General features: G+C 36.5%; 1 protein-coding gene across 1 annotated transcript; it reads left to right on the forward strand.

Moving 5' to 3' along the window:
* The first annotated feature begins 1,504 nt into the window (after positions 1 to 1,504).
* Positions 1,505 to 59,094, forward strand: RFX6 (regulatory factor X6). Its single transcript, XM_032862551.1, has 19 exons — positions 1,505 to 1,727; positions 2,037 to 2,193; positions 4,937 to 5,060; positions 7,162 to 7,223; positions 19,365 to 19,442; positions 20,673 to 20,700; positions 37,742 to 37,849; positions 41,447 to 41,524; positions 41,628 to 41,741; positions 43,254 to 43,303; positions 45,829 to 45,988; positions 47,082 to 47,226; positions 48,640 to 48,749; positions 49,719 to 49,836; positions 51,826 to 51,948; positions 52,616 to 52,822; positions 53,989 to 54,501; positions 55,346 to 55,558; positions 58,919 to 59,094. The coding sequence occupies exons 1-19, from the start codon at positions 1,505 to 1,507 to the stop codon at positions 59,092 to 59,094; spliced, it is 2,787 nt and encodes a 928-aa protein (XP_032718442.1).
* Positions 59,095 to 72,089: the final 12,995 nt, after the last annotated feature.

Consider the following 72,089-nt stretch of genomic DNA (forward strand, 5'->3'; position numbering starts at 1 on the left):
ATATATTTTTTCCTGCTTTGTCAAAGATTATTTGACCATAGAGTTGAGGGTCCATATCTGGGCTCTCTACTCTGTTCCACTGGTCTATGTGTCTGTTTTTATGCCAGTACCATGCTGTCTTGGTGATCACAGCTTTGTAGTAAAGCTTGAAATCAGGTATCTGATGATGCCACCAGTTTTGAAAACTTTTGACAGCAAAGCGATGCCTTTCCCAAGTGATGCTAAAAATAGGATAATGTTCAAATATAGGTAATCTCAGCTGCTTAAGCCGGGTAATGCTCTTAGATTATATTACTCCTCTCTGTAATTCACCCTTCACCCATCTACCACCATGAGTCCCACTTTGGTTTTTCCTAAGTAAAATTTGATGTAGTTTAATATTAAATTCAAGTTCAGGGGTGATTTCTCTCTCTAATGCTCCACAAGAAGATGGCAGGTTGTTGGCTGTGGTGAGGGAAGGTGAGCCAAAGCAGATTCCTTGCCTTTCTGGGGAGCACTAGGCATACAGTAGGCACAGGACACACGTCAAAAGAGCAGAAGATGGAAGGAATGAAAGATTCTGTGGCAGTCAGGCAACACACACCCCAACTCTCTACTGATTTCTCCTTCTTAGAAAGAGCACAAGTCATCATTTTTTTTGCACTCCACATGACTCTCTTGTCATTTTGGCTTGGAAATGAAGTAGGGCGATTTCATCCTTCATCTCAACAAATGTCCATTGCACTATCCTTAGGTATAATAGCTAAGGACTTGTCAGGGATGCTTTAAGTCCCAAAATACTGCAGGGAGCGAATGAATCCTCCAAAGAGGTGAGGTCTGGGATTCTGAGCCCTTGTACACCCAGGAGCATGGTAGTCTGGACAGGAGCGAGACACAATGGCGTCTGTCTCCATGTCTCTGGAAGAGCCTTCACCAATCCCTAAAATTAATCCGAGAAAAAGCAAACCAGGCTCAGGGCTGCAAAGACTGAGCCATGCTCTCCAGTCCTCCTCTACCTGGCTCGAAGAATCAAGGCTGCTCAGTCAGGGCGTCGTTTGTGTTTGAAGAGACTAGGGATGGGGACAGCTGCAGCCAAGCTTCCCTCGGACAAAAGAGTGGGGATTTCTCGGACCTTTCTGGGAGTTTTGAGTGTGAAAAGTGTCCTCCGGCCCTGCGCACGCTGTGAGTGAGAAAGGGATGAAAGAAGGGGTGAGAGGTGGGGACGGGGCCTCCCGGTGAGACGGACGCAGCTGGGGAAGTGAGCTCCGAGTTAAGCATCTGCCGGGACCTTAGACAGGTGGAGAAAGGCAGTCCCGCCTCGGCCCACCCGGGTCCCAGGTCCGAGCTGTACCTGGGCACTGGCTTCCTTCTCCTCGAGGCCAGGGGACCGGGGAGCCTGCTGCCTCCGCCCCCGCCCCTGAGGCCGCAGGTCCCCAGCCCCGCCCAGCCCCGCCCCGCCCTGGACTCTGGGCTCCGCGGGGCGCCGGCCGAGCGGCGGGTGCCCAGGTCTCCCACGGCCAGGAGGATGGCCAAGGTCCCGGTGCTGGAAGACGCCTTCCTGCAGGCGCAGTCTTCGCCCCAAGTTTCCCCTGAGGCCCCGGAGGAGTGCTGCGTGCAGCTCCTGGGCAAGGGCTTGCTCATTTACCCTGAGGAAAGGGTGTACCTGGCGGCTGAAGCGCAGCCCGGGGGCGCCCTGGGCAGTGCGGAGAGAGGGGAAGACCCGGAGCTGACGGCGGGAGTTAAATCAGGTGAGTGCTCCGGACCCGCGGGGCGTGTGGCTGGGAAGCGGGTGAATTCTAAAAAGGGCATCCAATAATAAAAGTAAACACACCGCAAACATAACAGGCATGTACAACGTTCAAGTCCAGATTTTTGTGTTTTCCCCAGGAAAATGTCAACTAAAAATTAACTCTAAGGGATTTTGCGTAGTTCTCCTCTCACCGCTCCGCCCTCCCCGCCCCTTAGATCACCCCGTTTCACGCCAGGGTACATTTAGAGACTACTTAATTGATTTTCACATTCTGATTTTCTTTATCATCCTTTCAACTTGCAATCAGAAATGCATTTGAGCAATGGTAATTTTTCCTCTGAAGAAGAAGATGGAGAGAGTCACGACAGCAAAACCAAAGCAGCCGATCTACACCTCTCTCAGAAAAAAACCATCACGCAGATGATGAAGGATAAAAAGAAGCAGACTCAGCTCACCCTGCAGTGGTAAGACTCCCAAGGGGGTACCTTTCAGCACCTGTTGAGTCTTAAGTCGGTATCTTAAAAAAAAAAAAAAAAAAAAATCTTCAGAATCCGCTTTTCTCAATTTGCTTTTCCCTCAAACCTTTCAGGGAAAGTTTAAAATGCCAATAGGAAATTTATCCTTTTTTCCCCCACTGAGTATTTGGTGTGGAGATGTATTCTGGTATTAATGAAAAATGATATGCAGTACAAAACCCCATCACTTTGTTCATTATTGACCCAAACTATAATTTTGTCAAATGTCAGCAATAATGAATGTTTTTATGTTTTTTTGCATAACATACAATCAATTTGACCTTTAGATATCTGTTATGTGGTAGTTTTGTGTTTATAAAACATGATTCTTTAAAACGACTTATGAGGAGGAAGGATCTTAATATTCTTTATCCATATGAGGGCAAATTAACAATTGTGTATTGGTCGTTAGGTGAAGTATGTTTGAATTAGAAGACATAGAAAAATCAGTTAAAATCTTACTAGTAACTTAAATAATTGTTCAACTATTTTTATAACACCTGCGAATTGGATTTTGTGGAAAATCTTTCAGAACCAAGAGTTTGCCAGTTGGTTTTCTATGTACAGTAGGCATTTTGTAATATTATCTAAAAGGAAGAGAGATCTAAAGTAAAAACTCTAAGCTTTCCCACATACTATGAAGAAATAAGGTAAAAATTTCCTCCTGAATTACAAATCACAAGCAAATAATTAAAAAGGTCTATTTACTGATAGGTTGTATACAATGTTTATATGTAAAGTATGATCTAAACCTTAGAAAAATACAGTAGAAAAAATAGTATCTAAGAAACTACCACAAAAACTATTAAATTTTATTTTCAGTTATTTGGGTTACAATTCACATGTACTAAATTTTTGTACTATATACTTAAACCTTTTCAAATGTTTGAAATATGAACTGAATATTCTTCTAAGGTTATGACTTAACTGTTGAAGTTGATGTCAGACTTACTGGTTAAAAATACACTGGAGCAGTAAATAGTTGAGTTAATTATCTGGAATATTTAGGATACAACTCTTTTATTAGGATAATTGGAGCAGAAGTGTTGATTAAAGATACATTTTGGAGAGCTGTTGAGTGATCACTTACAGTTTTTCAGTTCGAATCAACTGAGTGGAAACAAACTTTTTTAAAACATTTTATAAATATAATTGGGTTTTAATTAAGGGAAAAATATCATACCCCAAATTAACGTTGTACTCATGGCTAGGATTATTTTGAAGATAATGACAATGCCTACAAAAACATTAAAATGGCAGAAAAGTTGACATTTCATACATGCCATTAAAATACAATCTTTAAATAGTTGAATGTTTTCTTAGTGTTTTCATATTTTTTGAAACTATAAAATTCTGTAATTTTTGTTTGAATTTTCCATACCCTTTCCTGTAAAAGAGTCTAATGCATATTTTTTTTAAAAAAATGAAATGAATTAATTGTATTTTGAGAATTTTCCCTTAAGATTGTGTAGACTATTAGGGAGGTTAAAAATTACAACTGAAAAATAAAGTGAAAAATTTAGCTGAGTAACTCCAGTTTTCAACCGTCAGCCAGGTGTTTGGTTTCATGCATGCAAATTTTACTGGGGTTTGGTTCTTTTTTTCTTTCTCCATGGAAAAATGGACATCTGATGCTTTACATCTGATGAACATCTCTTTTAGCTTTTATCTTCTGTGTCTTGGGAATTTGTTAAATCAGAGATCTTGGATAGTTTAACTCAATTTTAATCTTGAAAGCGTACTCTTTATTGCATTGTTCCTATATAGGAATAATTATAATTTTACTATACATAAAATGGGTATACACAAATTTTGGTCAAAATCACCTACTAAATTATTAGAAAAACTGGGACTATAATCTACAAGTTCTGAGTTCTTGAATGCTATGCAGATATTTCTAGCAAATATGTATTATCACATTTGTTACATTATATTTATTATATTTATTATATTATCACTTTTAATTGCAATTGTAGACATTCAAGTTAAATAGAATTATGTCTAAATTTTCAAAATTTGCATAATTATATTTATAACAGAGTTGAATTTATATATGTCAGTTTGGAAATGTCTTTAGAGACATACATGTTGTTTCAAGTGTATGCTATGGTTTAGGTTGTTACAGTACTGATCACAGCAAAAGGCGGAGGAGGAGAAATAGATCAGTACCATTTCAGACTTAAGTGATGTGAGTTTATTCTGAAGTATTTTGCAAATAAATGTATCATCATGCTTCCCTAACCATTTAGAGTTCAGAACTACTTTGTGAGTGAAAGTCAGATTGTAGGTATTTGCTGGCCTAAAACCTGGCGGCTTTTTAGGGCTGAGAACATCTTCTTAAAAAAAAGTCGTCTTCAATTTCACCATTCCCATTTTTACCTCCCAGGGAGGATTTCCATAGAAGTAGGACTTGTTCTTTGGGATATAGACCAGGGAGGAGTGGTATTATGTTCACCATGGTATTTTCACTGCACTAACAGGTGTTCACTAGGGCTGTTGCTCCTCTAACATTAGTTCTTGTGATCTGACTTTTAATAATATCCAGAATAAAACAAATCTACCTGGGCCCACTCATGAACTCATTTATATAGAGCTTGTATTCAAAGCAGTCATTAGACTAATGTAAAAGGGGAAAGGAAAGGAGAAATAAAGGAAAGGTTGGACCCAATTTTTTGCCTTTTCTTTTTTTTAGGCTTGAAGAGAATTACATCGTATGTGAGGGAGTCTGCCTTCCACGGTGTATCCTTTATGCACACTATTTAGATTTCTGCAGGAAAGAGAAATTGGAGCCAGCCTGTGCAGCCACCTTTGGAAAGGTAAATGACATGTACCAGCTACACTACTTAACAACCAAAGTCATATCAGGTAGACAGTGTAGAAACATATTCATCTGAGCAAGTTTTCATGTAGAATGTTCAGAAATTTCTCTCATGAGCATAAATGAAATTTCTTACGGGTGTATTTGAAACTACTATGTGATTTATCTTGATTTACCTACTATAGGTTTTACCTTGAACTACTTTATGCTTTGAATATTAGAACCCTGGCTATCAGAAGACTTCATGCGACATTAAAGGCATCTCCTTTTGAGGAGTGATATTTCCCTTCAAAGAGGAATGTGTTAAGAAGTATGGTAATGGCCTGTACTGAGAAGCGAAATTAAGTAGAGGTGACAAGTATCTTGTGGATGCAATTGGTGATTGTGGTTTTTGTTTCGCTGGTTCAAGTATATGGGTTTTTAATAGATTTTTACTTTCTTTTATAAAGAGTTCCCTTGATTCTCCACTTCACTCTGAGTACAAATATACCCCAAACTCCAAGACGTTGTGAGAGGATTGATAAAATATTGCTCATTTAAACACATTCCTTTCTGCCCAACCTATATGGTTGGGATGGGAATCTACAGAGTTGGCATTACTCTATTTATATATGTTGGTCTTATTTTGAGAACCAGGAAACAATATCAATCTCTTAGGAAAGCCTTGTTCTTTGAGATTCTTCTCATGCTCGGCTGTCTTAAGAAACCAAGGATAGTGCAGAAAAACTGTAGGAAGCTTAAGCTTCAAAGATGGCATCTCATGTAAACTGAAATCCAAATTTTAACCTGTAGAGGGACTCATTGTCCAGGAAATAATGAATGCTATAGTCTGGCTTCTCAGTTTTTTAAAATAAAATAATATAAAATAATAAAATAATTAATAAATAATTAATAATAATTAATAAATAATAAAAATAAAATATAAAGTAATTTATAAATTTAATATGAAAACCTATCTGTTTATGGGAGTCAGTGTGATATGCTGCATAGTAATCTCATGATTTAGGTTCTGGCCTAGACGGTGACTAATTTGTTGTCAGACCTTCTGAAAGCACTTCACCTTTTTGAAATTCAGTTCACTCACTGCCTAAAATGAGGAAGTTGTGTAAGGCAATTTCTAATGTCCACTTTAGCACAGCTGTTTAATGAGTCCAACTTATGGGGGTCTTCTTAACTGTTTGGGGAGTCATGGAGCACCTTGAGAATCTGATTAGAACCACAGAACCAGTCCTCAAGAAGTGAACATTTATAAGAACTTTGGCATGGAGCCCTTAGGATATCCTACAATTTCCTGTTTCCAATAGAAAAGATTTCATTTTTTAATTGCTATTGCCAATTTTTAGCAAATTTTAGAGAGAGGAACATAGAGAAGAAAACATTTAAAACACTGTTGTGGAATGGGGGGTTAATGTGGTAGGAGAAGAGTAAATGAAACAAGTTGGGATTGGGAGGGAGACAAACCATAAGTGACTCTTAATCTCACAAAACAAACTGAGGGTTGCTGGGCAGAGGGGGGTTGGGAGGGGGGGGTTATGGACATTGGGTAGGGTATGTGCTATGGTGAGTGCTGTGAAGTGTGTAAACGTGGAGATTCACAGACCTGTACCCCTGGGGAAAAAGAATATATATATATGTTTATAAAAAATAAAATTATTAAATAAAATAAAAAACAAAAAAAAACACTGTTGTGGAGATCTGGTAAGGTAAAGAACATTTCCTGTGTTCTGGCAGGGTTGGAGATGGAGATATAATTGTGGCAAACCTCTGGATAAAATTATTATAAAGATAATCAAATTTTTTCTTTAAGTACATAAATAAAGTAACAGTTGCTTTGGTAGTCATATTAAGCAACATCAGATACTGGCATGATTCACCCTGGAAATTGAGACAAGAACAGTGAAATAATCTCATCAGAAAAGTATCTTCCTGCCTCTGATAATATATTATTGCTTATCAATATGGTATATGTACGATGTTACTTCTTCCAGACTAAATATACTCAAAGTTTAACATTTACTTTCTCCAATTAATTGGTTACAAGTTGCTTGCAATAGAACCACATACTTCCTAAAAACTAAAGTGATTGACTTTCCTTTCAGACAATTCGCCAGAAATTTCCCCTCTTGACAACTCGGCGACTTGGAACCAGAGGCCATTCAAAGTAAGACCCACTGATGAGCATGTGTCAGTGATATATGATACCTGTACCTGAGGACTGACACATGTAAAATTAAGGATTGTCTTTATCAGTGAGTGGAAGCAGGTATTCTCTTCCTGATGAAGCAGATTTTCGCCAATTATAAGAACTAAGAAGGAAAAAAGTGGATTTTAGAATGACGTTTAAAAAACAAAATTTATACTGGAAATTGTAATATATCCTTGTTTCCGATGAAATAATGTAAATGAACCATTGTCATAATCTTAAGGCCACTACTGAAGGCATCGGTGTCATGAAAGGAGAGTGCCCATGGCTAAATAAGTGGTCAGATGGAACCCACAGCACTCCCAAAGGCAAGGCCAAAGCCAGGGGTTGAAGTATGATTCAGGTTCTTTCTCTGGGTTTCTTTTCCAGGTAATGACTTCCTAACATCCTCTTCTCTTCCCTTCAAGACAAATGATCTGCGCAAATGACTTCTTTGGTCATCTCTTCATGTACATAGAAACATAAAGTAAGATCTCTCTCTTGATAGCTTCAGCTTTTCTTTTGTCTTGTGGCCATCTCAGTAGGACCCCCAGTTTTAGGTTCTCATTCGTCCATGATTGCCTCTGCCCTTTGTGTTTTCAGTGTTGCCTCTCTTGCCTACAAGCATATTCAGGTCTCTTCCCGTTAATAAAAATAAAATCATCTCAAACCTGCTATACTCTTCATACTTGCTCTGTTATTTTGCTTCTCGTTGCTGTTCCTTGAAAGAGCAACTCTGCTCACTTTCCTTACCAGTGTTCCCATGCCTGAGTCCTAGTGCCTGTCTTTACCGGGACAGAAACTCCGTGGCTCATTTTTACCATTAGTCATCTTCCGTGGCACCCATCTAGCGTGTGAACCTGCTGACAGAGCCCTCTCAAGGTAAATCAGTGTATGAAGTGTCTCCCAGGGTTTCCCTGTCACAACACTGATAACTCCTCTTCCATCTTCTGCCATTCATTTGCTAGCTCACGCAGCATCTTCTCCTGTCCCAACACCTAGCTCAGCATTGCCCGATGGAATACAACACAGCCACGTATTTATTTCAAACGTTCCTAGTAGCCACATTGAAAGAAGTACAAAGGAACAGATCTTATTTGATTTTAATGTTTCATGTAATCTAGTATATCTGAAATGCTGTCATTTCACCAAGTAATCAAAATGAAAAACATTTGAGATATTTTATGCTCTTTTTTTCCTCTGCTAAGCGTTTGAGCTCCAGGATGTATTTTATACCCAGTGCACATCTCCATTCAGATTAGTCCCGTTTCAGGGGGTCAGTACTCACGTGAGACGAGGAGCTGCCCTGTGGGGTAGCTCAGTCTTAGTCACTTGCCAGAAAGAATAAATCTCACTTTATGAATTCTCTTGAATGGGTCTCTCTCCATTCTCACTTTCATAATCTGGCCTTCTCTCTGTTTTTCCAGTCCACTCAATACAGCTCTTCAAATCAACCTTCTGAAAGTTCCGTTCCATCATCTGTCACACTCTGAAACTTTTAGCAGCTCATGGCAGATTTTTCTCACCTTGACATTCAAGGTCCATTATGGTTTAGTCACAAGCCATTTGCCTACCTTACCACCTGCTTCTCACTTCTCAGCATGGAACCTGTGTTCCCATCAAATTAGGGCCAGTACCCTCTGCTTCTTCCTCAGATGTCGTTCGTTTGTTTACGCTGTCTTCCTCCATGGAAAATTCCCTTTCCCTTGCAGGTATGTTGAAAGCTTACCCATTGAAAAGAATGCTTCATGAACTCCCTCTTCTTTTGAATTTTTACTTATCTCTTGATTTCTTTTTTAATTAATTTATTTTTAAATTTCTTTTCAGAAGTTAAATGAATTAACAGAAATTAAATGAATTAACAGAATTCATTGTTTATGCACTACAGCCAGTGCTCCATGCCATACGTGCCCTCCATAATACCCACCACCTGGCTCTCCCAACCTCCCACCCCCCGCCCCTTCAAAACCCTCAGATTGTTTTTCAGAGTCCATAGTCTCTCATGGTTCATCTCCCCTTCCAATTTCCCTGAACTGTAGGCTCCCTCTCTGTGCCCTCAGAGCAGTTCATTAGTACCTATCTTAATGTAAAATTAACTTATCTCTTCCCCCTCAAAAGATACTATTTTGTGGATAGAGACTTTGTTTCAATCACTTTCATATCCTTCCTGTGGTTGGCTACATAACAGATGATCGATGAATATTTATTTAACTGATTCCTATTAATGTTAACAACCTGTGTTCTGAGAAGGAGGGATGAAATGCCAGATTGAAAACCACTAAGTAAGTTCTTCCCTTCTAATCAAGTCAGGATTTGTCTTTCAAAGTTGCATCAGTTTAACTGGCTGATTTCTAATGAATTTGACTCCTACTGACTTGTATAGGTGAAGGAAAAATCAGATAGTGTTTGACGTAGGTAGGTAGTAGGAAAAGAGCCAAAGCAATGCAGGGAAATCCTCTTTATGGGTCTGCAGGAGGACAGGCCTGCAGAGAAAGCCAATTAATCCTAGAAGGAGCCTTCAGGATTAGGGATAAATCATTAACCATGTCCATTGTGACACTGTGAGGCTCCAGCGTTTAGGTTTATGTAACAACATGTGGTAACTTCAGGCAATTTGTCTGACATCTAAGAGCAGATGTGCCCAAGAGGGAAGCATTAATAATTTGAATTTTTTCCTACCTTCCTGATATGCCATTTGCTTTTTTATAACTTGCTTATTACATTCATGGTATTTTGATATCCTGGGGAAAGGCATTTTCCATAGGGAAACTGAGGATGTTGAATGATAGAGTGAGATGGAGAGTTTGTGTATCTTGCAATTGGCAATGTTTTGATGTAATTATTCTTAGCCAGATAGTTTTCCCATCTTTATTTATTTCTAAGAGTTGCCTAGAGTTAGGAGCATGAAGTTTAGAGTTGGGCAATTCTGAACTTTAATTCTATTACTCCCATATGTAGTCCCTGTGTGACACCAGATGAATTGTTCAGTTTTTCATCAGTAAAGATGGTATACAGTATCCATCTCACTGGTTTGTTGTGAGAATTAAATGAATAAATTATAGGAATGGGTGGAGAAATGAATATGCTTTCAACCTGACTGTCCTTGATAATATGAAATTATCCCAAAATCAGCAATGCAATTAAAAGCTACTATTTATTGAGCACTGCACACACATACACACAAGCACACTCACAACCACACACTCTCAGATCCTTACAGTGACAATACAAGATGGAATTACTGTATTTTACAAATGAGAAGACTAGTTGAAAGATGATTGACTTGCCCGAAGCCACACATGCTGTAAAATAACAATGTTGTCATTTAAATCAAAGTTTATCTGACTCTAAAGTTTGTGCTTTGTCAACTAGTAGATCCTACTTCCCCCCTCATATCAGCCATATCAAGAAAATAATTATTTAATTGAATTTTTGATTTTTTGAGGTATAAATTTCATTTTTTGCCTAATCTGTTTTTAAAACTTATTAATGTATCAGATTCTTCTGATTCTTTCAGAATCTTTCAGATTCATTTTTAAAGATTTTATTTATTTATTTGAAAGAGAGAGAAAGAGTATAAAGATAGGGCAGGGGGAGAGGCGGATGCCAATTCCCCTCTGAGCAGGAAGCCCTATACAGGGCCGACCCCAGGACCCCGGGAACCTGGACCCTGACCTGAGCAGAAGGCATTCGCTAAACCGACTGAGCCACCCAGGCACTCCTAAACAGCTAATATTTTCTGAAGCCTTAATCATAAGGCACTTTAAATTATTTTATATTTATTTAGAGATATTTATGTTTTATATAAAAACACTTTTTGCTTTTTGCTTTTAATTTTTGTCCCGAACATTTCTCTATGTTGGTATATTATCTTTATAATCATCATTTCTAATGGCTAGTTAATATCTCAAAAATTTAATATTTTTGTGTCCATAGAAATATAAAAAATATATTAAAATATAAAAAAATATAAAATATATTTTTATGTCTATAGAAATATGAATTGGTGAAACACAGAAATATGAATGAAGAAGTAAGAATATTTTGGAGAAAGAGGAATTTATAATTCTCCAAATTTTACCATTATTTTGCAAAACTTATTTTATTGCAGTGGTGTTTATACTATCACTAGATATTTATTGAATTATTTTTAAAAATAAATAAATTTAGTATTGATTTATTTTGACTTCTGTGGATCATATATTAAAATATAATAATATATAACTGCCTAATGATTGTTATTTAAAAACATAAGCTCTCAATTTTTGCCCAAATGTCATAGAATAACTAGACTATGTCCAGTCATTTCATTTGAGTCCTTCAAACAGAATTTATTTTAGATCATGATTAACTCAAAAGATTCTTCTGTATTCTGGGCAAAAGATAGCACCTCTGTTTCTAAAACTGTCCTTGGATACCTTTAGGGTTCATCAAACCTCTTCAAATTTTATTCCCTGTATAAAATCTGATAGTTGGGGAAACACTGATCTTTGTGAGGAAGAGATTGATTAGTAGGATCTAAAAAATAGGAGTGAATTTTGTATCTATTTCCAAGTTCTGTTTCTCTAAGTTCTGACATAACTGGGTATTAAAATGATTGGTCCTCACTTCCCACCTTTCTGCATGTGCTGCTACTTCCCCTCATGAAAGTGAAAGATGAAAAAGTTTAACTAAATAAAATGAAGCAAAAATTTACTGAACCAAAGGAAGAGATAAAATATATAAACATACATTAAAAACAAACAAAAAACCTTGGGGAACCTGGGTGGCTCAGTCATTAGGTGTCTGCCTTGGGCTCAGGTCATGATCCCAGGGTCTTGGGATGGAGCCCCTTATCTGGCTCCCTGCTCTCCCTCTCCAGCTCTCCTGTGCTGGTGTTCCCTCTCTTGATATTGCTCTCTGTCATAAATAAATAAAATCTTTTAAAAAAATAGAAATAAAATAAAAACAAACAAAATATCCAAATGGACAGAATCACTAGGTAGATACCACAGATCACCAGGTATTATGCAATGTCAGAATTAGAAACAATTAAAAATTGAATAATTGTTTCCAGGGGCCTGTCTCATGTTCTACATAAGAAGCCATTGCTGCCTTTGGTTATGGGGGGAGAGGGTTGGGCAGAGAAGGTCTTTAAAAGTTAACACCTGAGTGAACCTTGGGGACAAGGTCAGTGGGTTTACAGGGACAAAGCTCTGCTCTCTGTCCCTTCCTTCACTGTCACCATCCCCTCCCTGCCAAGAAGCCCCAGTGGCAGACTCCACACATTCTCAATACCAAGATAAAAACTCACTTTGCTTTTGAGTTTTTTTAGTTTTTTGTTGTTTTCTCTTTGATTTACTAACAACGCCAAAATATACACCTTATTTTTTTTTTTCTGTGCAGTATTTTTGAAATCTGGGTTTTGAAAAAGTAACTGAAACAAAATCACGTAGGCACTAAAGAGTAGCTGATGAAAACTAATTTTTGCCTATCATGTCATGAATGGATTATATCAATAATCAATCCATTCATATTTTTATCAGTGTATAAAGCATGGTGCTAAAGTTTTTAAGATGCAAACAGTGGGATCAAAAAATTTTCACTATTAATATTCATTTATTTAATGAGCATTTTGTTCAGTATCGGTGCTGACTAGGCCCCAGGGCATAGTGATGAAGAAAAAAGACCTGTTTCTCACCCTTGCTCAGAAAAGCTCAGAAGAATAAGGGAGAACACAGTGGAGACCACCATGTAGATTTCATGTACACAGTAGACTGTTTGATTTGAAGTTACATTTTAATTTCTTGTAGACTTTGATCAGTTGAATCTTGGTTTTCAGACATGATAGACAAAAGCTATTATCTTATTTATTAGTAGTGATTTAGTGGGTTAATAAAACTGATACGGCAGCTGCTCTTATCATAGTAAGTTATTGCAAGTCCCTGAACAGCTTAATCCCATCATTTCCTTATCAGTGATCATTTGTGTAGTGTAAACTAACATCGGGGCTACTAGCTCAGTGGAAACATATGTTTCAGGAATTCTATATAATGACTGAACTAGAAAAGAAGAACTATAGGGGCAAGTAGAAATTTATCAGCAAATGAAGAAAAGTGTTAGACACAATGTAAATACTTTAGTAGTAAGAGTGGCAATAATTTCATTTGTCCTATTAAAAATCTTTTATATTTTATAACACGTTCACCTAAAAATGCGGACATTAAAAACTAATTAATAAATCTTTATTGCTCAAATGTAAATGAGATCCGTCATTTGAAATAGGGCTAAGGGCAATTGACACAAATGAATGAACACAATTAATTAGATAATCACAAAGATCTTTGCATTTTTTAAAAAGATTTTATTTATTTGACACAGGGAGAGTGAAGGAGAGAGAAAGACAGAGAGCAAGCCCAAGCAGGGGGAATGGCCTGCAGGGGAGAAGCAGGCTCCCCCTGAGCAAGGGGCGCAGGATCCCGGGATCATGACTTGAGCCAAAGGCTGCCCCTTAACTGACTGAGCCATCCAGGCGCCCCACAAAGATCCTTGTGTTATGCAAACATTTTCTGAGAGAAATTAGCTAGTCATACCCAGGATTTTTAAACATTTATCACATATCTTTTTAAATAAAAGTGGATAAGAATCATATATAGAGAAAAAACTGAAATGTTTGGAAATTTTTATTCAGAGTAACCCACAGAATCAGCATTGGGTAGCGGTATATAAATTAAAATAACCTGCTAGCGTGCACTTGTGCAGCCCTTACCTTTTATTTGACATGCACCAACCATATGTCTTTGTTGTACTGGAATATTTCTGGCAAATATTTCCTAGCAAGATTTATTTTAGGGGAATATATTAACAGTAAAATTATGTTGTAAAATGTTGGGCTTGAGATGAAAAATCCATGTATGCTTTGCATGAAATTACTCTCCCTGGTTTTATGAGGTTTACCTTTAGCTGTTAGGAAGACAGAGCTGCTCATTTATTATCTCTTCTCTGTTTTCAACGACATTAAATCATCACTCAAGTGACAACATGTATCTAGTAGACTAAAAGGAAGGTTAAGGGAGAAAGATTATTTATTTTATAGGTTCCAGAAGAAACTAGATATGAAAGTGCTAAAGCATTACAGTGGTCATTGCAAAATATTAAGATTTATATTCCTGGCCATAGTCTTTCTGCTTAAATACACTGATATCATGTCCTTTGTACATATTGTTTAGCCATACCACCCTTGTTTGACCCCAGTATTTTATTTTGGTGACGTAGTAATGCATGGTACAATGAGGCCGTTATTGAAACTGTTGGCTATAAGGGACTCTGTGTTTTATAAGTGTCTAAATTTCTAGCAGGGGACATTGATTCATCCTCCAATAAGCAAGGATTTTTCTATACAGTAATTTCTAAGGAGAACATCAATGAAGGAAAAGATCCAGTTCCTTTCCTCTAAACCTTATAGTTTAGTGGGACAGCTAAGCCATGTAGAAACACACCAGTGGTATGAGGTATAAAGCTACATAGGATAAATGACCAAGAGAGGAGAGGAGCTTAAAGGATAGAGAGATTAGATTTGTCTGAGAGACCAGGCAAGTGCTTCATGCATTAAAGCTATGCCTTGGGGTGTAAGTTAAGAAACCATGACAGAAAGGAAGAAGGGCATTCCCAATGAAGAATTCAATCAAGTAAGGGTGCCGAGGTGAGAAAACACATTATTTATGGAGAGCAAGTAATTGTGACAATAATAGTTTATACAGTGCTCATGGTAGGGTTAAAGGAGTTAGTCTATTTCTTATATTTAACCTATAAAAAGGATAAAGGAGTTAGTATATTTCTTATACCATGTTAGACAAGAAACTCTTTGATCTCTACCAAATTTAAAATTGTGCTAATATATTTAAGTATCTGATACAAGATGCATGGCCTTAATTGAAAAATTCCTGTTTGTAAAGTTTTCCTTATAATGCATTGTTATTTCTAACTTTTTTCATGTTATTTATTTATTCAGCAAATGTTTATTGATTTCTATTATAGGGAGCTTACATTATAGAAAGGGTCTTTGTTTACATATGGATTATCAAATATGAAAAATGTAAATACTTTAGTAGTAAGAGTGGCAATAATTTCATTTGATTATGTGTTTCATATAATTTCATTTGATCAGTGTTATAAGTCTTGGTGATTCCTGTTAGATATCAATGCTTGCTTAATATGATGCATGCTGAGCTAGGAGTGTTTACACTGAGTGCAAACATATTCAAAACATCTTCACTTAAAGATTTCTAATTACAAACAAAATTGAAATACAAAATTATATATATATATATGTATATCTATCTATCTATCTATCTATATATATATATATCTTTTGCTTATATGTATGTGTGTGTGTATCTTTTGCTTCCCAAGTATGAAGGCAACATAGCCAGTTGAAACAGAGTGCTCAGTTGTGTCTGGGTTGATAGTATCATTTACGTTTGGCCTGTGAATAAAATACAGCATTTTAGGGCGCCTGGGTGGCTCAGTCAGTCAGTCAGTTAAACGTCTGCCTTCAGTTCAGGTCATGATCCCAGGGTCCCAGGATCAAGTCCCAGGTTGGCTCCCTGCTCATTAGAGAGTCTGCTTTTCCCTCTGCCCCTCCCCTCTACTCCTGCTCTGTCTCTTTGTCTAGCAAAAACAAATAAATGAAATCTTTAAAATACAGTATTTTAAAAGGATTTTCTTTTGCTGGGGTTGGAGCAGGGGTATGGTAAGATATAAAATCTTGACTTTGAATGTAGTTGGAAGCATTACATACTTCCGTTTTTTTTTTTTTTTTTTTTTTAAGATTTTACTTATTTATTTGACAGAGAGAGACAGCGAGAGAGGAAATACAAGCAGGTGGAGTGGGAGAGGGAGAAGCAGGCTTCCCGCTGAGCAGGAAGCCCGATATGGGGCTCAATCCCAGGACGCTGGGATCATGACCTGAGCCAAAGGCAGAGGCTTAACCCATTGAGCCACCCAGGCGCCCCCATACTTCTGTTTTTAAAGATGTTTTTCCCTAATGACTGGAAAAGAGGGGGCAAAATAATACAATCCTGTTAGAAAAATAAGGAACCAATGAATTGTGTCATGAGAATACCCTTTTCTTAAAAGTCGTAAGTACAAAAAAATTACAAATTCATATTAGTCAGTATTATTGAGTCCTAAAGGATGTTGCAGCTTTTTTTTTTTTAAAGTGACCATAAGGTGATTTTAAAAAATGGAAGTAAAATATGCCCAGTATTGGTCAGTGTGGTCAGTGTTCCATGACTGGCAAATGGTATGGCTCAGGATGCCATGAACAAGGGTGTAGAGAAGCACATTCCTGACCTGATTTTCCATGTCTGTTTTGTCATTGTATTGACATCTAGCATAGTCATCAGGACACAGTATGTCTTCTAATACTTGTTCAACTCCTGCTTATCCTTTCCACTTGTCCTACGCTTTTTGTCTACCTCCGGGCAATGTAATTTCTTCTCAAATCTGCGTGAAGAACCACCTTACCATAGTATGATAGTACGTGCATGTTGAAAAAAGGATCATAGTTGAGAAACAAGAAGATCAAAGTTCTAATAAAAGAAAATGATAGACTTTTAAAACAATGCTTACCATATATTACTTTAGCAAGTGGCTAAAATATAGTTATTTAAACTCTAGCATCTATAGAATAAATAGAGAACTGTGCCAGAGAACATGAAATTACAATATATTTCCATTATAATTGATCCCCCTTTCTCAAACATCCCTTGCTTTATCTCTTCTAATACAAAGACATTCCCTCTGCTATCTTTGTTCCAAAATTTAGTCAAGAAAATATTAATACTTATTTCAGACTCTTAGGTTCATTAACTAATTCTAATATACTTGGCCCAATAACATCTAAATCTGCTCATTTTTTGTGATTTTTAGGTATTTCTCCTTATCTATTTCTCTTAATATAGCTGTTTTTGGTAAGGTCTTTGCAACTTAAATAAACTTCCTTCTTTTAATTTCTCATTGGAGAATTAAGTCAGGTCCATATTTTGGAGTTTCCATAGCTCTCATCTTTCCTTCATCTCCCTCTTTGTTCCAATATAACTTAGGGGTTCTTTTTTTCCTCATCACTATAAGATTTTCTTAATTTCGATACTGTAAAACAGGAACAATTATAAACCTCCTCTGCTCAGGTTAACAGACTCCTTATTGTCCTTGTATTGAAAACTTGTTCCCAGTTCACAGCAATCAGATAATATCTCCATTTACCTTGATCATCCCTCCTACCATTTCTCAAATGTGTTTATTATAATAAATGTAATTTTTGTTTTCATATTTAAAAATTCTTTCTTGTCCATCTCAAGTAGTGTAGGGTCATTAAAAGTGACTTCTTTGCCCTTAGAACTTATTGGGAGAGAAGCCATCTCTGGACCTCAGAGTCTAAAAGGCTCTCCGCTGACCCTCCTCCCACTGTTCTTTTTCTCAGGAGACTAGGAGTCTATAGCTTGAGTAAATATGTCCACTGCAAGACCACATTCTCTTTCTAGCCCACATTGCAGGTCCCTGGGGCCCCAGAATTCTCTGTCCAAACAGCCCCAGGCCTGCCTTCTCCCTCCTATGTGGGACTCTTCCCCCCGCCCATCCTGAAAAGAGTGCTGTGCTCCACCACTATACATAGATCTGAGAGGTGACCACAGGTAGTAGCTTTTTGGTGGTGGTAGTTGGAGGATTGGATTGGTCTTGGACGTGGAGGCTGTGTGTTCACAAGAGGTTCCTCACAGTGAACAGAAGAGCAGAGCCTGGGAAGAGAAGGGTTGAGGCTGGCTCTTCTCCCACCACCATGTTCACACATGAAGAGTTCTAAATTCAAATCCACCTACCAGATCATCATGGAGTTATATTGTCAAGATAGAAGAACAGGGGTATTTTATTGAGTGGTTTGTTAGCTTGACTTATATTTAAATACTTAAATATATGGATTTGGGCTTTCATTTGTACTCTTGTCCTGGGCCTTGAAAATGTTTAGGGGTGAATTTGCTCTGCCAAGGCTTCTTCTTCTTTTTTTTTTTTTTTTTTTTTTAGATCAGAAAAGGGGCCCTTTTCTGGCCCCTTCAAGCCCAGGTGATGATGCTAAGTAATAAAATTTTAAATATGGTCACACTGAAGTCCTGTGGAAACCCCCTTACTCACATTTATTTCATTCCTTGCCTGGTTTTAGATGAATGCAAATGGAAACAATAGATAAGGAAGCAGGTGCCGCTGCTGCATGGATTAGGGGAGGGGAAGGAGAGGAGAGGTGGAAGTTAGCTGGTCTTGGCCACACTTCCTCAATCCCCACTATTTGATGAGCTTTTGTATAATAGTTGCAGTGTTTGTACTTGGGTATATCATCAGTCAGAATTCTGCAGTTGAGAAGAATGAGCTGCAACTTGAGAATTGATGAGATGCTATACTTGCCTGTGGCTCAGGATCCAGAGACACATCTATAACAAATTATTTGTAACACTGTTACTTTCCATGTTGCATGTTTCCATTGACTCATCACATAGTTTTGCCCTCATTGTTGCTCAAAAGTTTGAAGTGAAAATGACAAGGAATTGGACTTCTCATTCCTCATGAGGAAAATAACTTGGAAGATCATGTGCTCCATACATATCTCTGTACATGACATTGATGTCTTTCTCCATGCAATGTCATACTATTTTCTCCATCCATTAAATACACTATAAAGGAAACCTATCATTTTCTTGTTCAACTATGTTCAAATTGAACAGCAGTTTGCAGATAGATACTTGGTATACTTGGAGCCTGTGCTGACATTTACAAATTTAGGTGACTACATTTAAATGTCTACATTGACAAATGTTTTGGTTTTTGAAACCCAATATTTTAGGGGTTCATAGGGGATTGGCTATAGATGTCTCCCTTTTTAATCCCAGAGCCAGAAATATGACCATAAGTAGGACTAATGACCATCAAGGGGATTTAGCACATTAAGGTGCTATTTGAAAAAAAAATCAGGAAAGGAAATGATCAAGGGGTTGCAGTTCTTACTTGTGCTTTCCCTCAACTATACTTTAGTTTCCTTTTCCCCTTCAAAAAATGCTTTCATTAACACAGAGCCGGTTCCTGTCCTTGCTCTAGGTATCATTATTATGGGATTGGCATCAAAGAGACCAGTGCATATTACCACTCCGTTTATTCTGGAAAGGGCCTGACAAGGTAGAGTTCTACTTTTTTCAAGACAAGTTCTCCGCATTTCTTTACTGATGCATAATAGCAATTGAATAAGACTCTCATTTTGTTTATTGAAATGTTTTCTTTAAAGCATCAGACCTTAATTTCAACTTTTTATGGACATTTACAATGATGTGGTCTAGATTACCAGGGAATTTATATAATTGCTATCATTAATGAGAAATTAATAGTGAACAAAATCTCCCAGAGAGATGAAAAGGAGAAATCAAGGAAGCAGGATTGCTTTTAAATTAGTATTTACTCATAAGACTAGGTTTGTTTTCAGGCTGGTTTCTATAAAATATATGCAGAAAAATGTATTTTTTCCCCCAAGGGATAAACTGTCTTAAAATTCTGTGTGGTTGGGTTGCATGGCTGGTTCACTCAATAGAGCATTTGACTCAATCTCAGGATCCTGAGTTCAAGCCCCACACTGGGTGTAGAGCCCACTAAAAATAAAATAAAATAAAAATCTATGTGCTCGATCAACACCTTACAGAGATGAAAAGTTTATTATAAGTCATCTCTAATAATACATTCTTTGAATACCAGCTTACCTTAAGTGAGTTAAAGCTACTGACCTGTTGAATCTGTATGAAAGAAAAAACACAAATGAATATAAAGAACACACTTCTCTAATCTATCCTTAGCTATCAAAAGGAGGCCATGAATAAGTGGGGTGACATCCAACAAAACCAGTGATACTATACAATTATTATTTTTTAAATACTGGAGCTCTGAATAATTAAATCTGCATCTGATGTTGACTTATGGTAATCTGCTCTTAGCTTGCAAAGGAATAAATTAATTTGAAAAATAAAGTAACTTGTATAAAAAAACCATTTGGGTCACCTAAGTCATACCAAGATGAACTCAGATGTGGTAAAGAACATAATGGTGGCTTACTGGCTATATTTACTGGAAAATGAACATATAGCCTGGACAAAAATGAATATTTCGTGTCAAGTGTGCTTTGCTTGCCTCAGATCTTATCTGATTTCCTTAAATATTCTTCATTTTACTTTCCCTTAATAGTTTATTTTTTAAATAAGTTGAGAAGAATGTGTGGGTCTCTTTGAAAATCAAACTGATTTCTCCAGGTTTATTTCACTAATCATGATCAAAGTCACCACTTTAGTGGGCCCTCTGCATTTCTTTGATTGCTGTAATTTTATATTTCTATTTTAACTAATGGATGATGTACTGATTTTTAAGGTTTTCTGGAAGCAAGCTGAAGAATGAGGTAAGAATTATTTTCATTTCTATTTGTGTCTGCCATAACATATACTGCAAACTGAACAATAAGTGCTAACCATCCTTGCTGGCAAATATACCAAAAAATGTTAATTTCCGAGGAGTCTGTTGAATGATTGAGAACTTCAGACAGAGCTAAGTTCGATTTGGGGCAATTGATGTTTCTTTACATGGACCTACTGAACAATTTCCAGTTAGCCTAGGAAGGGTAATTTTTCAATTATTCTTGCCTAATATCAAATACTTAAGAGATTGCAAAAAAAGACCATTCCTGATCTAAGAAATTTCCATTAAATATAAACAGAAACACTAAAGCTGGGGATATGGAAGGAATTGGTATTCGGAACATACCCATTTAGACAAAACCTTTAATAGTTATCAAGAAGCCCAAATTTTATGCTGTGGTTTGTTTGAACCTTGTGTGTGTGTGTGTGTGTGTGTGTGTGTGTGTGTGTAGGCAGTTTGCTGATCTCTTTTACAATGTGGAGATGGTGTGGGAGCCAGGGAGAAAGGGTACGTGTCTCTAGCACGCACACACTCAGGCACTTTCTCCCTAGACTCCCCTCCCTCTCCCTACCCCCAGCCAAGGAACAGATCAGCAAACTGCTTTTATCTAAATGAGTTAGACTACCATTAGGGACTGCATGGCTAATTAGACACACGATAAGGCCTTCATTATCCTCAAGTTATCTAATCATTAAAAAGAGGTGCCACAGAACTAAGGGCACATGACAATGTGTTGTGTGGTAAATCTGGACCTGAGGTAAATTGTAACCCCATTAGTTTGGTGAAATGATGCAAGCATATTACCTTAAGAAATAATATAAAACCCCCAACCCTTTGAAATGACCAATTTCTTCCCACCAATGCTTTTAATACAGTTAATGGCTAATTACATAATAAAATCCTCTAGATTGCCCTTTTTATCAATGAAATAATAGCTCTTTATTAGATAAACAATTGTGAAAGTGCAAAAATATTGACTTAGAAATACACTTCAGTTGACTGAAGTTTATGTCAATAGGGAATTTAAGTAATTTTTCTCAGGTGTTCTTTCTACCACTTTGATGAGGCTGCTGGTGCCAGTGAGCCATCAGCTGTTACAACATGTGTACGGCAAGGCTCACTTTATAGAATAAAGGAAAAAGTGCTTCTTGGGTGTATTGTTTCCTCCTCAGAGGAATCCACTACAAATTCAGATATAGATTTTGTTAATAACTTTAAAATATAATACTTTCGTTAGGCTACACAGCCTATATTTCCAAAGACACCTGAAACAATAATAGAGTATCGTTATTGTGATGATTATAGAAATGAACACGAGGGCATCCTAAAGACTCAGAACTGCTCCAAATACTTAAAAAAAATGATAATAGAATATTTGTTTAACAAAGTCGAAATTTTAAAAAATTATTTTGTACCTGAGGTGATCAACCATCATAGTTTGCTCAGGATATGAGACTTTCAGTATAAACCTACATGTACTTCAGCTCATTTGAACACTGATAACTGTGAGGTAGGGAAAATAGGTGTTAGCATTGCTAATTTACAACAGTTGTATTTGCTTTTTAAAATATTCTGAATAAAGTTCTATTTTTTAAAACTTATGGGCAAGATATTAATGTATAGGTATATGGAGTTATAGGTACTAGGGGGCAAATAGTGAATGGACAGATTTGCTCTTTTCCAGTGTAGCAGGAAAACATGTCTTTAAAAGTAATTATACGTGGGGCACCTGGGTGTCTCAGTGGGTTAAGCCTCTGCCTTCGGCTCAGGTCATGGTCTCAGGGTCCTGGGATGGAGCCCTGCATCAGGCTCTCTGCTCAGCAGGGAGCCTGCTTCCTCCTCTCTCTCTGCCTGCCTCTCTGCCTACTTGTGACCTCTGTCTGTCAAATAAATAAATAAAATCTTTTAAAAAAGTAATTATACATAATTACAAAGGGTATCATGGGTGTTAACCTAGTTGAAGTGGTTAAGGACATTCCCCATAAGAAGTGACATTTAAGGAAAGAACCGAGAATAAGTGAGAGTTTGGAGGAGTGGAGTTGGGGAGGAGAGGAATGGTGGATGGAATAGAGGTAACAGCATAGGTTAATGTTTCTCAGACTTAGTATTACTGACATTTTGGGTGACATAATTCTGTGCTGTGGGGGATGTCCTGTGCACTGAAGGATGTTTAGCCATATCACAGTGTCTCTGGTTTTTATTCACCAAATTCCACACCCTCCCCCTTGTGACAACCAAAAATGCCTCAGATCTTACCAAACGTCAACGAGGGCTATATGGGAAGGCAGACAAGAGGAGCATCGTGTCATAGATAGATGCATAAGTCTGGATGAGAATATCTGGACTAGGATAATAGCTCAGGGATGGAGAAAAGTGGGTGATTTTAGCTAGGAAACATGGGAAAGGAAGCAGGCAGAAAGAATAGAAAGATAATGGGTTCAGTTTGGGACTCATCGTATTTGAAGTGCTTATGAAATATCCTGTATAGACTTGAAGTGAGCAGCTGAATATATGTGACTGGAACAGAGGACTTAGCTAGACATTTACTTTGATGGGGTTTGAAGCCATGGTAATGGATAAAAGTGTCTAGGGAAAAACCCAAATGATAACGGAAGAGGCCATGAGAAAAGAGTTGTGAAAAGCAGGGAAAAAAAGATAAGGGTTGGTAAGATAATTGAGGAGAACCCAAAGAGGTAAGAACAGGAAGAGGGGGAATTTAGTGGCACAGAGGCAAGAAAAAAGAACGCTTTCAACAGAAGGGAATGGTTACTGCCATAAAATGGCGCTAAAAGCTCATCAAGACAATGGCTGAAAAAGGTCTATGATATTAGTTAACTGGAGAGAATTAATGACTTTGGGAAAAAACTTCAGTGGAGAGCTGGGTTTGATTGGTTTGTGAAATAAGTGGGAAGTGTCAGTGAATGTAGAAGATTTAGCCAAGTCGAGGGGTAGTTGGAGGAGCACTTGAAATTTAGTTTTGAAAGCTGATTAGACTATCATTCTAATGTTGATAAGACAGATCCAGTAAAGAGTAGAGACTGGAGATAAAAAAGAGAGGGGAAAGCTGAGAGCCCAGGGAAGAGCTTCAGAGTGGAGGAAGTGGCTCTAGAGGGAGCACTGCTCTCGTTAGAACAGGAAGAGGAAAAATTTAAGTTCAGTTGCAAGTAGATTTGTAGATTTTGTGGCGGGAAATTGAGGTAGTTTGGTGGTTTTATAGTTCTCTCTGAGGTATTATTAGTCAGTTAGGTCATCTGTAGTAAGTAAAAGTCATGGGGTAAGAAGAGTTCGAAGAGCTTAAAGAAAGTCCCAGTTCTCAATCAGGATGCCACAGAGTTGTAGCCCTCGGGACTCTTTGTGTGTAAGGACTGTAGGTATGTAAGGAACAAGTTAGGCATATAGAATGGTACTGGCCAAATACCATCCTTTGGAAAATTCTGAAAGGGGTCATTCAAATCTTTTTCTATAGGACTTAATTTTCTCACAGATACCCTACTAAGAGAGGTGGGAACAATCTCTATGAAAAACAAGAAATGTAGGGCATTATAAAATTAAATTGCAGGAACCAGAAGAAATGCAAAATATTTAGGAGCAACCATAATAAGAGAAGCATATTACCTATTTGAAAAAAATATAGGCATAAAAAATTTTATTTATTTTTTAAAACGATTTTTTAAAAAATAATGGTAAGTATACTCTTTAATCCCTATCCCCTAGGACCCTCATCCTCCCACCTACCTCCCAGCTGGTAACCATCAATTTGTTCTCTATAGTTAAGATTCTGTTTCTTGGTTTGTCTCTCTCTCTCCTTTTTGATCCTTTGCTCATTTGTTTTATTTCTTAAATTCCACAGAAGAGTGAAATCATATGGTATTTGTCTTTCTCTGACTGACTTATTTCGCTCAGCATTATGGTCTTTAGCTCTATTCATGCTGTTGTAAATGGCAAGACTTGATTCTTTTTAATAGCTGAATAATCTATTTTATATATAATGTATATACATATATTTATGTATATGTGTATATCTCTGTGTGTGTGTGTGTGTGTGTGTGTGTATACACACACACACACATCACATCTTCTTTATCCATTCATCTGTTGATGGGCACGGGCTGTTTTTATAGTTTGGATATTGTAAATAAAGGTGCATGTGTTTTTGTGTTTTGGGTGTAAATGCTCAGTAGTGCAATTCCTGGATAATAAGATAATTCCATTTTCAATTTTTGAGGAAACTTCATACCATTTTCTAGTGGGAGCACCAGTTTGCATTGCTACCAACAGGTCAAAGGGCTTTTTTTTTTTTCCTCTACAGATCCTCACCAATACTTGTTGTTTCTTGTTTTGTTGATTTTAGCCACTCTGACATGTGTGAGGAGATATCTCATTGTAGTTTTGCTTTGCATTTCCCTGATGTCAAGCATCTTTGCATGTGTCTGTTGGCCATCTGTATGTCTTCTTTGGAGAAATGACTTTTCATGTTTTCTGCCCATTTTAAAATTGGATTATTTATTTTTGGATATTCAGTTGTATCAGTTCTTTATATATTTTGGATATTAACCCTTTATCAGATATGTTATTTGCAAATATCTTCCCCTATTCAGTAGATTAACTTTTAGTTTCGTTGATTGTTTCCTTCACTGTGAAGAAACTTTTTACTTTAAATGGAAATTTTAAGTGAAAACACGTATCCCATTCCTGGATAGTTATGCTAGATATTATAAATGTACCAATTCTTCCTAAATTAATTTAGACATATAATACCCCAATACAATTTTGAGTGGGTAGCTAATTTTTGGAAGTGATTAAAATGACTGTACACTTGACCTAGAACAATATGCAGAAAGTAATAGTTAAGAGAAAGGTAAACAAGAATAGTCAAAAGGGACCTGTCTGCGAGATATCAAAATATTATGACACTATGATATGGACTCAACTGTAGGTGGAACAAATCTACAACAAAGATGAGAAAAAAGACCCTAGTATACATAAGAATTTACTATACAATCAAAGAGACATTACAACCAATGAAGGAGAAAAAAATTTTTCTTCAGTGAATTGTCTTACGTCCTTTTCAGAGGAAGATGTAGTATCAAATAAATAAATAAAATCCTTCCTCATATAAAGTTAGAAAAATGAACTATTTTGGAAAAAAAAGTATATCTCCTGCCTTGTATGAATTTCATATAAATTATTGACTATAAAAAATACTTAGAAGGGAACATTTATATCTACCTCATTTTTGAATGATTTCATTTTCTAAGATGAAACCAATTTAAGAAATTTCAAAGGAAAAATATAGAAGGGAGAAATTAAAAACTACTCTGTATCAAAAGCATCATATATAAAATTTGTAGTCAAAAGAAAGACTGGAGAAAATATTTTTAGCAAATATGACAATGGGATAATACTTCTACTAATAAGGAAATCCTATCAATTTATAGAAAAATATGAGGACAACACAACAGAGTAAAAGACGTGAATAGAAAATACACATAAAGAAAGAAAGGTCAATAAATGCATGAAAAGATGGACTGCCAATAAGCAAAAAAATTTTTTTTAAATTATATAATTGTCAAATATTAAGGAATTACTATAAGGGTGGAGATGGTCTGGTGAGATAAGCTCTTTCATATCCTTCTGGTGAACACTGAACAAACACCCTGGAAAGAGTTGCAAGGTCTGTATCAGGTCTTTAAAGTGTTCATACTCTTTCTCCCACAGCTTCACTTTTGCATGAATCTCACATAAAGAAGTAACAGAAAACGCTTATAAAATAGCATGCAAAAATTGATTGGCTACTGTAAAAAACTGTGTGCCCCTAAATTACTACTAATAAAGAAATGGTTACATCATTTATAGGACTTTTATGGGACTGAATATTATTTCATTTATTTAGGGTCTCTTTTAATGACATGGAAAATGTTAAATAGGAAGAAAAAAGGACACAAAAGCAAATATATGCATATATGGCTTCAAATATGTAAATAAAATTGGATATCCAGATGTCATAGATGAGTGACAGGATTAATATTCATAACTGTGCTGTGCAATATAGTAGCTACTAGCCCCATGTAACATTAATTATATAAAATATTCAGCTTCTCTGTCATATTAGCTACATTTCAAGTCCATAATAACCACATATGGTATTGGAGAGTGCAGGCATAGATCAATTTCATCATCACAGAAAGTTCTGTCAGATAACACTGCTTTAGAATATCTAAAATATTCAACTCTATGATAAAAAGACAACCCAATATAAATATAGCATTCTATATGAACGTGCAATTCACACAAGATGAAAAAAATAATTAGAAATAGTATTGGTGTTCATGGTGCCCCTTCTAACTGACCAGGTTTCATAACATATGGCCAACAAATATATTGAATACCATTCCTCTCCATAAATATATGAAAAAGGCTCAACTCAATCAGGGAAATTTTAATCAGGAAAATGCAAATTAAAACCATGATGAATAATCATTCCACTATTATTAGAATAACAGCAGTTAAAAAGTCTGAAAATAAGCATTGTTACAAGTATGGAGCAAAGGAACTCCAAGGAACCGTACAAGGGACAGTCACTAGTAAAGACAAAGGTGCACACAACTTATGACTGCATTCCTGGAGAAAGCTTCACACTGTGCACACACAGGCACACTGGAGTGTGGTTGGTGATCCCAGAATACTGGAAAATCAATGTCCATTATGATATAGTGAGAGAATAAATTTTAATATATCTATACAAGGTGATACTACAGTGCTTTGGAAGTGAATGCATTAAAGCTATAAGAATCAAATTAAATTCATCTCAGAAACGTACAATTGAGTGAGAAAACTCATTGAGTATAGGATACATATTGTATCCTATACCGTACATACAGTTTTAAAGCAATAGCATATATTACTTTAAAGTATTTACATATGAGATTAAGTTTTAGAGGTTTAAATGGGAGCAGTGTGAACTAAATAAAGAATATTATTTCTTGTGGGGAAGGAAGGGAATAAGATTAAGGAAGGCAACAGAGGATGCTTTCATATTTCATATGTGTAATGTCTCAATCAGGTTGGTTAATATGTGGCTATTTATTACATTTTATCTGTACCTTTTTAAAGTTTTAAATAGTTCATGATATAAAAGCAAACAAATGGAAAAACAAGAAAAGTAAAACAAAAAGACAAGAAGAGGATGGTAAGAGTAATTATCAGTTAGTGATATGAATTTCGATTATTTTAAATTTTTACTCATAAATGTAGTGCCTCAAATTTCAGAAATGTCTTAGAGAATGTTTCAGAATCGTTTAATCCTCGGGAATAACACTAAGAAAACCTAGTCTCAATACTTTGTCTTGATCAAAGGAAGCCTTTCTTTTCCTGTGAATCTCTAGCATGAGCCAAATTTTGTTTTAACTAAGCTCCAGTAGTGAAGTTGCCATTATTTCTTAGGGAGTCAGCCTCTTGACTTCGTACGTTTCAACCAGGAAGTTTCCCTGATAGCCTGAATTTCCTTCTCCTTAACATCGACCATTCATGGCCAGTTTAACAACTTTGCACCGAGATAAATAACAAATCCTCCCTCCTTGGTATATGCTTTGCAAATATTTGCGGAGTGTTATCATGCTCTCTTTTAGTCATCACTTAGCCAAACTGTGCTGCTTAAAGCCTTTAATCTTTCCTCATAAATCAGACCCTCTTGCCTTCTAATCATATTGTTTCTTTTCTGTAGGTTTCTTCTTGTTTTCTTTGGGACATAAGATTTTTAATAGTTTACCCAAGAGTACTGAAGTCATCAGATGAGGGGAACTCTCGCCCACCCAACACACACCCCGGCCTATGACCTAGCACCAATTGTAGTGCAATTAAAATAGCAAACATATTAGTGTGATTAAAATGATCATGTTTTACTTTTTTCCCTGCTTATCAATCGTCCTTTTCTTTTTGTTCTAGACAGCATATTATTATTTGATTTATGCCAACTTTGCACACCATTGCTAACCTAACATATTTAATTTTTAAAATTTTTCTTGGGCACTTTTGCCTCCTGTTGATGTTCCACATTTTGCTAGCTGCTAGGACACAAAACTACTATTTATCTAGATGAGAGTTTTAAATAGATATTTATATAAAAGACATATAATATACTTCATTCTTTAATATGTGTTTCCTTAGCATGCAAACATTTTTTTATTGAGAATTTTTTTGTTCATCACACACACACACACACACACATTTTAAAAATAACCATAAGATAAAAACTCAAGACCTACCCCATAGACTAACAGAAAGAAGTCCTCTGTGTGCTCCTACTCCAATCACTTTCCCCTCCCTACCTACAAAAAGTTACTGTTCTCCACAATTTGGTGCTAATCACTCCTTTATTTTTCCTCAAATTTGATCAGTTACGAATATATATCTAAACAATGTGGTTATGGTTATACAACAATATGAATGTACTTAATACACTGAACTGTACACTTTAAAGTGGTGGATAGTTCTATGTATTATTTATCATTGCTCAGTTTATTATTGCGTGTATTTATTTGTCCCATATAGAATAGATTCATTTTTCGGTGACTTTCTGGTTTCATTCAGCATTAAATTTTGTGATTCATTGATGTTGATGTACATATATATATATATATTTTTTTTAAAGATTTTATTTATTTATTTGACAGACAGAGATCACAAGTAGGCAGAGAGGCAGGCAGAGACAGAGAGAGGGGGAAGCAGGCTCCTTGCTGAGCCAGAGAGCCCAATGTGGGGCTCGATCCCAGGACTCTGGGATCATGACCTGAGCTGAAGGCAGAGGCTTTCACCCACTGAGCCACCCAGGCGCCCCTACATATAGTTTTAATACCTTTATTTGTACTGCTGTATAATATTCCACTATAGGAAAATATCACAATGCATTTATTTATTCCATTGTTGGTGGAATTTTTTTTTTTGGCTGAAAAACAATATTGCTATGAACATTCTATAAACAGGTACAGAAATGGAATTCTAGGTTCTAGGATATGCTTAATGTGTATTTACTGGTTACAATTAAGTTGTTTTCCAAAATGGTTATATTAATTTATGTCTGTCCAACTGTGTGTGAGCATTTCTTTTGTTCCACATTCTCACTGATACTTGGCCTTGAATGATATTTTAGTTCTTTCTAGTCTGATGGGTGTAAAATGGTACCTGTGATGTTCATTTTAAAATTATTTTTAATAACTATATCAAAAATATAAGCTTACATTTTTGGGGATTTTTATTGGCCAATTTTCTTCTATGAAATATTTGTTCAGATCACATAATTTTCCTATTTTAAAAATTTGATTCTTAGGAGTTTTTTTATATTCTAGTTACTAATATCTTGTAGGTTATGTGTTGTAAATAACTTCACCCTGTTGGTGGCATGGCTCAACATCCTATAGTGTCTTTCAATGAAGATATTTTTTAATTTTATGGTTAGTGTTTTTTTTGTATCTTGTTTTTAAAAATTTGTAGATCCTAAAATATTTTTCCTATATATTCTTTGAAAAGTAGAAAGTTGCTCTTAGCACTTAAGTCCTTATTTCATCTGCAATTTTTTTGAGTTTTTTTGGTTGTGGTAGTGGTAAACTACACATAGCAAAATTGACTTTCTTAATCATGTTTAAGTTCAGTGGTATTAATACATTCATATTGCTGTGCAATCATCATCACCATCTATCTCCAGAATTCTTTTAATCTTGCAAAACTGAAACTAAACTCATTAAACAATAACCCCTCCTTCCCCTCCCCCCAGCCCCTGAAAACTGCCATTCTACATTCTGTCTCTATGATTGTAACTACTCTAGGTAGATCATATATGTGGAATCACATAGTTTGTCTTTTTGTGACTGACTTATTTAACTTAGCATCATATCCTCAAGGTTCATTCATGATATAGCATATGTCAGAATCTCCTTCTTTTTAAAGGCTGAATAATATTCCATTGCATGTATATACAACATTTTGCTTATTTATTCACCTGTCAGTGGACACTTGGATTGAATAATGCTGCTATGAACATAGGTGTGCAAATGTCTCTTTGAAACCCTGCTTTCAAATACTTTGGATATATACCCAAAAGAAGAATGACTATATTATATAGTATTTTCTTATTTAATTTTCTGAGGAATCACCATACTGTTTTACACAACTATACCATTTTATATTCCTGTCAACAGTACATAATCATACATGTCCTCGTCAATATTTGTTGTTTTCTGTTTTGTTTTTTTTTTTTTTTTTAATACTTGTCATCCTAATGAAGGTGAAGTGGTATATCCTGTGGCTTTGATTTAAGTTTCCCTAATGATTAGTAATGTTGAATATTATTATGAAATGTGCTTGTTGATTAATATATATCTTCTTTAAAGAAATGTCAGTTCAAGTCTTTTGTCCATTTTTGAAGTGGGTTGTTTGTTTTATTGTTAAGTTTTACAAGTTCTTTATATGTCCTGCATATTAATCTCATATCAGATATATGATTGGAGAATACCTTCTTCTATTGCATTGATTGTTTTTTACTCCATTTGCAGTGTTCTTTGATGCACAGAAGTTTTTCATTTTTGTGAAGTCCAATTTGTCTATTTTTGTTTTTGTTGTCATATCTAAGAAATCATTGCCAAATCTAAGGTTATGAAGATTTTATCCTGTCTTTCCTTCTTTTTAAAAATATTTTATTTATTTATTTGAAAGAGAGTACAAGCAGAGGAAGGGACAGAGGAAGAGGGAGAAACAGACTCCCTGCCAAGCAAGGAGCCCAATGTGGGACTCGATTCCAGGACCCTGAGATTATGACCTGAACAGAAGGCAGATGCTTAACCAACTGAGTCACCCAGGCACCCTGCCCTGTCTTTTCTTCTAAGAGTTGTATAGTTTAGGTCTGATATTTTAGGTATTTGATTCATTTTGAGTTAATTTTTTACGTGGTATTAAGTAAAGGCCTATCTCCATTCTTTTACATGCAAATATCCAGTTTTTCTAGCACCATTTGTTGAAAAGACTGTCCTTTCCTTATTGAATATTGTTGGCACCCTTGTCAAAAATCATTTGGCAGTTTTTGTGAGGGTTTATTTCTGGGTGTTCTATTTTATTTCACTGATCTATATGTCAGTCTTTGTGTCACCTCTAGTTTCTTTTGGTTATTGTAGCTTTGTAGTAAATTTTGAAATCAGAAAGTGTTAATTCTCCAACTTAGTTCTTTTTTGGGGGGATTATTTTTACAATTTGGGATCTCCTGGATTCCATGTGAATTTTAGGATCTGTTTTTCTATTTGGACAAAAAACCATCATTGGGATTTTGCATTGAATCCTTGGGTTGCTTTGGGTACTATTGACATCTTAACAATAAATTTTCTAATTTATGAACATAAGATGTCTTTCCACTTATGTTTTAATTTCTTTGAGCATTGTTTTTTAATTTCCATTAACAAGTCTTTCACCTTCTTTGTTATGTGAATTACCATGCATTTCATTCTTTTTGATGCTATTATAAATAAAATTGTTTTCTTAGTTCTTTTCAGATTTTTTCATGTTGACTGGATCCTGTTACTTTGCTAAATTCACTTATTATTTCTAATAGGGTTTTTTTGGTGGAATCTTTATGATTTCTTACATATAAGATCATTTCATCTACAAACAATTTTACTTACTTCTTTCTCATTTGGATGCATTTTATTTCTTTTTCTTATCTAACTGTTCTGGCTAGGACTTCCAGGACTACGTTGAGTAGAAGTGTTGAAAATGAGCATTCTTGTCTTGTTTCTGATCTTAAAGGAAATATTTTCAGTCTTTCACCATTGAATATGATGTTTGTTGTGGGTTTTTCATATGGCTTTTTTTTACCTTGAGGGACTTTATTTGTATTCCAAGTGTTTTGACAATTATTATTATAGAAGTGTGTCAAACCTTGTCAAATTCATCATTGGAAATAATCCTGTGTTTTTTCCCTTTTAATCTGTTAAGGTGGTATATGACACAGATTGATTTTTATGTGTCAAACCATCCTTGCATTCAAGGAATAAATCTCACTTGGTCATAGTGTATAATCTTTTAAATATGTTGCTGAGTTCACTTAGTATTTTGTTGAGGATTTACGCATGAATGTTCATGAGATTTATTGTTTTGTTTGGTTTGGTTTTCTTATGGTGTCTTCGACTTTGGTATCAAGATAATTTTGGCCTCATAGAATGAGTTAGAAAATGTTCCCTCTTCCTCAGTTTTTGGGAAAACTTCAAGAAAGACTCATGCTATTTCTTCTTTATATGTTTGGTATAATTTACTAGTTAAGTCATTAGGATCAGAACCTTTCTTTGTCATATTTTTGATTACTGATTCAATCTCCTTACTTGTTATAGACTGATCCAGATATTCTCTTTCTTTGTGATTCCACCTTGGTAGAATTTGTGTTTCTAGGAATTAATCCATTTCATCTAGGTTATCCAACTTGTTGATGTACAGTTTTCATGTACATTCTTACAGTTCTTGCTTAGTGGAATCAGTTTTTTATTTTTTATTTTAGTTATTTGAGTCTTCTCTATTCTTTTTTGAAGTCACTTTACCTATGAGTTTGTCAATTTTGACCTTAAAGAACTAACCTTAAGTTTCATTGCTTTTTTTTATTGTTTGTATATTCTCTATTTCATTTATCTCTGTTGTGATCTTTATTATTTCCTTTCTTCTGCTCACTTTCGGTTTAGGTTGTTCTTTTCCTAGTTCCTTAAGTTGTTCATTTATAATCTAAATGACTTGATATCTTTCTTATTTTTTTTTAAGATTTTATTCATTGATTTGACAGACAGAGATCACAAATAGGCAGAAGCAGGCAGGGAGAGAGGGGGAAGCAGGCTCCCCACTGAGCAGAGAGCCCGATGTGGGGCTTGATCTCAGGACCCTGAGACCATGACCTGAGCCAAAGACAGAGGCTTAGCCTACTGAGCCACCCAGGCGCCCCTCTTTCTTGTTTTTCTTCTTCTTCTTTCTTGTTTTTTAATGTAAGCATTTATAGCTAAAAATTTCCCCTATAGCACCAGTTTTACTGCATCCTCTAGTTTTTTTTTTTTTTAATTTGACAGACAGATCACAGGTAGGCAGAGAGGCAGGCAGAGAGAGAGAGGAGGAGGAGGCAGGCTCCCTGCTGAGCAGAGAGCCCGATGCGGGACTCGAACCCAGGACCCTGGGATCATGACCTGAGCCAAAGGCAGAGGCTTTAACCACTGAGCCACCCACATCCTCTAGTTTTGATGTGTCATATTTCTACTTTCATTCATCTCTAAGTATTTTCTATTTTCCCTTGTGATTTCTCCTTTGATCTGTTGGTTGTTTAAGAGTATATTTAATTTCCACAAATTTGTGAATTTTTCTGTTTTCTTTTTGCTGGTTCATCTTTATCATGAGTGTTGTGTCTATTCTTGTTTTTTTTTGCATTTCTATATTTCTACACACATTTTAGAATGAGCTTATTAATTTTCACAGAAAACCCTGATGGGATTTGATTGGAATTGCATTGAAGAAATAGATCAATCTGTGATATTTCCACAACACTGAACCTTCTTATTCATAATTTAATATGCTTTGATAAAGTTTCTTTTCTTTTCTTCTCTTCTTGGGGAGGGAGTGAGGGTGTGTGGGGGGAGGGACAGAAGAAGGGAGAGAGAGAATCTCAAGCAGACTCTCTGCCCAGCATGGAGCCCAACATGGGGCTCGATCTCACAACCCTGAGATCATGACCCAAGATGAAATCAAGAGTTAGACACTCACCTGACTGAGCCACCCCAGGTACCCCAGTTTGACCATTTTCTTAAAGACATTTTGCACTTCTTTTGATAGACTTATTCCTAGGCATCTTCTAATATTTGTTGTTATTTTATACAGTGTCGTTTTTATTGCAGGGTCTTAATGTTTGTTCCTTGGTTTTAGAAATTCAGCTGACTTTTTCATTTATCTTGTATCCAGCAGTGTTGCTAAAAAATCTGTTGTTAATTGTAACAATTTTTGTGCAGTTTGTTTTAGTTTTTAATGTAATCAACCACATCAGCTGCAAATAATGCTAGTTTTGTTTCTTCCCTTTCAATATCTACTCTTTCATTACTTTTTTTGGCCTTACTGCTCTGGTCATTAACTTTAGTACAGTGTTGAACAAAAGATGCTAGAGTAGGCAACTTTATCTCATTTGTGATTTTTAAAAGAACATTTATAGTATTTTACTGTTGAGTATGATATTTGCTATGGATTTTTGATAATTATTTTGATTTTTTTGATATTTTGATTATTGAATGATTAAGGAAAATTTCTTATTTTTCTAGCACAGATAGGCAGAGAGAGAGAGAGAGAAATGAATGGTAGCTGGATTTTTAACAAATGCTTTTTCTGTATCAATTGAGATGATTATAAATGGTATTCTCCACTCCCTTTTCTTTTCTTCTGTCAATGTGGTGAATTTAAGCCTAGCTTGGTTATAACCATTCTTATAGACTTCTGGGTTTGGTTAGCTAATATTTTGTTCGGTACTGTTTCAAGTATGATAAAAAAGGACTGGCCTGTCCTTTTTCTTTCTTTTTCTGTCCTTGTCTGCCTTTGGCAAAGAAGTTTTCAAATGAACTGGAACAAGGTTCTTCTTTTCCACTGTCTAAAAAAATCTAAGTTTGAAAATATCTGTTTCCTGAATGCTTGATAAAACTCACCTATTAAATATCTTCTGAACCTATTTTTCCCCCTCTTTGGGGAAAATTTTTTGATTATTAATTATATTTGCTAATGGAAATGAGACTATTCTCTTATTCCTAACTTAGATTTTATACAATACTATGTATTGACATTTTTTTCGGTTTCTGTTTCTCTCTCTTCTAATTTCACTAAATTACTTCTTGGGACAAATCAACATGATTTTCCACCCATGAGAAAAGATATAAGAAAAAAGTGTTAACTTTCCTGAAATTAGAATTTGAGTACATATCTTGAATTATTAAGACTGATTAAATAGAGTAGATTGGGATTAACTGTGCTAATATATCAGTTCATGATAGTTAATCATGTATATAGTATTTATATACTATATAGTATTTATATACTATATGTATAATATTTATACTATATGTACTATTATATATAGTTATTATTATTATATACTATATATAGTATTTATTAAATTTATTTTTTACTTAAAAAATTTTTTAAAGAGTTATTTATTTAGTTGACACAGAGAGAGAGACAGAGAGGTAGCACAAGCCAGGGAAGAGGGAGAGGGAGAAGCAGAAGCAGGCTCCGCACTGAGCAGGGAGCCCAATGTGGGGCTTGATCCCAGGACCCTGGGATCATGACCTGAGCCGAAGACAGATGCTTAACAACTGAGTCACCCAGGTGCCCCCCTTTATTAATTTCCTAAATATTATTTAATCAGAATAATTCTTCTCTATCCATACTTGAAAATAGAGGGTACAAGGATGAAAACTAAAACCTAACCTGAAAGTACTGCACTTTTAATATAAAATTTTTGGAAAGTTTATATCAAATCAGTCAATAAGAAATCAAAATATCTAAAATATCTGCGTTAAAGACTGAAAAGTCTTCCTAATTTCTTCCTGATTTAGCACATAAGTCTGTAAGTCTACAAAGGTTGTGAATGATAAGACAGGGTAAGAACCCAACTTATTTAAGTATTAATTCTTCAATATGGCAAAGACAAATGAAGAAACACAAAAACTCTAGAAGAAAATATAGGAAAACTATGAGAAAGAATGAAATTTTGCCCTTACCAGGAATACCTTGCTTCCTTTACCATAATCACAATTTCATTCTTTGCCCAAATTTTTTTATTACAAACCTGTTTGTTAAATCGTTATTTGAGGGGCAAGAACAATCAGTTATGACCTGGGGAGACTGATTTACTGAGGCTCTGGTTCTGTCACAAATATGCATTCTCCCTTTCTGTATGGATTTTTTGTAACTATGTCAACCCTGCAGCATTGTATATTATTTGTCGTTTGCCACTTTTTCTAATTTTCTGAAAACTACCAGAGGTGTACTTTCCCCTCAAGGGATTTGGAAGGAGAACACATATCTAAATATGGGTAGGGGAAGGTTGAGGTGAGAAAGTTCAGGGTACTAATTTGGGAATCAGAAGACTTAGAGTCCACTCACAATTCTACTACTAATTATTTCTGAGACTACATAAATTAACTTCTTATCATCTTGTTTACTTAGTCCACAAACGATTTGGTAATCCATAATGGATTTGGCAATTCTTGATCCTCTTATAGCTAACATAATTTCAATAGTTCTAAAAGTGGATCTTTCAAAACTTATGCCATTAACAAGTGTGATTTAAAATTAAATTTCTAGGGGCGCCTGGGTGGCTCAGTGGGTTAAAGCCTCTGCCTTCGGCTCAGGTCATGATCCCAGTGTCCTGGGATTGAGCCCAGCATTGGGCTTTCTGCTCAGCAGGGAGCCTGTTTCCTCCTCTCTCTCTGCCTGCCTCTCTGCCTACCTGTGATCTCTGTCTGTCAAATAAATAAATAAAATATTTTTAAAAAATTAAATTTCTGAGAGACTATGGACTCTGAAAAACAATCTGAGGGTTTTGGAGGGGCAGGGGGTGGGACGTTGGGGGATCCAGGTCGTGGGTATTGGAGAGGGCACGGATTGCATGCAGCACTGGTTGTGGTGCAAAAATAATGAATACTGTTATGCTGAAAAAATAAAAAATTAAAAGAAAAAAAGAAAAAAAATTAAATTTCTAAAAGTTGTGCAAACTGACAAATATTCAAAACTAAAGCCCAAAGTAAGAAAAATATCCTGACTATGAAATTACTTATGGTTTAGGAACAATAATTCTGCCGACATGTCTTGTTTATTCAGTTGAATGATCTAAACAGTTTATCAAAATCTCCTTAGTTGTCGTCGTGGTTTGCAGGATGAAGAAGAATGAAATTGTATGGGTTTCTATTTTATTAGAATTGTATTTTGGATCCAAATAGTTGATAATGATTTATGTCTTTCCATTTTTCCTATTACAGGGTGGCTTCACTCGTAAATATTCACTAAGTTCAAAAACTGGAACACTTCTTCCAGAATTCCCTAGTGCTCAACACCTTGTGTACCAAGGATGCATTTCTAAAGACAAGGTATCAATTAAAGATACTTCTCTATTGATTTTCTGATATATTGGTTCCATATCTCAATTTGCTGGGAATCTCATGGCACTTGCAGGAAGCAGTCAGAAATCTGCATAATCAAACATAATTGACTGATTTATAGGAGGGACAAATGTTTACTAACATTGATTAAACACTTTCCAATTAATTATTTACCATCTCCATGAAAATATGTAATCAGAAGTTGGTAAAATAAACCTCAAAAGACTATAGTGTATTTTTTATTTAAAACTCAGTATCGAGGAAGGAAATATCACATACAATTTCTTTAATTATAAGCTTTATGTTTTAATTAGCCTCCTATCATTTCAGTAAACAGTCATCAGACACTTCCCTGGGACAGAATTTATTCCAAGCATTGAGGGGGAGATATCTGGATGAATGCAAGCACTATACTAGAAGTGGGCAAAGATTCCTTTCCATTAGAAAATTCTGTGCTCGCTATATATTTCCAATTTTTTTGAAAGTTAAGGAAGAAACAGTTTCATAGGCTTCAGTTCATAAATAATCCTCACTGTGACTTTTCGGTGCTTAAATAGTAAAATCTAAAGATGCATCCTCCTCTATTTCTGGACTTCTAAAGTCATTTTCTAAGTATCTACTGAATGACTAACAGCTCCTGCTATTAGTATTAAACCAGGACAAATGCTTTTTGCATTCTTCTTTCAACCCAAGTTAATTTGTTGTTAGTACTTAAGAAAAATATCTTTTTAAAAAACATTTATTTACTTATTTTATAGAGAGAGAACGTGCACAAGCAGGGCGGGAGGGGCAGAGGGAGAGGGAGAAAAAATCTTAAGCAGATTCTGCACTGAGTGGCATTCCGGTGGGTGGGGCCAGTCCTGGGGCCGATCTCACAATCCTGAGATCATAACCTGAGAAGAATCCAAGAGTCAGACATTTAACCGACTGTGCCACTCAGGTGCCCCTTAAGGAAAACATCTTATATATATATGTTAAGTCAGTTCATATTCTTGAGATACAAAGATAGCACCTCAAGAGGAGTATGAGTAACTAATGTCCAACTGGATTACATTAGTAGTGGGCTTTCTGTGGAAACTGGCAATAAAATAACATATTGATAAAAAGATCTATTGACAGATAAGTAGAGATGCACAGTAACTTCCGGGGCTCATTCTGACGACCTACTCTTCTTGTTAAGAACAGGCAAAATATTGAAGATAATTCTCACATGCTGATTCCAAGCAAGTCTCCTGAAGTGTGTCCACTTTGTATCATTCTCTCCCATCACGTTTCTCAAGGTTGTCACATCATTTTCTCAAGGTTATCACTTTATGCCCCTGCTTTTTTTATAGATGTTATTTGATATTATGACTTCAGTAAATGCTAACATATGGCAGTCTGTGGGGAAACCTGTGGAAATCAGTGACGTTCCAGGGAACATGGTTCTTTGGGGAGGGTATTGTTGGATCCCCCGTGTGGAGAGAATTGCTTACATGCAAACATATCATGAAGATGTTTGCTGTGTCAATATTCCTGATGAGACAGATGGGGATGGGGAGAGGAGCAATGAAAAAAGAGAAGTGAGGACATCTTCAAGTAGTTTCTTTCAGTTTCTCTGCTAGTCTCCAAGGAATTCCTTCCTGTCAACTTAAAAAAACTGGTAAATCATTTCTCACTCAAGTATCAGGATGCTTAAAGAACCCCTGGTTTCTAAGGACATTCCCAGTGGTCCTCATCATGAGCACCAGGGACTAACACTTCTCTTTGTCCCTTGAAGACAGCTGGACCCTGCTTTTTACCCTCTTAGCCAGTAGCCAAGTTCCCCAGGTAACTTGTCAGTTTCTAGCAAGAGGGGTGGGACTGAAGTGAAGCACTTTATGCCCCTGCTTTCTTGAAGCAGAAAGGATGGGCCTTCCCAGGGAAAAGTTGATCCCAGTGAGGTGGGGGTTAGCTGAAGCCAAGGGGCCACTTTCTGCCTCATCATGGTGTCACTCAAGGCAGTTGCCCGCCCCCACCCAACCACATACTCACTAACTTCTCTCGAGACAAACCTCTATCTTTCATACTGTCTTTATCTTTACTTTTAAACATGAGTCTTGGCAACCTATATAAAAATGTAATATCATTGCCTAAAGGATAGAGCTTGTCTCAGTTGCATCAATGGTGACATATTCTGCTAGAGGCATCCTGTAGTCAGCATACAGTTAATCTCCTTGCAGGGAGATTAACAATTTGCACATCGCTGTGATAGAGCCTTGAGCTACACCACAGGGATGTGTGCTGTCACTAGGCTGTAGGGATAAAGGCTGGAGAGCAGGTTAGAGTAAGACACTGCCATCACCATCACCATGTTGGGATAAAAATAGCTCCAGCAGTCAATCTCTCAACATGTGTTATGGATTATTCCAACCACCTTGTTTGTGTTAATTTGTTTAGTCCTCATACAGCCCTATTAGAAATTTACTGTTATTATCATCTCCGTTTTTCAGATGAGGAATTTAGAACACACAAATGTTACGTGGCTCCCTTGACATCCTATAGCTAGTGAGTGAGAGATCAGAGCTGGTACTCAAACCCAGGTAGTCCATGGGCACACTTCTAAGCTTAGCTTTGTTTGTTGAAGTATTATTTAGTAATAAACCATTGTGGATTTTAGAATATATTTACAACTTTTAGCTATGCTATCCAAATGTCTGTGGTAACATGGAAACAGAGACTCTTCCTAATAGACACTCACCATTCAGATCTTTCTCGGGTACATTTTTGAGTCATTTGCTCTTACTAATTTCAGATAATATTTAGTAAGATCTTACTGTGTACCAGGCACTGCTCTATGTGCACCATATCTTTTTGAATCTGGGTAATATATTATTTGTCCTATTTAAGACAAAAAGCTCAGAGTTCAGAGAGCATCCTGTGCACAGTAGGGCGGGGGAACTGGGCACTCAATTTTAGCTGACCCCACCACCCACACTGGAAACCACTAGGCCACACTGCCCAAGCACCCACTTATTACAACTGTATGAAGAGGTGATATATTTCACCATTTTATGTTTATTCCTGCAACCAAAGATAATCTTTTTTTTTTTTTTTAAAGATTTTATTTATTTATTTGACAGACAGAGATCACAAGGAGGCAGAGAGGCAGGCAGAGAGAGGGGACAGGAAGCAGGCTCCCCGCTGAGCAGAGAGCCCTATGAGGGGCTCGATCCCAGGCCCCTGGGATCATGACCTGGGCCCAAGGCAGAGGCTTTAACCCACTGAGCCACCCAGGCGCCCCCAAAGATAATCTTTTTACTAGGTAGAAAAACACAAGGTTGCCTTGGCTCACAGCTCCCTGCACAGTCACCCTTTTCATTGTTCACATTACGCTATGCTCTAAGTGTTGGTTTGCTTGCCTTTCTCCCTTCACAAGGCTGTAAGCTCCTGGAAATAAGAACCATGCCTTTGGTTTTGATTCCTCGACATTGAGCACAATGCCTGGTACATAACAGGAGCTTAAAAAAATGCATGCTGAATAAATGAATGAACCAATGAATGCATAAACAAATGAAGGTGGGGTTGAAAGGACTCTTTGGTTAAGCACTGTCTTCCTTGAAATAGGTTGATACCCTCATAATGATGTATAAAACTCACTGCCAGTGCATCCTGGACAATGCAATTAATGGAAACTTTGAAGAGGTAAGGGTGACAAAGAATGCTTCACTGATCATTATTGTCCTGTTTTTTATGAGTTCACATTAAGAAATAATTTTAATGTATATACTTTTTGCTTTATAACTAGATCCAGCATTTCTTATTACACTTTTGGCAAGGAATGCCTGATCATCTTCTTCCCCTGCTTGAAAACCCTGTTATCATTGACATTTTCTGTGTTTGTGACTCAATTCTTTATAAGGTAAGCTCTTTAGGGTGTCTTAAACACAAACAGTGTATGTTTTAATGAGCATTGTGCCTACATTTTTCCATTTTATTTACAACAAATTTGTTATTTCTGGCTGGAGATACAATATTTTTTTTCTGATGAGAAAGCATATTTAATAAGTATGTATTTTAATGTACATTTACATGAAAACAAAATTTCTGTTTACATTTAAGAATGATTCTAAATGTCCTATAGTTACTAATAATACATGAAAACTTAGTTAATTTTTAATAACTGTTTAAGGTGTTCTCAGAATTAATAGCATAATGGCTTTTTCACTATTGGTGTTCTGGGGGAAAAGCAGATTGAAGCACCCTTGTGGGATTAACACCCTAAAAATACTGGAAATCTCTAGCTTTAATGTATTAGCATTGATTTCTGTTCTCAGACCAAATAAAAGTCTGCAGAAGGGTCATGAAGACATCATGAACCAAGATGAGCTGGTTGGCCTTCTAGCCAAACATTTATCTGGGAAGATGGAGACACTAATTCCCTGGTAGTGTGTCCCCTAGTTAGAGCAACAGTAAGGTCCAAGCTGAGGGAGAAAACTGCATTTCAACCTGGGTAAAGTTGTTTGGACTGTCATTCAGTACCTCCAAGAAATATCCTTAAAGCATATTCTTTTTTTATTTTCCTTTCCAAATGGTCTGTTTTTTTTTTTTTTCATCCAACACAAAAGTCCTAAGTTTAAGGACCTTTAAATGTACTAAGTTTCCCTCCTCATGGGGTTCCTAGGGAGGCACAGTAGAACGAGTTTCTGCAGTACCTTCATTCCATCTCTAAGGAGGGGTCAGCTTTCAGTCTATAAAACAGCACATGATTACCAAGGTCAGTTCATTGGTAACTAACTTATTGGGCATATACATTACTGTCGCATACACATGGAATACATGTGCATTTTGCTTCTAGGACACACAGGCCTTTGTAGATTAGTGTCTGCCCAAATTTTAAAATACGTTTTCTCTAGATCTCTTGGTCATCTTTGTCAGGCTGGACCACTCAGTTTATCAGCCAGCTCTGTGGATCTGCTTTGTCCGTATCCTATTTGGTCCCCACTTCCTTAGTCTAATTTTTCCTGAGCTGGGATCAGTCATCTCTATCTAATTTCTTCTTTCTACGAGTTCTCATTTAGGTCCTATTCATCTTGTCCATGTTTAGGGCTTAGTCTAGCCCTTCCTTTCAATACTCTTTCTGTTCTGATAATTAACTCTCTGGACCCAGTATAGCAGTGTTACTTACTTAACCTAGTATTGTAATGTTTCTAGATCCCCACCCTGCCTTTCTTTCTCTCTCTCTCTCTCTCTCTCTCACACACACACCTCACACACACACACGTTCATATTAGAGATAAAAATATAACTTCCAGAAATGAGTTAATATATCATTTTCTAGAAAACTAGGAATACAAAGTAATTGACAAATAAGTGTCTTTCTATGAAAATATTAAGTAAGGATTTATGTTAACTCTCTTTTGCTGTGATTAAGGTTCTTACAGATGTTCTCATTCCTGCAACAATGCAAGAAATGCCTGAAAGGTAGGTTCAGTCAATAAAACATGGTAATTTCTTAGTGTAGGGTTTAACCCTATCCATCATATTAAAGGAAAACATTAAGTAGAAATTCATTTGTTTATCAAGATTACTTGCCTGTTCCTGTCCCTTTGTAGTAGCTAGGAGATGTGCCTCAATCCTTATATTGAAACCTCAATGAACAAAATTGATGGAACCATCCTGAAATCCTTTTAATAGAATGATACCCAAGTGAAAAATAAATATTTAGGTGTCATTGACCTTGAAATAGTGAGAAAGTTTTTCAATGGAAACTGGCTAAAGGAATGTAAGTGGGGGTAACTGGTGGAAAATAACCACAATGATAAAAATTAAAGAACTATTTTATCTTTATTATTAACTTCGGTCTTAATTACAAAATCGTAAGGTAGCATAACAGAACTACTACCTTCTTTTAATGAAGATGTATCTTCATGTGTCTTTTGATCCCTTTCACCCATTTTGCCCCCACCCCTGGGGACCCCCATCCTCTCTGGCACCTGATGACAGATGGTAACTAGACTATTGTGGTGACCAGTTCACATGTATACAAATATCAAATCACTATGTTATACACATGAAACTAATATAATGTCAATTATACGTCAGTAAAAACATCTCAAATTGAAATGACACCTGAAGATTTTTCATAAAATCTTTCTGATGTGTGAATAATAAAAACTTGAAAATAAAAAGCCAAATTTTTCTTTGTAAACAATGTCTAATGAAAAAGTGAAATTTATTTTCGTATTTTGGAGCACAAATACATGTCAGATGAACATAGTTGATTCTCAATAAATGCATGATGATTGATAAAACAAATGTTTTTATTTACTTTTTCCTCTAGATAGTTTTATTTATTTATATAGTAGCTGGTATTGTTCTAATCAATAGTTTCTTTTAATTATCAATGTGTAACCTTTAAACATCTAGTCTGAGCGCTGAATTAAGTACTCTTAACCCCTCTATGTCACAGAGGCACCTGGGTGGCTCAGCCAGTTAAGCATCTGCCTTCTGTTCAGTTCATGATCTCAGGGTCCTGGGATCGAGTCCCACATTGGACTCCCTGCTCTGACTCTGCCCTGCTCATGTTCAGTCTCTCTCTCTCTAGAATAAATAAATCAAATCTTAAAAAAAAAACAAAACAAAACACTTCTACGTCGCAGCAGAATGGCTGCACCTAATGGCAGACATCCGGCCATGAAACTGATCTAATAAATAATAGCTGGCGTTTTTTAAACACGTCATTGATTTGAGACTACCTAAATTATTTCACTTAACTCCTCCAACCACCTGAAAATGATTATTTATGTATTTATCTCTTAAGTATGCAACTGGTTTTTTGTAGAAAATGAAAAACATGCACAAATGCATTTAAAAAGCTCTCATAATCTCTCCACATTCTTAATGTATTAGGTTATTATTTCGTAGACTTTTTTTCTAAGAGTATCTGTAAATAGACACATTTTTAAAAAAAGGAACCATGGTATACATACTAGTGTGGTATGCTGTGAAAATCTTTCATATCAAATACAGATCAGCATTATCTTTTTAAATGGTTGCATAGATTTCTAGCACCTGAAAAATACTATACTTAATTTAACCTATTCCTTATCATTGAACACTTGGATTTTTTTTAAAACACAACTTGTCAGACTATTCCCCAGTAGCTATTATGATCCCATATTCACAAATGAGGAAACTGGCAACAGAAGGAATTAATTTATTTGCCCAGAATCGATGAATTTATAAGAAGGAGAGCCACGATTTTAATTGAGAGCTCTTGAACTTCACTTCTGTTCTTTCTCCTGTATGATGTTACTGCTTACCAGTATGTGTGCCATCCCAAATGTAAATTTAGCTGTCCTTTATTGGGATATAGTGTGTAGATGGTTACTGGTTTTTAAATTTTTGTTTGTTTTTGTTTAAATGTTTGTGTATATGCACAACCAACATTTGCAATTTTCTAAATAGGGTCCTATAGTAGATTTTCAATGATGTATCTCACGGTTATATTTGGACTATCAGAATCGGTTACTAGAAACTAATAGTAAATATTTGAAATGGCACTATGATCCCTTCGTGATGTCTCTCAGGAAGCTGTTGAAATCAAGATGCATACTTATATTTCCCCAGAAATATTTTATAGAAAATGACTGAACCGTGAGCTAATGTTAATAAGGTATTATTTATTGATTACCCTCTGCATACAAGGTTTAACAAGAGAAATTTCCATGAATTATTTTATAAAAATCCTCATAACAATCCTGTGACAAAAATACTAATCTTATTCCTATTTAATAGATGAAACCAGAGCTTGAGGAGACTGACTATTTTGACCAAGGAGATCATGGCAGACCTAGGCTTAATCTATCCGAGTTTGAAGTCATGTTCTTGAAATCATAGAATAACAGTATACCTCCATTAAACTACATTTATGTAATGCATTTTGAACAATTTAGCATTTAATACATAGGCTTTTTGTGTGTGTGTGTGTTTTTGTGTGTGTGTAGCTTATTAGCAGATATAAGGAATTTTGCTAAAAATTGGGAACAGTGGGTTGTTTCATCCTTGGAAAACTTGCCAGAAGCTCTAACCGATAAGAAGATACCTATTGTGCGAAGATTTGTATCGTCCCTGAAACGACAAACATCTTTCTTACACCTTGCTCAGGTATGCTGGTATTTGGTCACCAAATTTAAAAAAATGAATTATCTGATAGCAGAGTAAGAAATTTTCAGAGATTGGAGATCAAGTAGGCAACAGTTAAATGCAATATGAGATACCAGAGTTTATGCTAGAACAGAAGAAGGACATTAGTGGAAAAATGGATGGAAATTTGAATTACTACCAGTGTTGTAGCAGTGTTAATTTCCTGATTTGGGCAATAAACAATGCTTAGGTAAGAGGATAATATTAGGAGAAGCTGAATAGGGAGTATATGGAAATATTCCGCACTATCTTTGCAGCTTTTTTATAAATTTAATATTATTTCAGAATAAAAAGTAAAAAAGACACGAAACTTCTGAATGCAGTATAAAATGAAAAACTGTTATTTGCTACATGAATCCAGTTAATAAAAATTAAGGTTGTGGGGACTGCGCCCATGTGGTATTTGATATTGTGAAATCCACAAACAACACATGTTAAGCTATCAACTAATTTGGGTCTCTTAAATAGGGAGAAAAAAGTAATTCTTAAATTACTGTTTGTATATTGTTAAAATGTATTTCCTCTCCCCCCAGATAATTGTTTGCTTTGTCAAAGTTTCTAGTCCCCTAAATTTTAAAAGACCTGGTTGTGATAGTTCCAGATAAGAAATGTAACCCTGTGAAATCCTTATTATGTAACCATGGATTAAAAAATTCATTTTCTAGGGGCACCTGGGTGGCTCAGTGGATTAAAGCCTCTGCCTTTGGTTAAGGTCATGATCCCAGGGTCCTGGGATCGAGCCCTGCACTGGGCTCTCTGCTCAGCAGGGAGCCTGCTTCCTCCTCTCTCTCTGCCTGCCTCTCTGCCTACTTGTGATCTCTGTCTGTCAAATAAATAAATAAAATCTTCTAAAAAAATAATTTCCTAGTTTCAAAAATAGTTTTCAAAGCTTTAACAGAGATGATCATGAGTCTCAGCTATTGTTTTTAGTTTTAAAATAAGAAAACATTCCTGATACTCTTTTCTCAAGGAACTATTTCTCCAGTAGCCAAAACTTTCCTTTAGATAGACCACCGATAATATGATTTAGTGTCTTTATACTTTCTTCACGCAGATTGCCAGACCAGCTCTCTTTGACCAGCATGTCGTGAATTCCATGGTATCTGATATTGAAAAGGTTGATTTGAATAGTATTGGATCACAGGCCCTTCTCACCATTTCTGGCAGCACAGACACTGAATCTGATATCTACACGGAATGTAAGTTTTCCCTCTGTTTAGAGCTGGGTCTCCCAGCTTTGGTTCCATTGACATATTGGGCTGGATAACTCTTTGATGGAAGTGGGAGTGGGAATCCCCTTAGACCAAAAAATAACTGAGAAAAATTGGTTTTTAGAAAGTTTTTTAATTAAAAGAAATTGTCCTCTACTTGAAAACAATTGTAGGTACAGATTGTGGAAAACCTGGAAAATATAGAAAATATTAAAAGGAAAATAAAAGCCACTCATAATCTCATTGCCAAGAAATAACCTGGAAATAGTGGAAATGTTTTTGAGTGCTGTGAGTTTTCTTCCAGATTGTTTGTTTGTTTACATTTATTTAAGATTTTATTTATTTATTTTTCAGAGACAGAGAATAAGCACAAGCAGGGGGAGCGGCAGGCAGAGGGAGAAGCAGACTCCACACTGAGCAGGGAGACTGATGTGGGACTTGATCCCAGAACTCTGGGATCATGACTTGAGCCAAAGGCAGATGCTTAGCCCACTGGGCAACCCAGGCATCCTGGTTTTCTTTCAGTTCTACGTTACATGCATACACACTTCCCTGTGTTTTACACTCTTAGCCTCATATGGTATATGACGCATATCAAAATGATATTTCAACATAATACTGTTTTTCAAAGCAGAAATTCCCTGCCCAGTTTTGGACAATCCGACAAAATTTACAAGGGCAATATGTGTGACTAGACAACTAGGCTCTGTCTCCCAGGGATAGCAAACCACTCCTTCCCCACTGTCTTTCTCTGAAAAGGCATGTGCACCCTCCAATAGGCTGTTGTACAAATGATCGACTGCTCTCTGGGGTGGTCCAACTTCAGCTTTGTTTTCTGTTTCCTAGCAAAGATTATATTACCCTTGGGGATTCAGTAAGCCTCAAACTCTTTAATAAATGATAGTCCTAAATGGCCCCTTTAACTTTTACAAGATAAAAGATTCTTCATGTAAGTGGCTCAGTTTTACAGTGAAAAATTTAATTTTCACTAAAAGTAAAGGATAGGTCAGAAAGCAGGAGATCAACTAGTTTAGCTTAGCTCATTCATCAGTTTTCAATGAATCTGTTGCATTTAATGAAATCTTCGGATTCAGAATCAATAATCAGCTATAAATGACAACTTATTCTTCCCTAGTATATACATACTTATATAATACACAAGCTTTTATTCCAATTTGTACCAAGAGACCTAAAATTATTATTCAAATTTTGAAGAGTAAATAGCTAAGGATGTTTTTGTTACTTACTCTCAGGATATGAAATAATTCTTTTAACATATTTAATTTCATCTGTCTTTTCCTTTTATGCTATAGAATTCTTAATGATTTCTAGCTTCAGGTTTTCTCTTGGGTTCAAAATAGAATAATATTGTGGTTTTTTTTTTTTTTTTTAATATGGTAGATGACTCTATCACAGTGTTCCAAGAACTGAAAGATCTTCTTAAGAAGAATGCCACTGTGGAGGCTTTTATTGAATGGTTGGATACTGTAGTAGAGCAGAGAGTTATTAAGGTATGTTTCAATTGATTCACAAAACAGAATTTTTAGTAGTAAATGCTAACCTGGCTGTAATTTCTTGCATGATGGGGGAGGGGTGATTGTGTGTAAAAATGCTTTGAATCACATTTGAAGACTTGCAAATAAGGTGACTCAAATATCAAAATTAGGTACAGGCCAGATTTGAGAGTGTCAGGCATAGATTCAGTTCTATTTACCATTTCTTGACAAAGGACTACAAGGCATTATGCCTTCTCTGTCAGTCCATAAAATTAACAGCGGAGTAACATCAATAGTGAAAGACAAACACTGGGAAGATTTGGCCCTTTTCGAAAAAGTAAATTTTCATAAATGCTGACAGAAAGTGTGGTTTGAAGTGTTTCCATTTTTTAATTCTGGGAGCGCAGTATTTTGTGTTTTCTATGTTTTTTCAACTCTTTCTGAGAACGTGCAAGTCATCCATCATGAAACAAGGCAGTAAGAGCAAATAGATCCATCACTAGTTGGTGTTAGCCATGTCCTGTCAAGGAAACTAGTTGTAGAGTAGGGACTTTTTTTTTTTTTTCTCTCCTGGAAGAAAACAGATTATCATTCAGGAGCAGCGAAGTTAGAGTTAATCATTTACAGAAATATATAACCCTCTTTGACACTTCACCTTCTGTTCTTTTTTGAAGTTCTGTCAAAGGAAAATGAGACAAAATATTTTTTATTCACAAAAATACCTTGTGAATTATTTTATTTTGTTGTCCAATTCTGTTAGGTAACAAAACCATACGGAATAAAGATCTATTAGCCTTAAAAATGACAACAAAGGCAGACAAACATTAAAATCCCTGGACAGGTCATTATATCTGATAAAATAAATTGCATGTCATGCCATCTGTCCATTTGTCAGACAGCTTCTCAACCTCTTGATTTTACGTAGGACGCATATAGTAACGAGATGGCGGATTTTACAGTTTCGTTTTGTTCCTTTACTTGTAGACCAGCAAACAAAATGGAAGATCGTTAAAGAAGAGGGCTCAAGACTTCCTGCTTAAGTGGAGCTTTTTTGGTGCTCGAGTAATGCATAACCTCACCTTGAACAATGCATCCAGTTTTGGTATCTCATGTCCTTTATAAAGCTCTTCCTCCCTGAACACATCATTCACTCTCCAGTCATAGTTCCTGTTGGTTTTTAAACATGGGGCACTGTCACTTCTCAGATCTGATTATTGAGCCAATAGACAATGGTAGTAACGACCCTGGCTTGTGGAGTCAGACCACAAGCAGTTAAATCCTAACACTGCTTCTCTCTGGCTTGGTTTTAACCCAAGCTGCCTCTGCTCACTGTAAAGGGGATGAATATTTATAGCAGCATTACCAACAAGAGCCCAACTATGGAAAGAGGCTGAATGTCTATTGACTGATGCATGGATGGAGAAGACGTGGTCTGTATACAATGGAATATTGCTCAGCCATAAAAAAGAATGAAATTTTGCCATTTGCTACAATGTGGATGGAGCTAGAGTGTATTATGCTGAGTGAAATGTCAGTCAGAGAAAGACAGATATCATGATTTCACTCATGTGTGGAATTTAAGAACTAAAACAGGTGAACATAGGGGAAAGAAGAAAAACAGAGAGAGTGAAGCAAACCATAAGAGACTCTTAACTATGGAGTGTTCTTAACTATAAAGCAACTGAGGGTTGCTGGGGGGAGTGAGGTGGGTGAGGATGGGCTATACGGGGGATGGGTACTATGGAGGGCACCATGTGTTGAATATTAGGTGTTATATGTAAGTGATGAATCACTGAATTCTACTCTGAAAACCAATATTACACTGTATCCTAACTAACTAGATTTTAAATAAGTACTTGAAGCCCTTAAAAAAAGGGAGGATGAATATTCCTCTTACTGGGCTGTATGGGCATTTTAGTGAGATGATATTCATGAAAAAAGCAGAGTCTAGTACCCGTTGAACACTTAATGAATAGCAGCTATTATCATTACATCCCATCAGTACCTTTTTGTTGTTAAACAAGCAAGTAAACAATAATTAGTACATTATTTTCCAAAGACACTATTCATTGCAGTATGGCAAATTTTTCATCTTTTCCAGGAACCCCATAGGTGCACTCCAAGAATCAAAGAGCAGCTGAGAAGACATGCTCTCATATGTTTCTGAAACATCTTTCCTGATCAATTTGACTTATGAAACAAATTGAGTCAAGTTAGCTTTTTCAAAAACTGAAAATCTTCGTTTTCCTAAAATTTCTGGGACTCTGAGTTTTGCAGCCATAATGCTAGCTCGTGGGCAGCACTTCTGCATTGAGTAGTTGCTTTTCGAGAAATCTTCATATTATAAATAGGTTATAATTAACTAGGTTGTTTTTATTTAATTCTCAGTGGAATTAGATAAAATCAGTTAACTTGCACTGAGGGATGAACAAAATGTCTTGAGCCTTTTATTTGAAATCTCTTGCTTATATGTAAGGTTCCTTAAAATATACAACATTGAAGCGTGACTTTATGATGAAACCAGCCTTTTGCTGGGAAGCCTGTGGAATAGTTCAAAGAAGTTTAAGGTTTTCCAGGACAACTTCCAAATGAAAATGACTCTTTTGCTTTTGTCCAAACGAAGGAGAACTTTGTTTCAGGCTAGAAAGACATCTTACTTGGTACTTTTTTTCAGACCCTAGTGGTCATTGTCTAATTATTTAGTACAAAGTAAACAGAAATAGAGCAGAGTAGAGCTCATTCTCCCCAGGCTAAAGCTTATCACACTCCAGTGTGTGCCCTCTTAAAGCATAAAGCATGTCTCACTTTCATCCGTATTTTCCTTTGATGTAATTAGTGGCCAAAGAGCTGGCAGGACAGTACACACAGTAAGCTGGGCAGGCAGTACACAGAAAGATTAGAGACTCAAGTTAAGCATGTTGGTCTTAGCAGGTCATTTAAAGTCCAACAAGTATTTGTTGATTTCAGTTGCTCCTTGTAAAGTGTTGTGAGATGGTCACAAAGATAACTCGACCTCTCTCTCTCTTTCCTTCTCCTTCTCTCCCTCTTTTCATCTGACATTGCCCTCTTCCCATTCCCATCCACAAACAAGGTTCTTTCCATTTGATCCGAATGCTTCTTGATGAATACATTCTCCTTGCCATGGAGACCCAGTTCAATAATGACAAAGAGCAGGAGTTACAGAATTTACTGGACAAGTATATGAAGAATTCAGGTAATTTAAAAGTATATCTTGCTTTGCATGTTTCTTTCTTTAAACCTAAATTCAAGAGTTTATAAGTACATGTGTTGTGGGTCTGTAAACACCTCAGAGGTTTCTTTTCCCAAGCATGTCACAAGTAACACAGGATGGTAACACTAATTGAAACACTATTTTTTTCTCTCCACTATTTACACATAGAGTAGTCAGGGATTTTACTGGAAGTTCTGGAGGATAGTAAATGGATGTTCTTGTGAGAATTTAAATGAAGGTGGTGAGGTGATTATAATAAAAAATAACCGTAATTTGAGACAACACCTGTGGTATACCACCTTATAAATGGCATAGATATAAGTTCTATAGGAATTTGGAGAAGGAAGAGAACATGTCTATTTGGGATGTGATGACTTGCACTTTGAAGACTGTCCACTCCAGAGTGGATTCCTTAGTGTCCCCTCAGAACACACCTCACACTCACAAAGGTACAGATTACAATGACCACAAAACCCCAGCACCACTGCCACAACCCAAGATCTGCCAGCCTTGGTTCCCATGGAAGATATCTTCTGGAGTTTCCAGATTTATGACATAACCCTAAAACCTTTTCAGTTCCCTTTTCTTGGGCTCCTTTATTAGGAATATGGGAATGATGTTAGATTTTCCATTAAAAAAATCTTTCCAGATGCAAGTAAAGCTGCCTTCACTGCTTCTCCAAGTTCATGCTTTCTGGCCAATCGGAATAAAGGGAGCACTGTTTCCAGTGACACCGTGAAGAATGAAAGCCATGTGGAAACAGCCTATCTTCCTCTGTCATCCAGCCATCCTGGAGGCTTACCCTCTGCTCTTCCCCCATTCCCTGCTGGGACTACAGACACCATGCCACTCCCAGGTACACTATGGGACACTGAAGCTTCACGCCATCTCTCATGAGGCTGTTCCTTTGTTTTCTTCAAACTTGGTAACATCCAGCCATTCCAAGGATTAAAAAAGGCTTGTCTTAACTTTTCTTAAAGCTTTATATTTTTGTGACTTTTTCAGCATTTGTCATTCACACTTTTATCAATACCATTATGAACATAGATACCACACTGTGATGTGCTCACTTAGCTATGCTGGAAATACTTAGTTATTTTCATTTAGTAGAAGAAAAAATTAGATTTGTTATATATAAAATCTTGAAGATGCTTTGAAAGTCAAAAAAATGGTCTTCATATTTATTTTTGAGTTTATGTCTCCTCCACTAAAAAGTAGATATGGCCATTTTAGGATAACCATTACAATAATTTTCCTCTTTGGTCTAGAGCTCCCTTTGTGTACATCTGAATGCTTAGTGGCTTGGCTTGAACTCATTACTAGATACTATTTTAAGTCTGTTTCTTGCCTTACATCTTTTCTGAAATTCATAGGTATAACTTCATTGGACACACAGAATTTTAAACCTGGAAGGGCTTTTTAGTTCAGGGGCCCAGTCCCACCAGTGGAAAATCAGACAGCCAGGGAGTAGGTGGCATTCATAACTCATTGTTCGTCAGTAGTGTTTGCATGATGTTTTGAATCATCTGCTTTGAAGCTGTGGTTGTTTTGACATTACTGCCTTTTCCTTTTACCCTAAAAATCAACCATTTAGCATTCAGCTTGGTTTTTAATTATGAAGAAATGTGAAGATCCCTCGACCTTCCCAAGCTTGAGCTGTAACTATCTTCGTACCCATGGAAGCACAAAGCCATGCTGGACTTTTTTCCACAGTTACTAACACTAAACGTCTTCATGTTGTGAAATATACATATATTGCAATGGTGTTATTTATTTATTTATTTATTTATTGTGATGGTATCTTTTATTTATTTTTTTTTCAGTGTTTCAAAATTCATTGTTTATGATGGTATCTTTTAAACCCAGGTTTTTAGTGTTCCCCAGTTCTGTTATTTTTAGAGAGTGGGAATGAACCAAATTGGAAAAATATATATATTAATACATCTTTTGGATAATTTTTAAAGATGTGTGCCCATTTATTTTAATATGCCACTGGTGAATGCTCTGTGAATTTGTTTCCAGGTCAAATGGAGCTTTCCCAGAGTACCAGTCATCTGATGACACCACCCATTTCTCCAGCCATGGCAAGCCGAGGAAGTGTCATTAACCAGGGGCCAATGGCGGGGAGACCTCCAAGTGTGAGCCCCGTCCTGTCAGCCACATCACACTGCTCAACATTCCCCGAGTCCATTTATTCTACCCACCCTCAAGCCAACCATGACTTTTATGGGACCAACTCTAACTATCAGACTGTGTTTAGGGCACAGCCTCACCCCCCATCAGCACTCTACCCTCATCGTCCTGAGCATGGTCGATGTATGGCCTGGAGTGAACAGCAGCTTTCTAGAGACTTCTTCAGTGGCAGCTGTGCTGGGTCTCCATATAATTCTCGACCACCTTCCAGCTATGGACCATCCTCACACAGCCAAGATACACACAGTATGCAGTTTTTAAACACAGGAAGCTTCAATTTCCTGAGCAACACAGGGGCTGCCAGCTGTCAAGGAACAACATTGCCTCCTAGTTCACCTAATGGTATTGAAATTTTTAAAGAATCTTTCTGGGTTTTGAGATGGCAAGAAGGCAAAAATCAGACATTGAGCTCCACGTCTGCTGAGCAGCATGTCATCCCATGTGAAGTTTCTAAAGCTCATGGAATCTTAGACATGTGGAGCTTATTTCTTCCACATATAAACATGTCCCTAATTCCTGTGGTTTCTTAAATTTGCCCTTCTAAATGCCACAAATGATGAAAAAGAACTATGTCAAACTATTTGAGATCTCCCTTAATAAGTCCAAGAGAAGAATGTTTTGTCCCTTGAAAATATTTCTAGTGAATAATGTTTCTTCGGGAGAATTAGCAGCAGATCTTACAACTTAGGACCCAAACAATGCCCCTGTTAATCTGATGAAACACTTAAAGTTTAGAGAGTTGGAAAGATCTGTAGACTTCCTCAGCCCCCAAAGAAGGCTCAGTGTCCCCTCTCTTAAGTGTAGGCCAGTCCTTCTTCTAGAAACCTAAATCTGTGGATAAAATTGGTATTTGACAAGTAGTGTAGTCTTTGTGAGAGGTTAGTCATGCATTCTTTGTTTATAGAAAGATCCTGTTAATTTAGAAGAGGAAAATATATGAAAGAGGTGTAGTCTTATATCTGAAAATTAACAATAGGATAACTCCTTTGTATTTTTAAAAAGAAAAAAACCAGCATAGTGAACCATATCCATATACAAGCACGGATCCAACTCTATAGTAAATGGAGATGTGAATGTAATACCATGGTATCTTTAGGGTTCTATTCTATTATCTTGTCCCTTTTTTCCTTCTTGGAATATTCTCTGTAGTAAGTGAAGAGTACATTCTTGACGTTTTCTGTTATAGGATACTATGGAAGCAACATAAACTACCCAGAGCCTCATAGACTTGGATCGATGGTGAATCAGCATGTTTCCGTCATCAGCAGTGTTCGCTCACTGCCTCCCTACAGTGACATCCACGATCCACTTAACATTTTAGATGACAGTAGTAGAAAGCAGACCAGCTCATTTTATGCAGACACATCACCTTCAGCTGCCTGTCGAACTCCAGTAGTAGGTAAATTATTTTAGTAGTTCCTGAAAACATTTTTAAAAAGCTGTGAACCTCAGGTATGTAGTTTTACTTTGGAGGGTGACTGTTGAGGTGAACCGGGCCCTCATGTTCCCACGGGTGACCTATCACTTTGGATCTGAAGTCTTATTTTTGTATTAGTAACAGTCTTCCCAGTTCCCAGTATACATGTCACTGCACAGCCTAGTGCTAAATCTGTTATTCTTTCAAAAGCTGACACCTCTTACGTTTGCAAAAAATAAATCTAATCCATCAGATGCAGTTTGAAAGAATTTAAGTTTTACAAGGGCAGGAATGATGTCTTTTTCTCACTCTCTCTTGTTCACTGTTGGACCCAAGGGCAGTGCCAAGAGGTGTCTTTGGACCCCATAATCACCAGCAGTACCCCAAAAGCCATTCCAGGTTTAAAACAGTAGTGATTTGTGATAAAGGTTACTGTCATTTTCTCAATTAAATGTAAAATGGGATTAGACAGCTCTGTAGAAAAATGTTGTTATTTGTATTGTTCTGCTACATACAGTTTAAGTAAAAATGAGCAAAACTGTGTGTTTGCCATGAAGTCCCCTAGCATCTTCTTGCAACCAGGTTGCTCTCCTTGTGAAAACTCTGTGACATACTAGATGCATCAGCAGTACCCGCCAAGTGTCTGCCACAGAGTAGGAACTCCATACATCAGTGCGTTGAAAAAAAGGGGTAAAATATATATGTGGATATATATATATATATATGGATAGATTTAGTTATAATATAAATACATATAATATATATTTATAAATATATTATATATATTTATATATATATTATATTTATAAATATATTTATATATATTTAATATATATTATATATATATAAATATATATATGGATAGATTTAGTTTCCCGTAGCACAAGTATAGTTGCATGTAAGTATCGAGGCAGAGTGTTAATGCTTATATGCAATGGTTGAAATCTTCCAGTGGAATAGATTTCAAGCTAGCATAAGTCAAGAGCATTGACACCCAACTGAAGCATAAGGGAAGATGAGATAAATTCCATCTCTCCCCTTTCAGTGTGCTTTTCCAATAACTCAATAGGAAGCACTTCTTCCTTTTCCGTGACCATCACAGATGCTCCCTGAGCAGAGTTTAGCAGCTCATCTCATGCTATCTGCAGATGGTCATTGCTTCTAGGTTACTCTAATGAAGCAGAAAATTCCACTTCAGGAAGTTTCCTCACCATGAGACTAAAACGTACTGTGTTGCTATTGTTACTATTAGTTCTGTTTACTCGTAGAGATAGTGGAAGCTTTGCTGGAACATAGCTTGGGTGTAGGATGGATTCTAAGCTTTAGTTGTCAGAGATGGCTTACAGGTAAATAGCAAAGAGGGCTTCTGAGTGAAAAGAGGGACTAGAGTAAGAGGTAAGGAGTGCAAGGGAAGTTAGGACCCACTGTCTGTTTCCTTAGTTATAAACACTGGTTTTCAGGGACAGAACAGGTAGTTAGAAAAATGAGATAAACAGCAACGAGAAGCCAGCAACCACACATGAAGGAAATGTAGTGTCAGGGAGCAAGTTGGTCAAATTCTTGAGAATCTACTACTATGTACCAAACTTCATTATAGACATGAGTTTATAGCGGTGATTGGGATGGAGTTCTTTCTATAAGAAGTTTACATTCTAGTAAGGAGAGATAAGACAGTAGATACGTAGAAAAATGCATTAAAAAGATAATGATGGATACTCTGAAGTCAGTTAAATAGGGTAAAATGACAAATAGTTATGGAGAAACTGCTTTTGGTAACATAGTTGTGAAAAGAATCCTGAAGCAGAGACATTGGAGTTGAAAGCTGAGTAATGAGGAAGCATTGACATGAAGACCTGATGGTGGAGTTCTAGGCAGAAGAAGTAATAAGTGCATAGTCTCTGGAAGGAGAATGAGGAAAATTCAGTGGGCAGAAAGAAGGCCAGTGTGTTTTGAGCATAGTGAAAGAAAACAGAGTAAAATAAATCAGCGGACAGAGACGAGTAGTGCAATTGCTGGGTCATGGGTAGACCACATACTCTTTATCCATTCATCTGTCAATGGACATCTGGGCTCTTTCCATATTTTGGTTATTGTGGACAATGCTGCTATTAACATTGGAGTGCAGGTGCCCCTTCAAATCACTATGTTTTTATCCTTTGGATAAATACCTAATAGTGCAATTGCTGGGTCATAGGGTAGCCCTATTTTTAACTTTTTGAGGAGCTTCCATTTTGTTTTCCAAAGTGACTGTACAAGCTTGCATTCCCACCAACAGTGTAAGAAAGATCCTCTTTCTCCACATCCTTGTCAACATCTGTTTTTTCCCAAGTTGTTAATTTTAGCAGTTAATTCTGATTGGTGTGAAGTGGTATCTCATTGTTGCTTTGATTTGTATTTCCCTGATGCCAAGCGATGTTAAGCATTGTTTCATGTGTCTGTTGGCTATTTGTATGTCTTTTTTGGAGGAATGTATGTTCATGTCTTCTGCCCATTTCTTTAAAAAAATTAATATTTTATTTATTTATTTGACAGAGAGAGAGAGAGAGATCACAAGTAAGCAGAGAGGTAGGCAGAGAGAGAAGGAGGAAGCAGGCTCCCTGCTGAACAGAGAGCCTGATTCGGGGCTCGATCCCAGGACCCTGAGACCATGACCTGATCTGAAGGCAGAGGCTTTAACCCACTGAGCCACCCAGGCGCCCCTTTCTGCCCATTTCTTGACTGGATTATCTGGATGTTGAGTTTGATAAGTTATTTATAGATTTTGGATATTAGCCCTTCATCTGATAAGACATTTACAAATATCTTCTCCCATTCTATAGATTGTCTTTTAGTTTTGTGGACTGTTTCCTTTGCTCTTGAAAAGTTTTTCATCTTGATAAAGTCCCAATAGTTCGTTTTTGCTTTTGTTTCCCTTGTCTTTGGAGACATGTCTAGCAATAAGTTACTGCTTCCAAGGTCACAGAGGTTGCTGCCTCTGTTCTCTGGGATTTTGATGGATTCCTTTCTCACATTAGGTCTTTCATCAATTTTGAGTCTGTTTTTGTGTATGGTGTGAGAAATCGGTGAAGATGGTGGTTTGAACAATAGAAGAAGTGTGGATGGAAAGAGGAGGTAGATTTGGGATCTATTTGGGTGATAAGGTTGTCTCAATTTAAGTTTGAAATTGAGTTTCCTTTGTGAACTGTGCAGAAGAAAAAAACAATTTCTGGGAAAATAGCATAGATATGTGTGATCAATGCAAAAATAAATACAGATTCTTAGAGTGAATGGCACTTGCAAAGAAACAATATCAAAAATTTTTTGTAGTCAATATTCAATTGCTGATTATATTTTTCCTTACAGCATCCAGCTTGCAAACACCAATTCCTTCCTCCTCATCTCAGTGTATGTATGGAACTTCCAATCAGTATCCAGCTCAAGAGACCCTGGATTCCCATGGAAGGAATGGTAGAGAAATGGTGTCTTCTTTACCACCCATCAATACTGTGTTCATGGGAACAGCAGCCGGAGGCACTTAAAACCAACAATGTTGGGTGGGGAATGAAACCAAAAATCTCTACTGCTCAAATATTATTCACTCAGATTGCCATCATGGTAAAGAAAATGGAATATACAGTGACAGGACATTGTTTTTCAAGTCACTGATACAAAATTATGGAGAACTCCTTAATGAGTGGAGATATTTGCAGACTTTGCCTTGCACACAAATGGTTTAAAATGTGATCTCATTATTAATTATAGTTTCAAACATTATCATTGGAACCAGTGGAGCTTTGAAGATGCAAACATTTCAGCTATGAAGATTTAATATTTTGCTTCCTAATTTATTGAAAATCTATGTGCTCTTTCATCTTTGGTCTATAAAGGGAATATATTTAATGCCTTAAAATAAATTTAATTTATTAGGGTCTCAGAATCACTGTTTACTATCCCTTATTTGACCAAAAGTCAAATGTGTATGTTCTACCTCCTATGGAAATGTTTACAGGGTCAAGACTTAATTAAGTTCATTCTAGACCAAAGTTGCTTGACTTTCAATCCTGGGCATGAGAGTAATGATTTCTGTTACATAGCAATATGTTAATTCTATGTAACTGACTGGAGATTATAAATGCTTTCCCTCTTTATTTAAGAGAGATAAGAAGAAATGAAAGAAATAAAGTATGAAAATATTTTTAAAGGCTTGATCTCTCTCAGAGCTGTTACTGTTTCTGAAGAATGCTTGGGATTTGCTGGCAAAGCTCCTTTGGCTATTAAATTTAAGACTACAGCTGGTTGGTCAAAACATCAGAATTCAAGAATATTTACAAATCATATCCATGCATATAAATATAAGGAAATTGTGGCAGATAGACTATTTGAACTTCTACAGATTTGGAAGCAGTCTTTCATCAAGTACTTGGCTTAGAAACTGGGAGTGAATGAGTGTTCAGGGATCATTTGAATACAAAGGGAAATTCAGAAGTGAGGAATTCATTCCATATGAGTTAATAGAATTTGATACACCATCTATCTAGCTTTATTTCTTTTTCTTTATTATATGTCTCAGCTGAGAAGTCTGTTGTAAGATCATGGCCTGTAATGGCAAACCTCCGTTAACTTCACAACCTTTTCCTATACTCTCACGACAGGCCTTAGATTATTTGTGTCAGGGACTGTGTTATACTGTGATCTCTGGATACATTTTTAAAGGATTTGTAAGCCCCAAATACCCATTATACATCATGATGTAATTTGGTGAAGACAAACTGTGGAATTGTTTTTAGCAAGCAATAAACAATGAATTGTGGACTTGCCGGAGTGTTGCTGCCCTTTGCTCAGTAGTGTGCTTAGTAGCATGCTTAGTAGCGTGTAGTTTATGAGCTAATTAATTGAGCAGAAAAATTTTGCAACAGTAACAAATCATGAGAAATAGCCATAAATGTTCTATTATTTGCTGTAGTAAAATCGTTAGAGTACAAAAGGGAGTGAAATGAATAAGGGCTTGGACTGAAGGAAAGAACAAAACAGCTTTAAGAAATGTTTGGACAGAAGTCTTGAAAATTAAGAACAAAATTTCCATTGTATAGTAATTAAATATATATTCAGCATCTGTTTTGTGGAGACACACTGGAAAATGCAAGTTGAAAATGATGAAAATTAAAATACAAAGACAGTAAAAAAAAAAACAAACCTCTGCCAATACCTTTACTAAATTATGATGTAATGATGAAGGGCTGAGATGATAGGAAATGGAAACTCACAGAAGATTTTTGAGTTAAAAGCAGTATGGGGAATGCGATGTTTAAGAAACAGCCAGCAGCAGCTGGAAAGGGAAGTAGACCAGACAGAAGAGGAACTAGCCCAATGGCTTTTTTGGAGGCTGTTTCTCTCATCCAGATGTCCCACAGAGAAGCGCCAAGACTACATGGAAGCTAGTGAAAGGAGCAGGAGAAAGAAGGCCAAGCATCATTCCAAAGAGGCATGAACATCATTTAGTACAATCAAAGGACTGGCGACTAACTAGATAGAAGGGATTAAAAAGCAGTATGTTAGTAGTGGCTCTAAAGTTTTCCTTAACCCTATTTGCAGAGCATTACAGTGTAAATAGCTGACTGTAGATTGATAGCCTCTTTGTAGATGATGAAAAATGATCTGGAGCAGAGAGAGTGCAGAAGACATGTGAACATTGTCTCTGGGCTTCGTGTGCTCCTGGCTAATGATAAGGTGCTAAATTTTGACATCAGGAAGACTAACTTGCTATTTTCCCCATGCAGTAGTACTTGAGTTTATCTCTATTAGATGTATAATAATTTTCTCAGAGTGGGCACTATTGGTTTTAGGGCAGAACTGTTCTCTGTTTTACAGGACTGTTCTGCATACTGGACAAGATTGAGTATCTCCATCCCTCAAACACTAAATACCAAAGCAGTCTCCTCACCCAGCCTTGTGACCATTAACAACATCTTCCATATTTCCAAATGCCACTGGAGAAGCAGTACCAGTCATGCATGAATTAGAAGAATTTGAGAATTGTTTCTTTCATGAATCTAAAGTTTGGATGCTCAAGGCATTGTCTGCTACTCTTTAGGTTAATTTTAATATAGTTAAAGAATCTTGCCTAGCTTTTTAGTGTTTCTGGTTTTTTTTTTAAAGATTTTTATTTGTTTATTTGACAGACAGAGATCACAAGTAGGCAGAGAGGCAGACAGAGAGAGGAAGGGAAGTGAGCTCCCCGCTGAGCAGAGACCCTGACGTGGGACTCGATCCCAGGATCCTGGGATCATGACCCGAGCCGAAGGCAGAGGCCTCAACCCACTGAGCCACCCAGGCACCCCATTGTTTCTGTTTTTAAAAGTAAATAAATGATTCTTCAATTAATTTTTAGAAGTTGTGGAGTATCAGTTATAAAGAAGTGACCTGTTCAAGCTCATGCTTATGGGAAGTCCAAAATTAAGGTTGGAAATAAAAAAGAGGTTTATAACTTCAATTCTTGGGGTACTACCTTTCAAATCTTGTGTTATAGCAGTTATAATAGAAATTGCATAATGAAAAATGAATGTTTCAAATAATTAATTAATAAATTAATACAATTTAGGCACCAAGAGCCTATTTTATAATAGCTTGAAGAAAAATGAAAACCCAGGTATATTGTTACTATAGAATTAAAGGTCAGGAGCGATCTGGTTTATTTTCCTCTCTCTAGGTAGTACTATACTCGTAAAAGTTAGAGCTCTCCTCAGTTATATGTTCCCAAGTATGGTTTCAGCTTAGAAATGAGTTTTTAAAAAATTAAGCTAAATTCCAGTTACAGTTGTGACATAAAACCTTTCTCTTTGTTTCTGCTTTGAAAGAGAAAATTCCATGAGACCCTCAAGTTCGCCCAGATCAAGAGCCCATTTTAGAAATGGGAAGGGGAATATTTTTATTGCCATGATGTCTAAAGAGAGCAGGTGCACTGGCATTTAGTGTCAGGACCCGGGATGTGAGTATCCTGCAATGTGTGGAACAGATTTGCACAATGAAGAATTGTCCCACTTCAAAAAACCAGTAACATTGTAGGTAGACCAGTAGGCTGTGAGAAAAGGTTCCCCAAACTTTGCCCTGTAGTAGTGTTCTATATTAAATGGTATCTACCTAACCCAGTCATATGATTTCTCCAGGAACTGTGACTATGAACCTCATGCATACAGCCTAGAGAAGCAAACAAGCAGTAGAATATGACTAGAAGCAGGGAGAAAGAGAGAGAAGGAGAGCTAGAGAGAAACCAGGTTGTGAGAAGGGTCCAGCAGGCAGCAATGGGTAGGTCCCTCTAACAGGACACAGAGACGACAGGTGCCTAGAGCTAGGTCTCTACAACACCAGAGTTGACACTGTGCCATCCTGAGCAGTGAGACACAATGCCTATTTGTCTGTCCTCTGTCCTCCCAGATTTACCCTTGGAGCCCTTAGTGACAGGATCTCCATTTAACCATTCAGTGTACACCTGCTCTGCCTACACCACAGGTCCACAGCACTATGGGTTTCCTCTTCTTCAGAAAAACTTGATAAATAGTAAATTAGAGGCTCACTGGTGATGTTTTTCAACCACTGAATTTATGCTCATACAAATGCAGTCCACAAAAACAAGACAAAAAATACTGCCAATTCTTGAAAGTGAGCTCAAGTGGTGCATTCTCCCCCACCCACCCATCCATACTCCCCCCCCAATAAAAAAGAAAAGAAAGAAAAAGAAAAAAAAGAAATAAGGGAAAACTCTTTGAAATAAATGAATTCTGAAACCCATACCAAAGTTTCAACTTTTCAAAAAAAGCAGGAGACAAATGAGTATGATATTGGAACTGCCTGAAAAGGGATATTATAGGCACTCAGATTTCTTTATAACAACGAGCAAAATTAATTGTTATACAAGTATCCCATTAACAGCTATGAGCTCTTCTGAGCCCTGGAGTAGCAAACTGGTCATACTATATTTTGAAGGCAGATTTATAATCACAGGTGAGTTATAGAAATTTAAACATAAACCTTCCAGAAGAGTAAACAATAGTGATTATGGCATACAGCACATTTTGTACTTTGAGAAAGATAAGAAATGATGAGTTTATATAAAAGGCTATTTTACTATCTCATTCAATTATTGAATTCTAAATTAAATGTTCAAGTTTGTAAATGGCAGAGAACACAACTTGTCTGTTCCAAAAGCACACCGATTAAATGAAAAGAAAATAAATTTCAGTTACTCTTGATTATAGGTGTTAGCAATGGCTGGGAAAGATTGGTAGCTGCAATGAGTAATCTATTCATTAATTTTGAGATATTTCATTACAAAATAAGGTCCTATCTCTGTTCTGACTGGTAAAAGGGCTTTCAATTTTCTAATATCAAAATCTTATAAATAGTGCTAATTTTTATTGATCTTGGGCATATAATAATATGGTAGACATGTTTCTCATAAAAATAGTCTATTTCTAGAATAAGCAAATTAATATATTTGGGTTTTTTTCCCCTTTTTTTGTAGAATCTAATCCAGTTGGAGAGATCTCTGATTTTTTTCCGCAAATTCTCTTCTAATGTCTATAATTTAAATCATATTCATGCAGGTGTTTATGGGAATAAAAGTGACCACTCAACCGTTTGACCATTTTATTTGTCATATCTGGAAATTTTGTCATAACTAGAAGGTTCTAGTTCTCTCTGTCCACTCAATAGCACAGGAAGCTTCGGACATACATACAAATACAGAATACTTCTAGATTCCTATTCCTATTAAGAACTTTGTCTCATTATTTATAAATATTTCATTTAATGTCAAGACTTAAAATTTATTTATAGCTTGAATATTTTAATGAAATGTCTCGGTCATCTTCTTAGGCTCGGCTAAGTTTTGTCAAGGAGTTAATATGTTGAAGGTTCCAAGAGATACTCAGTTTTATACCACATTTTAACAAATAACAACTATGATCACACTGATAACAAGGACAAGGTCTCCTCCCTTACACTTTATGAGGTAAGGCAGACATTAAGCTAAGCATTTACACAACTGGTTACAACCAAGAAACAATTTATTGACATTGTGAAAAGAAGTAAAGGCTGCTCAGAGAAATAATGAGAGCTGAGCCCATGAAGATATTTTCAGGGCAGGGATGGGGTGGGGAGAGCTGGTCAGGGAAATTTTTTGCAAGAAGTGACATATTGAGACTGGAAGGGTAAGTGGGAAGCTGGTGATGCTGGGGAGGAAGTGGTGGAGGGGGAAGCGTTGAGCAGGCAGGATGAGTGTTCAGGACAGGAACGCAACCTATAAGGAAACTATGAGGGGAAGTAAAAGATGAAAAGATGTGGCAGAGGACACCTGGGTGGCTCAGTCTGTTAAGTGCCTGCCTTCAGCTCAGGTCAGGACCCTGGGGTCCTGGGATCGAGTTCTGTGTGGGGCTTTTTGCTCAGCGGGGTGCCTACTTCTCCCTCTCCCTCTCTTCCCCTGTTCCTGCTCTCTTGCTCGCTCTCTTCCTATCACAAGTAAATAAATAAAGCCTTAAAAAAGAGAGAGAGAGAGAGAGAGATGTAGCAGACCCCAGAGAGTTTGAAAGAGCATCCTGAATAAATCTAGAGGGATACTCCCTAGGCTTTCAGATTTTAATGATGATCATAATGACTTATTGATGAAGCATAAGAAATACAACTGTGAATATATATAAAAGTATATTAGACAAGGGGCACCTGGGTGGCTCAGTGGGTTAAGCCGCTGCCTTAGGCTCGGGTTGTGATCTCGGGGTCCTGGGATCGAGACCCGCATCGGGCTCTCTGCTCAGCGGGGAGCCTGCTTCCTCCTCTCTCTCTTCCTGCCTCTCTGCCTGCTTGTGATCTCTCTCTGTCAAATAAATAGATGAAATCTTTAAAAAAAAAAGTATATTAGACAAGGCTGGTAAGAATTTCAAGATGAGATTTTTATGAATTCTGAAATGCTAAAATATTTTCTTTTTTTTTTTTTTGCTAAAATATTTTCAATGAACACCACTGTTTTCCTAGAACCTAATACTAAAAATAGCCGTTAAGTCCCTTTTGTGTGTTCTGTGACAACACATAATTAAGGAAATCAATATCATCATTTTCTATTTTTTATTGAGATATAATTGACATGTAACATGATATTAGTGTTAGGTGTTGCTTTTCTTCATGAAGGTCTTTATTTGGTCCTCTTTTCAAAAATGAGTATGTCAGCCAATAAAACTAGGTTTAATAGAATTCTCTTTTTGTTTTCCACAAATTCAACCCCAGACTTCCTCCCTTGAAAAATGTATTTAAATACCAGGTAAGAAAAAAAAATATTTTCTTGCTTTTAAATGGCATTTTTCTATATTGCCCATGTGATTAATTTTGACCCTAAAGTTTAAGGGAACTAAAGGTGAAAAGCAGGTCAAAACCAAAATTTCTCAGTGTGATGTGGTGACTTTACCTCTTAAAATAGATATCATAGAGTCTTTAAGTGAGAATTGGGTGAGGAACACGTTTACAAAAGTGAAAAATTAACTACTCAATATGATACCTGCTCTAAAGTAAAGAGAAACCATTGTTTTTATTAGTTAAAAACAAGGGTGGTGTTCTTACCAATCAATAGAATGAGGGTCATGGTTTACAGCCTTCAAGCATCTTTAAACACACGGAGGCAAATATGAGCTTCGTGGGCAGTTTGTTAATCAAGATTTGTCATTTAGCTTTGTGTGCTTTAGCTTATTAATGCTTTATGCATGATCCCTGTGGAAAATAAAATTGTTTCCATATTTTATATTGCAAAATGGCAAGATTTCTTGCCTTTGAATTTTTGGAGTTATATATTTGTACTATTTGCCATCCCCTCTACCCACACATTATTGTTTTTCACTTATTACTCATTGTCCAGATACTTCTACAATTTATGATATTCATTTCAACACTCTGCTACCCAAAGAAACTTCAGCTAGAAAGTGTGCCTGAAGATGGTACTAGATATATTTTCACAGGAAGCTGAGTTTTTAATTGCCTGGGGGAGGGGTTGGGGCATTTGGACAACAAACTGACAAAGTGGGACACCTGAGTGGCACTGTTGGTAAAGCATCTGCCTTCGGCTCAGGTCATGATACCAGGGTCCTGGGATGGAGCCCCACATTGGGCTCCCCACTGAGGGAGTCTACTTCTCCCTCTATCTGTGGCTGTCTTGCATGCTATCTCTCTTTCTTAACAAATAACTTAATAAAATAAAAAATAATAACAAATAACTTAATAAAATAAAATATAAAACTTTAAAAAAAGGAAAAGAAAACCCTCTGAGAGTTCATTAATCCTTTGATGAAAGATAGCCCCTTGGCATATTAGCAGTTCTCTCAAATAATTCTCCCCAGGGAATATAAGGGAAGAATGGACAAGTGAATTGGGGAAACCAGGGAGAATAGCTTGGCTTTATCACAGACTTCAATGCTAAGTGGCTTGGATGGCTTTTCCCGGGGTTCCCTGCATTTAAAAAGATAAGACCATTAAAGATTGAGATAGGGGTGCAGTAAGGACTAAGAAGTATCCTAGTCTTGAGTTCTAGGAAAGACACTGCCCCAAGAACCACCTATTTGCCTTACACAGCAGAGTTGAACTGGTTTTTCAAATTTTTATTAAAACATGAAGACAGGATTAACATAAACTATGATTTTAAAGTAGAAACAAAATTGTAGAGAGTCATGGAAAATGCTTTCTATGGAGCAGACAAATCTGTGTTTGAAACCACACTAGTTATGTGACAAATAACTTTCCTGAGCCTCATTTTTCTCATCTGTAAAATGGGTTTAATAATACTATCTACCACAAAATGTTTTTGTGAGGGCTAACTGAGCTACTGCTTATAAAATACTTGGCAAGATAGTTTCTGTCATATGGCACAGGCTAAACGAACAGTAACTGTTCTTAGTTATCATTATCCTTCAAATCCCAGTGAAATCAGTAATGTTACTGAATGCAATGCCAACTGTTCTTGTGTGCCCTTATGTGTAACGTAGACTGCTATATTGCAAAAGTCGTGTATCAAGATAACCTAAGCTGGTGTAATTAAATAAGAATCTATTATGTAAAAGTAAAGGAAAAAAGCAAAATGTAGTAAATCATTAACTATCCCAATATGGTTACATAGAAGTGACTCTCACAGGATACAATATGGTCTGATTGTTAGATATGAAAACATTATTACAAGCAATATTTAAAAATAATTTGTGTCTATACATATTTTACCGGTTTCAAACAATGATGTAAATTCTTCCTTGATTAATCAATAATTCTGGGAGTGAGCTGTCAATGTTTATTTCAGTCTGATTTGTTTTCACAGAACTGTAATAAACAGCTATAAAAATATGTGATAATTTGGGGCACCTGGTGGCTCAGTCAGTTGAGCATCTGACTGGCTCAGGTCATGATCTCAGGGTCCTGGGGACAAGCCCCTAACCGAGCCCCCTGTCGGGCTTCATGCTCAGGCTCTGGTGTGCAGCAGGGAATCCACTTGTCCCTCTGCCCCTCCTCCCACTCGTGTTCTCTCTCTCTCACTCTCTCTCTCTCAAATAAATAAAATCTTTAAAAAAATACGTGATTTTTTCTGTGAAAATTTATATTAGGAAGAAAATACTTTTCATGGATTAATTTTTATTCCCCCTTAAAAGTCAATTAAATTAGTATTTCAAAAAATATACATGGTTACATTTATAATAAAAAATTGTTAAGTGTTGGACATTTCTAATGTCTTCATAACTGCAAGGCTGGGGACAAGGTGTTTTCTGTTCTCTTTATTATTACTATCAGGAAAACCTTTAGCTTAGCCAAAAGCACTCTCCCAAGCCACTAAGCTGAACAGTCGAGTAATGGGCGTCTCCTCCAAGATGCTGTGCAGGAACCCAAGGCTCAGCATGCTCAGAGTGGGAGCCATTCGCTTCATTCTCAGATTGTGTTCTCACCCTGTTTTCCCTCTTGTCATTATAGTGCTCTGGAAGCCAGAAATCAGGAAGTTATCTTCACCTTTTCCTCCTTGCCCCCTTTTCTGGTCACTTTGTTCCTTCTGATTATCTTTCTGAGTTCTCATCCTCCTTGTACTCACGGACAACGTCCCAAAGCAAACTCTCATCTCTTATTGGGATGCTGGTATTAGCCCAACTCAGTCCATTTCTCCATCACTTCCAGACAGATGTCTCTTAAACAGACCATCCTGCGCTGCTCAAGACCATTCTCCAGCTTTTCTTTGATCTCAGGACAAGGCCCAAACTCATTAGCACGGGCCTAGGGCTTTTTCATTCTTCCTGCTTGGATCTAATATTAATCAATATAATGCATATGCTCTTTGGAACTTTGTCTGCAGATGGAAGGTTCATGGGATTTTTAGATGTCTAAAGTAATCACTCTGTAGGTACTGGTATTTCCTTTATGTTTTATGGTCAGAGTAGAAAGTGTAGGAATGTGAATGATAAATGGTCAATAGAGATAAAATGCTTATAAAAATCAATAGCTTTAATGGGTTTAAAATATTTCAGGACATTAGCATTTGACACAAACAACACTGAAGGCAACCTCATTTAATGGAAAATTTTGGCTCCATCCTTGGTCTTTCTAATGTGTGACAAAATGATATTGAAAGGCTGAGGAAATAGACCTTGATAGATCTCAATGACGTATAGGCAGATAGAGGCTTAATTGAGGCCAAGGTTGAGATTTAAAACAAGTTAATACACAGGAATTCAATAAACACAATAAACTCTCTTCCCCTTCATCTGCTTCTCCTGTGTTGGGATGATTCCTACTCAACCTCCTGGTATAGATGTTGCATTGTCTGAGAAGTTTCCCTGGAAACCCCAAAGTCCAGGTTAGTGTCCCTCCTATAAACTCCCTTTAGATCCTAGACCTATTTTTTCAGCATGACACATAACATGCTATTTTTTTGTCTTTTGAACTTGACTATAAATTCTGGGGTGGCTGAGGTGATTGTTAGGTTTACTGATGTATTTCTCCAATAAACACGCGTTGATTAAAATTGCATGTTAAGGAACACTTTTGAATATAGAATGAATAATCACCTTTAGGTCCATTGCTCGAGATGCTGTGTACCAAACAACACAATGAAGCCAGAGCCAGGGTGAATCAACAATCACTGACATCTCACAAAGGCCCAGACCTGCACAAAGTAGGAACACTGACCCAGACTGGGCTTGCCCTGGTATAGTCAACAATCTGAAACATTCCTTGGAAAGGAGAGTCGTGCTATTATTTTTGTGTTTAGATTTGATTTTATTTTGAATCGTAATGCTGAAACACATTCTATTCTAAAACTAAGATCTAGTTACTTCTTTTAGTAGTCTAGGCCCTCAGTAAATATTGATTAACTCACTGATTGATTGACTGGTTGCCTGGAAAATGCCTTTGTAAGTCATGGGTTCCACATACACATCCTAAATAAATGCTTGCACTTTTGCTTAACAAGACAGATGGTAGGGTGTTAACATTATTTGTAACAGAGAAAAAAATTAGAATGAACTTAGATGACCATCAATAGATGGATAAGAAAAAAAATTCATGCAACGTAATACTATACTTTAGACAAAATTAATGAATTAAATCTACACATATTAATAAGAATAAGTCATTACATAATCATGTTGAGTGGAAAAAGCAAGTTTGAGAAAATAGGTAAAATCCAAGATTTATATCAATTAAGAAAACATAAAGTATTTCTTGTTTATGGAAATACATATGTGGTAGAAATATAAATATGTTGTGGGGAGGTGTGTATGGTTAATCCTTGAACAACACAGGTTTGAACTACCTAGGTCACATATGTGCAGACTTTTTCCTATAAATACAGCATGATATTATATATGTATTTTCTCTTCCTTATGATTTTCTTAATATTTCCTATTCTCCAGCTCACTTTATTATAAGAATATGGTATCTAATACATATACAAAATAGTATTAAATGACTGTTTATGTTCTCAATAAGGTCAACAATATGCTCTTCAATAGTAGGCTGGTTAAGTTTGGAGGAAGTCAAAAGTTATTTGTGGGTTACTTTCTTTTTTTACATGTGGATTTTTGACTATATGGAGGTAGGTGTTGTTACCTCTAATCCCCGTGTTGTTCAAGGGTTCACTGTACTTTTTAATAGATTTAAAAATCTCATAATTATTTCTTAAATTACAATGGAGAAAAGTGAACCTTAAATTGGGATAACCTATTCGGTTTAAAAAATTACAATTTTAGGGTGCTTGGGAGGCTCAGTTGGTTAAGCGTCAGCCTTTGATTCAGGTCATGATCCCAGGGTCCTGGGGGCTCCCTCCTCAGCAGGGAGTCTGCTTCTCCCTCTGACCCAACCCCCCATGCGCGCTCTCTCTCTCTCTCTAATAAGTAAATAAGTAAAATCTTAAAAAAGATTTAAAAAATTAGAATTTTACCCATAGATGTTAGTTCAGCAATGCAGCAGCGAGTGATATAAACTGTATATTTTTGGCAGTTTAAGTCTCATTAGTCAGTGTTCCTAACTCTGGGGAGGCAGTTAGGTAGTAATAAATGGTTTTGTTAGATAAGATGAGGAGCAGGTTTTTCCCTTGCAGAAATTTAAATGTTTTTCCTAATTCCAAAAGCAAAAGATGTTCAGAAATGCCAAATAACGGGGAAAATCCACATATAAACTCACTCTTACAAATAGAATCTATAAATGCTATTTTTATACACATACACATGCCTCTATGCATATACAACCCAGAGCATCTCTCTGTGCATACTCGGTTTACACTTAGTAGTAGATAATGAACGTTTTTTTCTGTCCTTTAGTTTCCTTTGCCAGAAGATTCTTAGTAGCTGTTAGAATTTCCTCAGATGGATATATTGTAATTTGCTTAACCGATTTTCTACAGATGAAAATTTAGACAAAAAAAAAATCTAGACTTAAGAAAAGTAAAAGTAATTTTCTGATTCATTGGAAATATACTGTCTAGAATATTTTCTAATCTAGCATTGTTTTCACTGAATCCCAACATGAAAATGCATACACTTGATTTTTGTTTTAAATGTACGAAGTCATCCATGAGCTAAATTTTCCAGGTGCTTTTGGCATGTCTGATGTCCAGGAGACAAAACCTCTGTGACATCTCAGTCAGTTTTTAGTATGTCTGGGAGTTGGCACGCTTAGACTATGAATATATCCCCACAATGATTTTTACCTGCCTACTTTGGGAGTGGGAAAAAGGGACGTCACACTGAAAGTGTTTAAAATAAAATTCTTAGGGAATGATTACATTATTTAAATATTCTTAAATGGGAATTATTTCCATATTGATACTGGATATGAACATCCAACCTCACAAAAACTTTATGTAATATATTTGTTGAAATAAATTTCTAGGCTCAGATGGAGCTGCTCTTGTCCAGGGTGCCATGTCAGCAAACAGAAACTTAGATCACTAAGTGTTTCTGTAAATGCCGCACTTGACAAATAACGTGGTATAACCTGTCGGCCAATCCCTAAATACCAGGCTGGCTCTGGCCTT

The sequence above is a fragment of the Lontra canadensis genome, unplaced genomic scaffold (assembly GCF_010015895.1).
Source record: "Lontra canadensis isolate GAN:19392208 unplaced genomic scaffold, GSC_riverotter_1.0 scaffold23, whole genome shotgun sequence".
Taxonomy (NCBI): domain Eukaryota; kingdom Metazoa; phylum Chordata; class Mammalia; order Carnivora; family Mustelidae; genus Lontra; species Lontra canadensis.

Bases quoted from the DNA above. Each gene is read 5' to 3' on its own strand.
- RFX6 (XM_032862551.1), top strand. From the start codon at position 1,505: ATGGCCAAGGTCCCGGTGCTGGAAGACGCCTTCCTGCAGGCGCAGTCT. The intron at 7,224-19,364 runs GTAAGACCCACT...TCCTTGCTCTAG, and splicing joins GGAACCAGAGGCCATTCAAA to GTATCATTATTATGGGATTG. The intron at 52,823-53,988 runs GTACACTATGGG...ATTTGTTTCCAG, and splicing joins AGACACCATGCCACTCCCAG to GTCAAATGGAGCTTTCCCAG.